This window comes from Rosa chinensis, chromosome 6, assembly GCF_002994745.2.
Source record: "Rosa chinensis cultivar Old Blush chromosome 6, RchiOBHm-V2, whole genome shotgun sequence".
NCBI classification, from domain to species: Eukaryota; Viridiplantae; Streptophyta; class Magnoliopsida; order Rosales; family Rosaceae; genus Rosa; species Rosa chinensis.
Window position 1 is genome coordinate 22,101,599 of NC_037093.1, and position 72,089 is coordinate 22,173,687.

Sequence of the window (72,089 nt, forward strand, 5' to 3'; positions counted from 1 at the left end):
GAATGAATTGTCAGATGTTTGATTCATCTCACAGTGGAGGTATATAAAGAAAATTACAAGAATACAACAGGTAAGTATTAACTACGAAATAATTACAATATATTTTATTCATAACGTTAAGCCATGACTTACGCTAACACTCCTCCTCAAGTTGGCGCATACACATCAACCATGCCCAACTTGCTTAGTGAGTCATAAAACGCCTTCCTGGAAACTCTTTTGGTAAGCATATCTGCAAGTCGCTCTTCGGTTAGAACAAAAGGAAAGCTAATAATTTTGGCATCTAACTTCTCCTTTATAAAGTGGCGATCAACCTCCACATGCTTAGTACGATCATGTTGTACTAGATTCTATGATATGTCAATGGCTGCCTTGTTGTCACAATACAACTGCATAGTACCTTTGAGTTTGAAACCCATATCACATAACAGATTTCTCAGCCACAGCAATTCACACACTCCGTGGCCGTACCTCTGTACTCAGCCTCTGCACTAGATCGTGCCACAACTTTCTGTTTCTTACTCTTCCACGTAACCAAATTACCTCCCACAAAGGTAAAGTAACCTGATGTTGACCTCCTGTCTGTAATATTTCCAACCCAATCTGCATCTGTAAAGCCACAAACCTCAAGGATGTTGTTGTGTTTAGAAAACAATATTCCCCTTCGTGGAGCTGACTTCAGGTACTTCAAAATTCGCATAACAGCATCCATGTGACTCTCACTCTGGTTATGCATGAACTAACTCACCACACTCACTGCATATGCAACATCTGGTCTAGTATGAGCCAAATAAATCAAGCGCCCAACTAACCGCTGATAGCAAGCTCGATCAGTAGGTACCTGATCTGGACACTCAGCTAAATAATGATTTTGCTCAATATGAGTATCAATAGGTCTACAATCCAACAAACCTGTCTATGTTAGCAAGTCAAGAACGTACTTCCTTTGGCACAAATAGAGATCCCTTCTCTCCTCCTGGCTACCTCAATTCCTAAGAAGTACTTAAATTCACCTAAGTCCTCTATCTCAAACTCAGAGGCTAGCTGTCTCTGCAGTCTATCCATCTCAACGGTATCATTGCTGGTGATTACCATATCATCCACATAAATAATTAGAGCTGTTACCTTCCCTTGTTGATGCTTGAGGAATAAGGTATGATCTGAGTTGCTCTGTTTGTAACCAACCTTTCACGTGAACTGTGAAAATCTCTCAAACCAAGCACGAGGTGACTGTTTGAGACCATACAGAGACTTTCTAATTTGCATACAAAATCACTAGGAGAAGCAACTACATACCCAGGTGGAAGGCTCATGTACTACAAGAGAAAATGTCATCGGCGACAGCCCAAAGTTGTCTTAAAAAGTCAAAATTTCTCGCTGAATTGAAAATGCGACGACTTTGAGTTGTCGCTTTATGTGTTTTATTGATTGTCAAAAGCGACGAAATTACACGGTTGTCGCTTTTCCAATATGCGACGTAATTGGTTCCTCGCATATCACAAATTGTGACACTCACAAATGTGTTATCAAAAACTATATGCGAGACTTTATATTTGTCACTATTTTTAATATACGAGGCTTTGTTTACGTCGCATATTCCATATGCGAGGTTTGGATGTTTGTTGCATTTTCAATCAGCGACGCAATTTGTTCCTCGAATATGACATCTTGCAAGACAAGAGAGTGCATTACAGAATGCTATAAGCGAGACTTTATATTTGTTACAATTTCCAATATAGGAGACCTTGTTTACGTTGCATATTCCATCTGCGAGGTTTATATGTTTGATCAAAAATTTATATGCGAGACTTTTTTTGTTGCAAAAAATAACTGCGAGGTTTCATTTTTGTTGCATATAATAATATGTGACACATATGCATTTGTTGTAGAGTACAAATGCCACTCCTCCGACTCACAACCCAATCTCTCTCTCTCTCTCACCAACACAAACCCCCCCCCCCCCCCCCCCCGCACAATACATCACAAATCCAAGATTGAGATTTAATTCATCATTTGGTTGAGAGATGGAGATTAAGCGAAACAACGAGATTGAGAGGTTGAGAGATGGAGATTAAGAGAGAGTCAAAGAGAGACGATGAAAAATTTAGAGGAATTGCTAGCTTATATATAGAGAGATTTTGGAGAAGATAAATTGTCTTCTCCATAAATTGGTAACCGGTATATTGCTCGATTTGCTCCATAATTAATGAGACTTAGGAGTTGTGAATTGAGAGGAAGAAGAGAAGAATTAGAAGATGAAGAATCTGCCCATGAGAAAGAGACCAAGAAAGATGCGAACTTTAGAAATTTAGTTTTTTTTTCCCTCCATCTATTGCTTCAAAATTTAGGCCCTGAGCCATCACCCTGCTTGTCAGTAACACCATTAACCCTTGTGTCATTATTGATTTTTTAAAGGGTAATTTAGTCTTTTCACTCACTTACTCTCCCACAACCCCTTTCCCTCCCCCTCTGACGACCCACAACCCAGTTTCTATATCTCCTTCCTTCCTTTGACGAGCCACATCCCAGTTTCTCTCTCTCCTTCCTTCCTCTGACGAGCCACAACCCCTCTCCCTCTCCTTCGCGATCCACATGCCAATTTCTCTCTCCCTCCCTCCTCCTCCTCCGACTCACAACCCAATCTCTCTCTCTCTCCCCCCGCACAATACATCACAAATCCAAGATTGAGATTTAATTCATCATTTGGTTGAGAGATGGAGATTAAGCGAAACAACGAGATTGAGAGGTTGAGAGACGGAGATTAAGAGAGAGTCAAAGAGAGACGATGAAAAATTTAGAGGAATTGCTAGCTTATATATAGAGAGATTTTGGAGAAGATAAATTGTCTTCTCCATAAATTGGTAACCGGTATATTGCTCGATTTGCTCCATAATTAATGAGACTTAGGAGTTGTGAATTGAGAGGAAGAAGAGAAGAATTAGAAGATGAAGAATCTGCCCATGAGAAAGAGACCAAGAAAGATGCGAACTTTAGAAATTTAGTTTTTTTTTCCCTCCATCTATTGCTTCAAAATTTAGGCCCTGAGCCATCACCCTGCTTGTCAGTAACACCATTAACCCTTGTGTCATTATTGATTTTTTAAAGGGTAATTTAGTCTTTTCACTCACTTACTCTCCCACAACCCCTTTCTCTCCCCCTCTGACGACCCACAACCCAGTTTCTATATCTCCTTCCTTCCTTTGACGAGCCACATCCCAGTTTCTCTCTCTCCTTCCTTCCTCTGACGAGCCACAACCCCTCTCCCTCTCCTTCGCGATCCACATGCCAATTTCTCTCTCCCTCCCTCCTCCTCCTCCGACTCACAACCCAATCTCTCTCTCTCTCCCCCCCGCACAATACATCACAAATCCAAGATTGAGATTTAATTCATCATTTGGTTGAGAGATGGAGATTAAGCGAAACAACGAGATTGAGAGGTTGAGAGACGGAGATTAAGAGAGAGTCAAAGAGAGACGATGAAAAATTTAGAGGAATTGCTAGCTTATATATAGAGAGATTTTGGAGAAGATAAATTGTCTTCTCCATAAATTGGTAACCGATATATTGCTTGATTTGCTCCATAATTAATGAGACTTAGGAGTTGTGAATTGAGAGGAAGAAGAGAAGAATTAGAAGATGAAGAATCTGCCCAAGAGAAAGAGACTAAGAAAGATGCGCAACTTTAGAGATTTAGTTTTTTTTTTTTCCTCCATCTATTGCCTCAAAATTTAGGCCCTGAGCCATCACCCTGCCTTTCAGTAACACCATTAACCCTTGTGTCATTATTGATTTTTTAAAGGGTAATTTAGACTTTTCACTCACTTACTCTCCCACAACCCCTTTCCCTCACTCTGACGACCCACAAGCCAATTTCTCTCTCCGTCCCTCCTCCTCCGACTCACAACCCAATCCCTCCCCCCAGACAATACATCACAAATCCAAGATTAAGATTTAATTCATCATTTGGCACCGAACTCTCTCTCCCTCCCTCGTCCCAGAAGCTCTCTCTCACCTATTTATCATCAGGTAACACTGCCACCCTTCCTCATCCTCATTGTTTCATAATGATCTTCTTCTTCTACTGAAACCCAACATCGCAAACTTCAATTTAACTAAATTACACAACTTCAATTTGATTAATTCAAATACAGAGTTAGAGATAGAGATAGAGAGAGAAAGAGACCTTGAATTACAGGATCAAATATAATGCATAGGATTGATTCTGATGCATAAACGATGACAATTCGATGACGGGACTCTAGCGCCAGAGCTAGTAGATGTCGAGGCGGAGGAGCTCAATGGAGAGCGGACGGTCTTCAACGAATTCCTGTACTCTCTGTAACGCAAAGTCTGATTCCTCATAACCATGGATGAAAAGCTTTGATTCAAATTCAGACTCAAAAAAGTTGTGGATCGACCAGAAAAGCTAAGTTCGATCACAAACAGACGACACTTCGAATGGTGTGATTTTTTAGCATAGGAGGAAGATCAGGGACCTAGAGAGGGAGAAAATTGAAGCTCGAGGCATTGGTTAATAGTGAATACTAAGGGATGGAAGAGTCTGGTTTCGAAGCTGGAGGGAGATGCAACGAAATTGAGCAGTGAAAAGGATCTGGGTTTGATCTTGAAGCTGATCGCGGTCGCAGCGCCTCGGCGCCGCCATAGAAGTATTAAGATTAAATTGACCAGTGGCTTTTTTATATTTTTTTATGAAGAGACGAATTCGCCGTCAAAAGATTGATGGAAATCACATCAAGTAACGGCCTAACTAACGGTGTGTATATATGTTGGGTTTGGTTTTGAACCTCATGTACCATTGGGTTTGGTTTTGAACCTCATGTACCATTGTAATGTTTTGTAAAGTCTCAGTGAATTATATCTCATGCACTGTTCTTAAAAATTTGCCTAATCATAATTATGAAATCAAAACCGTAATTAATTTCCATATACAAACAAAATAAACAAGAGAACCAAGTACATTCTCAAAAAAATAATAATAATAAAATAAAATATAAAAAAATACGGCACAAAAAAAAAAAAAAAAAGCACATTGAAGCCAAGTGCATCAGCTTCAAGTCAAACAAGTGGTCTTAAAAATCATAATTTTTTTATTTTGTTATGAATTGTTGAAGCTTTATGAACTGTTAATGGACTTCGAACTTTGAAGCATTCTATTTGGCTAATCGTAATTTATATATATTGGTCATTGTAAATCATTATATATATGTTGGTCATTGTGAATCATTATTGTAAGAATTATCAAAAGCAGGAACTCAGAATTGAAAGATTAATGTAGTACAAAATTCTCTAGTTAAAATTAAAACAAAACAAAAAATCAAACTTTGAACATAACCAAACTGAACCAAAGCAGTTTGGTTTTCAATGTCGAAAATAAAAAGCCTAATTGAACCAAAAAAATTTTCAATTCGTTTAGTTCTCAACCTTGGCCTAAAACTGAACCAATTTGGACCAAAGCCACTCCTACATCAAATGGCTATTATGTCAAAGAGAGAAAAAGTGGAAATAGTTGGATGGTGGGAATTGACATGCCTCCACTACCAATTTGGACTTACATTTCACGTCACATTGACTCTTTTCAGTGGCGGAACTATATAGGGGGCCCGGGCCCCCCAAATTTTTAAAGATGTTGGTGTGATTATCTGTAATTGGCTATGAGTTTAATAAGATTGAGACCACAATCATGTATTGGCCCCCCCCCCCAGTACTCAGCCATGCATGAAAGCAATAATAAATAATATTATATTCACACTGTAATTATTTAAACTATTAATAAATGTTTATGACGAAATAAAAAGAACACATATAAACGAAAATTGTAAAAGAAAGCATTAATACTTATCTTAAAATATCAAAGCTTGATTTAATACTGATAAATATATCATATGTTAAATTATTTTTTATAGTATATTTTTTTTTGTTAAAAATACTTGGTGATTGCCTCCTCAAATATAATTTTTTAGTTCCGCCACTGCCTCTTTTAATTGCATTTTGTTTCTTATTATACAAGATGATTTTTTTTTTTTTTTTAAGGAGAAAGGAATTAGGCGATATTAGTTCCTCGGAGACAGACAATGCAGGGCACTTGTCCCACCCTCAAACCCGAAGATGAAGGGTCTGCCCCACTCTGGGAACCCACCGCCCGTCCCCCAACTCAATTTATTATACAAGATGATGTCTCCTTCTGTTCTTACACTCTTATCTCTCCATTGCAGATCATCATCACAACCTTTTACACTTCGTAGGGTATTTGACATACAAAGAAATGATCAGGTCGTATAGAGGTATTTTTGTCGTTTTGAGGAAAACCCCCTTATTAATATCATTCATATGAAATGATACATTAGCCTGGTTACTTACATTTAAAGTCATAAATAAGTCGTGTCAAGAACTACGAATCAGAAAATTGAAACTCAAAATTAACATGTTTATTAAATAACCAGTCTAGGATATATAGTTATGCCGGGTTGAATTTAAATTTATACATTTTCAGTCATAAAAATATGTTAAGAACACTGATTTAACCAATTTTTATCTCTACGGAGTACTCGTTCGACTTGTAAAAATAAGAAAAATTATGAGCTGTTGGTGGATCGAAACATGGTTGACCAAAAACAAGAAACAAAGACGTCACTGAAGAACATAGCATCGATTGATTGACATCAGTTTGAAAAAGAAAAAGAAAAAAGCAAAAACAGCATGGATAAACAACCCTATTGAAAAAGTACGTAGCCCTACCTGAAACAACCACACGGACCTATCAGAGCACAACACGTAGAGAATTCAACCAATAGAAGCAACGAAATCCTTGACTTGCGAAAAGAGCTGGTTGGATTCCGGCAACTCCGGAAAGACATAGAAGGCGTGAACCATACTGGGATACTCGATCAGCTTCGCCTCCTTCCCCGATTTCCTCAACCACTCACAGTACCTCCTCTGCCAGTCCTGCAGCGGATCCAAGCCCCCAACGAACACAACCGTAGCCGGGTACTCCAGACCCGTAATGTCCACCGCGTTCGGCCCGCCCACGTTCGCCGCCTCGTGGTCCCGGGTCGACCCGGCTGGCAAGAAAGCCTTCCACAGCCAATCGGTTCGGGTCACCGACACCAGCGGCGCGCCCTCGAGTCGGATCTCGGACTCGGTCCGTTCCTCGCCGCCGAAGAACGGTTGGATCGATATCAACCCGACTGGTTTCACGACCCGAAACGGCTCGCGGCAGGCTCGCACCGCCACGTGGTGGGCAATGTTCGCGCCGGCGCTGTCTCCGGCGAGGAAGCAGCGGGAGCAGTCGGCGAGGTCGGGGAGGGAGTCGGGGTTTTGGTCGAGGAATTTGAGGACGTCGAGGCCGTCGTCGTACTGGCAGGGGTAGCCGTGCTCCGGGGAGAGGCGGTAGTTGACGGAGACTACGACGGCGGGGATTCGGCGGGCGAATTTGCGGCAGACGGCGTCGTAGGCGTAGGAGTCCGGGCTGAGGAAGCTGAAGCCGCCGCCGTGGAAGAAAACGACGACGGGTAAAGAGGCGGGGGAAGACGACGTCGTAGAGGGGACGAAGAGGCGGAACCAGAGGTTGCGGGTTTGGTCGACGGTGACGTCGGAGGTGGTGACGCCTTTGTAGGGAGCGGAGGGAGTGGCGGAGGAGCGGAAGTCGAGGAAGCTCATAAGACGGCGGTTGATGGTGCCGTCTGGTCGGCGAGAGGCGTCCGTTAACTTTGACAGAAGCGATAATGAGATCCGGGTCCTCCAAGGGAGCAAAGCCCAGGAGGAGGAAGTGGATTGTTGGGACTGAGACGACGTCGTCATGGAGAGAAAGGAGGTTTTGTGGGTTTTGTGGCTGGGATTTCCTTTTGTGAAATAAGAGTGTGTGTGAGGACCTAACAACCCCCAGCGGCGTCGTTTTGATGGGGATATAAACTAAATCGTAACAACCCCCAGCGGCATCGTTTTGATGGGGATAGAATGATGATTCATTGAATGCCAGCCATTCAATGTAGTAGGTGCTTTTTGGTTGGAAGATGATGAAACTTAAATGAAATACGTACATGCAAGTTTAAGAGAGTGTGAGACAAATAACTAAGAAGATGGCTAGAGTCTAACATGTATTGTATAGAAAACGGACAAATTCCGAACTCCATCAAAGTATCAAGTAAATACAAACTTATTACTATTTTGACCTCGCTATAACAGCAAGTTTATAGTACAAAGAACAACTCCGTGTCTTTTAGGGCAAAATCATTTTCTAGCCTTCTATTAGTCAATCACGCAATTGTGGTAACAACAGAAATGCCACTTCCGCATTTTCATACGAAGGGATTGTACTCTGTCAAGAGTGGGTACCATGTTTATTGTAATTCCCTGAAGATGGGGGAAGTGGCTTCTATGTCGTCATCTGAAGTTGTTGGGGGTCCATTGCCTGACTATTGGAGTCGACTCTGGAAAACTACTTTGCCTCTAAAAGTCTATGTTTTTGTGTGGCGTCTCTTGCATGGAGTCCTTCCAACAAGGTCAGCTTTATCTTTACGTAAAGCTCCTATGGTTGATATTAATTGCATCTTTTGTCATAAGGAAGTAGAAACTAGAGTGCATGTAGGCCTCATTATATACCCCTTCGACCCTAAGCCCGCCCGGCCCTTAGGGCCGAAGCCAGACCAGGCCCTTGCATTAGGACGGGCCGGCCCTACCCTTTCTCAAATAGGGTAGGATAAGGGTCATGCAAATGAAGCCCGGCCCTACCTTACGGCCCGACCCTTTTGAGCCAAATAGGGCTCGGCCCTTTAAGCCCGCTCAATTAAGCCCTAATAATTTTCTATTTTTTCTATTTTTTTAATATGCTTCTCTTTAGTTTATAACATACAACTTATCTCTTTTTTGTAATTGATTTCCTAAGCTTTGTTTTCTTTCATTTTTGTTTCCTTTGTTAAACAACAATTAATTTTGGGAGATTTAGAGAGATAGTTAATTGAATATAACCATCTTAACTAATATTTATAAATGTTTTTTTTTTAATCGAAGGAGGTCAGCCATTTATTGAAATTGAAAGATTACAATGATATGATACCAAAAGACATCAAGAAGTGAATAAAACAGTACAAAAAGAAAAATACATATGAAATATAAAAACTTAATAACGCAAGAGCAGCAACGTCGAGACGCAGCGCTGATTTTACACTACGGATTGCAATTGTGTAGTGAATTGAGTAGTCGGTGGTTTGACTACCCATCGAACTCCAACTCACAAATTGACAAAAATCAACTTGGCGTCGAAATGAAGGCACTCTCCCACCTAAAGATCAAAGCCAGCCAAGGCTGTCAGAACATGGCCATGTTGGCAGACGATCTTTCACGAACAGATACCAAAGACTTGGGTCCTGAATCCAATACCATTAACGCATAGGAGCCCCAAACCAAGTTGGCAAATGAGCAACGGTCCAACAAAAATAGTGGGACGCAGCCCAAGCCCAACTCCCTCCTAGATCCCAGATCCAGATCCCTTTGCAAATTCCATCTAGATCCCATATCCGGGTCCTTCTGACGCCGAGAGCAGACAAACTGAGGCCGCCGACCACAAAGCCATGGAAACGGACCACCAGGCCGGAACCAAACACCCCACAAAATTGCGAACCCCTACAACCACCACCTTGAGGATCCAAAACAAAATTGATGCCCGGATCCCTCAGTCCCCAACACTCTCCCCAATGCGCCGCCATCCAATCGAGTCCAAAAAGCGGAGCAACATACCCGCTCCATTGTCCCGCCTTCGAAATCCACAAGATGTCTGTCGGAAACCAAAAAAAAGAACCACTGAAGGAAGCTGCCGGAGCCCAGTCCCTAGATGAGATCTCCATCGACAAACTTCCTTGAATTAGCAGACGGCCACTACCGCCAAGCACACCATCACCGCCACTTTGGGATGCGACGAGAAGGAGGAGAGAGGACCAATTTCCATCAATGACTTAAGTGATTTCCAACCATCATGGAAATAGATATAGGAAATTTCCTCTAATTGATCAATTAGGATCCATCAATTAGTCTATCAAATCATATATCAAATCATATATGGAATATACACGATAAGCACCAATTATTTCATATGATCCACAATTAATTAAAGGAGTAAATTCTTACACTGGCATAGCGGCGGCAACATTCCTTCCCCCTCTGGGCTTCTCTCGAACAGAATGTACCTCCCCACTCCAGAATTTCAATATATTCGTCTCAAACAACTCAACTCCAATGGCCCTCCCTATCTGAGCTATCTCGGTGCCCACGACATCAAGATCCTACAATCCTGTAATGGCTTGCTTCTCTGCAATACTTCTCTTGGTACTTCTCCAATTGGTGTATCAGGTTATAATACCAATGTATATATGTTCTTTAGTCCAACCTTCAGTTGAGTTATACAGGGAACATTTACATGGAAAATATTGTTATAGATTCTATGTAAGCAATCCCACCACCAAGCAGTTCAAGGCCATTACTTTTCCATTCCAATTCCAGTTTGCTGAAAGTAACCACATTTATGGCGCAAACTTGGCTTTTGATCCCTCTCATTCACTCCACTTCAAAGTAGTGTGTGTACTTGGGACATACAATATGGACTCCTATGTCCTTCATGTTTATGATTCCAAAACCAACACCTGGAACCCTCTCCAATACCTTTGATCCTCCCAAAACCACATTTTTTGTGCTCCCGTTTTTTGCAGGCGTGCAATTCACTGGTATAGTGAGGAAGAGACTTCACTCTACTTCAATATGGATGAGGACAGCTTTAACACTGTGTAAATGCCAGACCATGAGGATGATTTTAAGCCAGTCAGATATTTTGGGGAGTCTCGAGGCCATCTGCATGTGATAATGTTAGAAAAGAACGCTGTTCAGTTTGATGTGTTGGAGATGGAGGAAGATTACACCGTGTGGAACGTGAGGTACCATGTGAATCTTGAGTCAATTAGAGCTGCTTTCAGGGATGTGGCAGCTAATATCAACTATAGGTTTCAGGCTTCGGTCTTGAGTTTGGTTCGAGAAGAGAAGGAAGAGGACTCAAAAGTCCTCAACGTCTTCGGTATGGTTGTGGCCTACAACTTCAGTGATGGGACATACAACCTCATTCGGTATCTGGTTCCATGTCAAGAAGTTGCTGCTTATGGCTTGAAGTACACATGGAGAAATGCATTTCCATTCATTGAGACACTCAGTCCCCTCTTAGAAGGCAACTGACTTTTCTATGCAATCTGGGCATTTCTTTATTCAGCTTAAGTTTATGCTTCATTAGTTCACTATCACAAGTTGATAAGTTTCTTAATTTTCTCTGATAATCAGAATTGTTATGAACATCTCAGATATTGTTATATTATGAATGTATTTCTAGCTAGTGTCTTTCCTTAAGTAGGTGCACTGTTTCCAACATTGGTGACATGGTACAGCGAATTTGAAGATAATTTCTGGGCACTTTCTTTTTTGGTCATGTTTACCAATCTGCATATGTAAGAACGAGAACACATTATTACATTTCTGAAATCTGTACTTGTGAAATGAGTCACATTCATGACAAAATGTCATAGATCGACTCTCATGCCTAAAATTAGTGAAGATCTAATGCATCAACCTTTAAATTGATTTTCTGGATCAACTTTCACAATCTCAAAACATTCAATCAGGTTCTGCAGCGAACAAAAGTCATTAATCAACTCACTATTATCCAACTTTCTTTCACAATTTAACAGTTGATTGGCAGATACTTGAGCTGCCTTCATATTTAGCCTAGTGCTAGCATTCAATCAGTTCCCCAAAAACATTGCTAAAAGTCCGTTTATAACTTTAGACCGCTCCTCATCCAGATTTTTGAACCGAGTACCGTCTCAAGTAAGTAACATACCCCTTCAAAACTCATGCATACGCCTATAGCAAGCATTAAAAAGCATAATTTATATTTAGAAATTTCTGCAATATAGAAGCTGGATGCTTTAGTACTAAATAACTAAACTACGGATCTCATCCCCACTTTGACCACAATGCTTTTACTCGTAGACTTTTATTTGTTTGCATTTTAACTTACCACGTGTCCCTTTTTTCTCAGAGTGCAAACTTGTGAAGGTGCATTCCAGAATTTACCCTCAATCACCTTATTCAACTATTGGAGTTCAAGAAACTGTCATAGGTTCTACATACCACTGTGGGTACTAGCACAATTTCTTGCTTACCCCAAATTGATAGCATGAAGATATGTAATGGTCATTCTGATCAATATATTGGATTCTGCCTTGATTAAAAAATTAAAAAATAAAACTTCGCCTTATTTAATTGATCAACAATTTTTCTTCCCTTAAAAGGCGAGAAGACTGATTGGTAATTTAAATAGTAATCTTAAAATTCTTTATCAATAATTATTAGTTACAAGCATGATCATATTACATAAATTTCAATTTCTAGTAAATTTGCCCTCTTCTCCATATATACAAGCATGATTTTCATAGACCAAATGTTTTTTTCCTTCATTTGTCTTCTTGAACAGACAAAATAGGGGTGGTGTCTTAAGATAAGTAAAGAGTAAAAGGGTAAAGATTCCCCAAAAAGAAAAGAAACAAAGGCAATGAACAAGAGAGAATGTAGATAAGGATGTGGTCGAGGTAGGCATCAACATCGTAAACCAAACAAGGTGGGGAGCATTTTTGAGAGGCTCCAAACAGCTCCACTTTTATCGATCGAACCCCTCAAACGCAACCCCAATCCTTACGACGACGTGTGAGCCCTTATCCCCACTCCCAGCTTCCTTTCTCATATATATAAAGCACTTATTGCAACGTCAGTTAAGCTAATTCACCATAATCAAAACACCCTCCTCTAGTTCCCTCTTTCTTCTTCACCCTCATCGAATTTCTCAAACTTCAATCATGGAGATCATGGAAGGAGACAACAACACGAGAACATTCGACATGGGTGCACTTAGGTCAAGTCTTCCCCGGAAGTAAGAACACAAATCTCTTGTTCTTTAGCTTTGTCACTGTTTTCCACCCTCCCATATGTCTCTTATTGTTAATGAAGTTTCATTAATATCCAAAAGTATATGTGTGTGTGTGTGTCTTATTGTTTAAATTTTCATTTCTTCTACCTCGGGCGACTAACAAATGTAATTTATGGTGTGTGTTTTTTTTCTCAGCCAGAGAGGTTTGTCAAGGTACTACTCTGGAAAAGCACGATCATTTACGTGCATGGCCGATGTCCGATGCCTAGAAGATCTCAAGAAACCAGAACGTCCCGATGCGAAAAAGAGGAAGAAACATACTGAGAAGAAGAACTTTGCTGTTCCAGCTCCCTATCCTCCCATTCCATGTCGACGAGTTTCTAGTACCACCCAATTTGCTACACCCTGTGTTGGTGTGTGATAATATGACCACGAAAAATAAAAATGAACAAACAAAAAACATAGAAAGGGCATTCGATTATTATTCAGCGAGCGTTGCTATTACTCCATTTTAGTTTCCTAAACACCACCCGCGTGAGCGTTGGAAAATTATGAAATATTCATTTTGGAGTCCAAGAAGCTGAACAAGGATGCTAGAGTACATAAACCTTCTTTTTTGGCAATATGTTGCTGCTTTTACTCCAAATTATTTGTTTACATAAGTAAATTACTTGTATTAGATTTAATCTTCTTTTCGTTTTCCTTTTGGTTTTTCCCATAAAGAAAAGCACGGTTACGTTGTATCTAGAGCTTTGGTTTGATGTAATCTATGTGATGAAACAAACGACTTACATACATGTCAATCTTTTGAAGTCTGTCTTCTATAATTCAAGAGAGGGGTACAGTACAAATCGAGAATTCGAACCCTCTCTTTACGTTTGCATTAAGATCAGATGTTCTTTATCCTTGTAAAGAACTAAAGATTGACAAGAAGATGAGAGAACATATTTGAAGGCAGAGACATAAATAAAGTTCCACCTCGACACCAGCTTTTAAAACCCTAAATTTGTGCGCAATCCAATGCCTCGACGGAGTTGTGGAGAAAACCGGTGAAGAAAGAGAAGACTGCTAGTCTCTGGCAATATCTTAACTTATATTTGAAAATAAAAAACATTCAACAAAGTGACCAATAAATATTGCAAATTGGAAAGCCTTGTGATCTTCCTGCTCCTGTCTGGTAGCAAAGTAGGAGATGTGACACAACTCTGCAGTTCTGCTCCCAAATTCTGCTGCTTTACACCGCATTATCCAATCAGGATGCAATTAAATAAAGATGTCTACAGCACGAAAGCTATTTCAAAATAGACAGAAAAAGAGTTTGCAATTTAATGGTCATTTGTTCAGTCACTGCTGTCATTTCCGAAGTTTTTAGTTCTCTTCATGTTACACTTCTATTACTCGGCCAACTAAGTTAGGAAGAATACACATTACACTTTCTAACCACCAAAAAGGGAAGAGGGGGAAAGGAATGACCATTTAACTTGTACTGGCTCGACCTAACAAACAGCAAATTATGAGCCCCAAAAGAATCAATGCTTCTCACTAATGGTACAAAATTAGTACTGACCCCTCCACATTTAAATCCAAAAGCTATTGCGACCTTAACTTCTTGTTGGCGGCTGAACCCCAATCATTAAGCATAACAACATCATCATCGTCATCGTCAAGAACTTCAAATTTACCATGACTTTTTGTATCACCGGCAACACTTGACGTATCTGCCTCAGAAACATCGGACAGTTTTCTTTTCTTTCCAGGAGCAGTTTCAATCTCATTATTCTTATCAGTCTCCAGTTCTGAGGCACTTGATGTGCTTCCGACATTAGCATTGGACTTCTTGTCCTCCTTAACCACAGAAGTAGCTTGAGTCCATCCAGATAGAACCATTCCATCAGGTTCCTTCTCCTCATCAAATTCCTCTCTGTGAGAAATCAAATTTGCATCAAATTAGAAATGTATATTCACAATCTTCGAGCAATATGAAATACATCAGGAAATGCTTCATAATCAGCTTGACAGCGAAGTAATTTGGCGGCTGGGGAGGAGTTGAACAGGAGGGGGAAAATTGCAGGATGAAGAGGCATTAATTTCAACTAAAAGAATTCCCAATGGCTTATTAAGATTCAACTTGTACAGCTATAGGGTGAATCACGATGGCGCTTCATATCTTGAAGACATCCATAACCTTGTATAATTTATAGATGTTATGAAGCAACTTTAAATTTTATGTAGCAAGCTGTAAAGCTTGATACTTGATAAAATCAAAAACTAAAAAAATGTAAAAAAACAAAAAACCTGTGTTTGATATTGATATTGCATTTCAGTTCTTGCTGAAGATCCTCAATTGTCAGCATGGTTCCACTAGTAACTGGAGAAGGAAACTCAGATAGCACCTATAATTTCATATACATTATAGAAAATTCTTCAATAAACAACTGATACAAGTGAGCAAATTTTGACAAGTCACATTAAGTAAAAGAATCATACCTTATCAAGATTCGCTGCATAATTTTTTATCATGGCTTCATCCAGGTCATCACCAACTTCATAAAGAAGGGCTGCTCCGTGCATAATGAGTGGAGAGTTCATTCCAAGCTTGTTTTTAACTATCTTTTCAACTATGTCCCGCAATTTTGCACGGTTGGTGTTGATCTCTAATAATAGTGGTGTCTGCTTAAAATCAATTACATTGCATTTAGTGCACATCACAGTCACACTTATATATGAAAGAAAAAGACCACAAAGACAGAATTCAGAAAAAAGCAATTTGCATACCTCCGAACAGACATAGCAGGACTTGTTAGGTTCAAATGGTTCCACTGGCATGAGTAGCATCTTTCTTGTTGGATGTTCCAGACAATAGGTCATCCTACGTGACCGAATCAGGGTAGAACAAACGAGTTGCAGAAAGAGTAAAATTAACAAAATTCATAGCAGAAACTTTGCTGAATTCATGTCAGAAACACACATTCCTCTATACACATAAAATTCAAAAAACACATCTGAAATATTTTTCTCCATTAATCCCAGACAAGAAAACTCTAAATGACTTGAAAGTGGATTCTTCCTATTAGTCCTAGACACATATCAAACAGTGCAACTAAAGCCAATGCCAGCAAGCCAATACCAGATCACATGGCTTTATTCTTCCCGGTCAATATCGAGGTGTTAAAGAGTGTATTTGCAAAAGTGCGAGTGTGTGCAAGGGTGTGCAGATACTACATATCGGCAAAATGAAAAAATCAATATTATAAACCACAAAAAACACGCATTGCTTCAATGTCTTGAGAGAACTACAAAGAGTAAGAATAGCAAGAGAACTCAAGGAACATACTTCTCAGCATTACAAAATACATAATTCAACTAGCAGAGAAGGCGGGCTATTGTACACACCTGTAATTTTTTGCGTCATTTTGCAGCACCTTGACTGTCTCAATGACAATCAACCCAGCAATAATTGCATTTGTTGTTGCAACAGCATGGACAATATTACCAGCAATACCTTTAGCTTCAAATAGACTATGCAATGGGATGCCAAAAGCAGTGGCCCTTATGTTTGCGGCAGCAGTAACAAATTCTACAGCTAGCTGATCATCTTTATCAAAAATCATGTTTCCAATCTCCTGCATATGAAGACCGCAACAACAAAAGCAAAAACAAAGATGAAAATAACACTTCAGTATTCACCTATGGAAAATAAATGATAGAGATATGATGTCTTTGTTTAACTACAGAGAGATCAGACTAACCTTTCCCCTTTTCATGAAAAATAGTTTCAAAGCCTCAAGAAAGACTCTAGAATTTTCCATAAGGCTCCATACATCTTGTGGATTCTTCAGTCCTAGAGATACCATGGCAGATACTAAAGATGGATCATTGGTTGCACCATTTTTTTCCACATTTCCATTCTGTTGACTGACATCATTAGGCATGGCATCCCTACTATATATGGGCTTTGGTCTATTACGGTTCTTCCATGTCTCCTCATTAGACAAAGCTACCTCAATGTTATAACCAAATACATGATCATATATTCTTCTTCCATACTGCTCAATGTCTTCATCTTTACTATGCTCAAAAACATCTTCTGCCTGTTCTGATGAGCTAGCACCATCACTGGAACGCACATTCAAATCATTGGCCTGACTCTTGTCCCCAAACAACTTTGCAAAGAGCAGTTCCTTTGCCCATACAATGCAGTGAACAAACTGCAAATTCAAATATTAGAATCAAAGCCTAGTCCCATGGGGTAGGGTTATCTTGAAATAATGGATCTCATGGCAAACAACCATCCCTCCCAAATCATTTATGTTCCATTGCATAAGCCATATAACTTAATTTTCTGAGGTAAAACAGGCAACATTTTTTTTTTTTTTTTGGGGGAGGGGGTGGAAACATCATTAAAAAGGTCTTAGCATTTACCAATTACATACTAATTGAAGTGTGGGGGAAACAGTAATCCAAAACCTTTGTGTATGCTGGGTACTAAAACCAGCTTAAATAATATGAAGGACATGATTATTTCGGTTTCTTGGGGACCATTCCCCATAGAATTTTTGTCTCCATATACTTGAATATCTTTCATAGAGTTGGAATTGGAAGTTGTAGTTCAGAGGACGTACACAAACTCTCTATTAAGCAAAATTTTGATTTATAATACAATCCATGCCAATAGAAGCTCATAGACAAGCAAGAAAAAGAACAGGAGCAAAATTAGAAACTTAGCATCAAGAAAAAAGACCACGTGTCAATACCTTTGATGGAGTGCTTGTTATGGTGCAGACAGGGTACGTTTTGGGAGCAGGTTTAGGCTGGCATTCATAGCACTCAGTTATTCCCTTCACATGCACAGTCACCTGCTTCCAGAGTCAAAAAATAAGTTAGAAGGGAAGGAATATATCATGGTGCCCCATAAAAATGGCAGCACCCTTTTACAAAACAAATGCAAGGGCAATAGAGCAATTAAAGTTGTCGAACTTCAGATACACTGGTCAAACAGAATGAGTTATTCCCACATCTGACCCTCACAAAATAACAATAACAATCATTAATAGCTTCATCTAGCACACTTAAAAAAAAAACACTTGAAAGTATTTAGCATTGTGCGGCAATTACATCACTGATCATTGAAGTACTGACATAACTAATGTAAACAATGGGGGATAAAAAATAAAAATAAAATAGAACATGTGGTTCATCTCGTATGGCTGGAGCAAGGGCAAAGACGAAGATGATGACCGAGTGAGGGTTAATGTGAATCTATTATGGAATGAACTATCATTACAGACATATCATATAGAATGTTATAGGACCCGTTCATTAGAGACAATACAATTGTGATACTTAGCTCATGTATTTATCCAATGAAACATATGAATACTAAATTTAGATAGAGAACTAGTTCACTGCATGAACTCAGATGAAAAGAGGCCGTTATGAAATTCATTCTGCAACTGCAAAGAATCCTCCAGAACAAGACTCCACATACCAACAACACATGAAGCAAAGAAATTTTAAAACTTTTTTTGAAAAACAAGCAGACAAACAACATACACACATTATGGATCAACCAGTAACAACTAATTTCAATGAGAAAAAAAAAAAAAAAAAAAAAAAGCCGTTTCATGCAGAAAAAAACTCTATAAGTCACCTGTCCAAGAAACCCAGTAGTCCCACTTTCGATTAAAGGAACATCAGCTGCCAAGCATAGGCGATTCACATGTCGCCTGGCATCCAAGTTGTCAAGTCCATTCAAAACAACATTAAACTGTTTAAAGAAATCCACGTTGAAGTCAGGGTCCTTAACATTTGCATGGTATGGAGTAATGCTTATGTGAGGCCTAAATTTTAAGACAGCATCCCGAGCAACCTGTTGAAAATATTCACAGAAATATTAATACAGAGACAGATTCATATAAATAGAAACAAACAATATCACAGGTATACTTACTTTGGCCTTGGATTGCCCAACATGCGATTGTCGAAAGAGGAATTGCCTGTTGAGGTTACTGACTTCTATAGTGTCCATGTCAATCTACAATTTAACATAAACAACTAAATAAATGAATAACTACCAAAAGCAACAATCCAGCTAACTCTAGCCAAAACACACAATTTAGAAAAGTAATGTGGACTATTTCAATTCGAAGGCCATTGAATAGAAAAATTAACAGAGAATTCAATGTAGTAACCATAGTAAAAATCAAACCCATAAATCCAAATTCCAACATACTATCTTATAAAATTTTGGCCTACAGTTCATGTTTTTCTAAATTGGAAATACCACTCAGTATTGTTAAAATATTCTACTTTATTTTAACACTGACAAAATGTTAACAGACCCAGCACAGAAAATAGAATGCAAAGACAAATTGAGAGCAATGAAACTAGAAATGCAAGAAACACTGAAACAATAAATACTTTTGCCAACTGGGTTGGAGCAGTCTGAGGAAGCAGCCTGACAAATACTCTCCAATTTCACGCATAACTATTGTATGACTGTAACAGTAGCTCAGAGTCTTCATTCTTTACATTTTACTGAAAGTAGCTAAATCCTAAGACCCCTAGGCTTATATCCGATAAGATCCCCAACTGTGGTTCCAGAAAATCTTCCTACGGTTTTTATCAAATCCTTTTCGATTATCCCAATCCTAGATACTCTTAATAATGTCCTGACTTCTTATATTATGCCAGCCGGCATCAACTACAACGACGATGATTCAGAAACGAAATCAACAATCAAACGGTATCAATTCGTTAACTTTTCACTCAATTGACACTACACAGGATCACATACACAGAGAGGCCATTTGTATAAAAGCAAACAGTTGCAGGACTTATAATTCGCTACCATGAGATTCATAACCACCAAAACCAACACAAGCTTCACTCAGCAAACATATGAAATGAGAATAGAGCATGAAACCCTAGAAACCAAAAAGCCCTCGAAACATGAAACCCTATCAAAATTCAAAAATGGGAAAGAGAGAGGGAACACACAATATGAATGTCCTGGAAGCCAGAGAGAGCGAGAGTCTTGAGGAGCTCGCAGCCGATACCTCCTGCGCCAACCATGAGAACTTTGGCGCCCTACAAAAACCCCCAAAAAAAAAAAATTCAAAAACATATACAAAACCCCACTCGAATTCGAGCTTGAATTCGAAAAGGGAGGGAGGGGGTTAGGGTTTTGTGAGAAACTGGGGTTGTGGGTAGTTCAAAGATAGTACCTTTATAGCAGGGGAGTGTTTCTGGGTAGCCATGGGAGTCGGAGAAGGGAGGAGAGAGACTAGAGAGAAGAGTCAATTGAAGTGAATAGCAGCAGCAATTCGTCAAATACCATAAAGCCGGAGAGAGAGAGAGAGAGAGAGAGGTGGTTGAGATGGGGGATGTGGGGAATCGAACTGGGTACGTGGGGGGAATCTGGAATGGTGGGTGAGGTCCAAGTGGGTTTCTTCCAGGAAGGAGAGGGGGCGCCAAAAACAGCAAAAAGGTGAAAACTTGTTCACACCCACTTGCTCTCTGTTTCTCTCTCTTCTGCAAAAATGGAAGAGGAGGAGGAGGAGGAGGAGGGAGGGGTAATATAAGGGGAGGTGGGTCTGAGAGATGGAGGTAGTGGTGGTTTGTTTGGGGTTGAGGGGGTTTTGACTCTTTTTGCCAACTTGCTCACTTGCTGTGCCCGGTTATAAAACTGTGGGTGCTTTGTATTTGGTCCTGCCAAAGAATTTTATTAATATCACATGCATTTTGATTCATCTACATGTAAAAAGTAGACATTTCAAAATTTACCCCCTCTGTATCTCATTCACTAGCTTTACATTTGTTACACGTTCACTAACCTCTCAAACACAATAGGGGATGTAAATAGGCCTAGTGCGGTCACGGCCGGGTTACGGGCGGACTTAATGGGTTGGCGGTCTTCACGGGCTCAACCCGTTATCTTAATTATAACGGGTTGAGCCCGATGGGTTCTCGGGTTACCCGTTGGAACCCGTTAAGACCGCTAAGGTTTTTTTTTTTTTTTAATTTTAAAATTCTTTTCTAATAAATTACCCACTAAAACCCGCTAATACCTATTAACAATAAATTGGTCATTGAAACCAGTTAAGATCCGCTAACATAAAAATGAATTTATTATTATTTTTTTTGCATTTTTTTAAACTCTTTTTCAAACCCATTATCTATTAAAACCCTTCTAAATATACATATATATATATATATATGTTTTTATTTTTTATTTTTTAAAACCCTCTTCCAACCCATTACCCATTAAAACTCTTTTTCATTGTTGATTTTCATTAAATCGAACTATCAAAAGTTAATACATATTGGGCTCAGAATTCTAAAAAAAAAAAAAAAAAAACTTTTTTCTCCTCTTCTAACCTGGCTCGATGGGTTCCGTCGGGCAGCTTGTTTCCGCCCGTTAACTAACGGGTTGTTAACGGGTTGGCAGCCCATTAACACGTTAAGTTATCAGGCGGAAATAAATAGGTTTTTAGCAGGCAGTTAACAGGTCATGGGCTGAATTGTCAGGCCTAGATGTAAATCGACTAGAGATCATTCGAATTCAACACATGTTGGGCTCGTTTTTAGCCAGTTCAGTTCGTGTTTATGAATAAACAATTCAAATTTAAGCTCAGTAGGAAAATCGAGCTGAACTTAAAATTTAATATATTCGACTCATAAAGCAGCAGCTCGTATATCTTTAAGAATGCATTTAACTAAGTTCGTGCCAACCGGGAGACATGGAGTAGCCTAGTGTAGGCTCATGCACCCACTCAAATAATATACAGGCTCTTTTATAGGTAAAAGCTTTGGTTTATTAAAAAGGTTTTGACCCCACAAGGAGTAGTAATTTGAGGTTGTTATACATATTTTGGAAGAAGAAAAAATTATAGTTTCTCATGAAGATTATTGTTCATTAGCTATTATGGTCTAAATTCACCCCCACAAAAAGTAAATTTTTAGGTCCGCATTGGTGTTCTGAAGCCGAAAATAGTTTAGTACACTTCAAATATTAAATATTCAACTAAATAAAATATATTTTTCTTTTAAAGTACTGTCAAATATGTCTGCATCATCAGATCTACTTCTTCATTATCTGTCTCCAAATCCAGCTATCTCCTCCAAGTTCTTGCCATTATCATTATGTGACCAAAATTCTCGCCGAAATCTCAGTATATTGATTTGTCGGTAACTGATGGCAATAGTTCGGTTTCGGTTTCAAATTTTAGAAAACCAACAAAAATTTGTCAGAAACCAGTTGATGAAATTTTAGGTTGGTTTTCTACCAAATTCACTAGGTATGTATTATTAACTACTAGTCTTTTACCCATGCATTTACATGGACTCACAAAGGCACGTAAACAAAAACACTATTTTTTTAGCATGATCTTTAATATCTTTTTATCCTCGATCAACCTATTTTCCTCCTTCTTTTATATGAAAAAGACTATATTAGACGTGGAAACCTCTTGAGCACCCAGAGTTTACAACATCAAATAAAATGGCTCTTGAAGTCTCATTAAGGATGGAGTTGGTCCAAACACGACCATTTCCAAACTTATGATCCAAACTTGCTAAGGCATCTGCAGTGCAGCTTGCCTCCCTATAAATATGATTAAAGGAGATTGAATCTAACAAACTTCCTAGTTGTTGGATGTCCCGGACAATGTTGGGAATTTTTTGAGGTGGGGATGTTCTTCCTTTGACACAAAAAATAGTGAGTTTAGAGTCACCTTTCACTTGTAATTTTTGAAAACCTCTTTGGTAAGCACTAGACAAGCTATTTCGAGTTACTCCTAATCCTTTAGCAGCTGCAATCAAGTTGCTCCTATTTTCCTCCCTTAAAAACAGCATAGGTGGTTAATTATGGATTATCATTTTATCCACTTACTTTTAGACGTGGGAATTCGGAATGAATGCAGTTATATATCTTATACTTCTCCCCAGTAGCGGATCTAGGAATGGAAACTTGTGTGGGCTAGAACTTCTTAACCAAAAAAAAACAAAAAAAAACAATATATATATATATATATATATATTGTGGAGCATCTTGACGGTACAAGAAAATTTTATTAATTGAAAAAAAATAAATACACATACACCTAAACAGGGAGGATGCAGTGAGCCTTACCCTCAAATTCATACATATGTAGTACTAAAGAACCAAAAAGTACAATAAAATAAAAGTGCAATGCAATACAACAAAAGAAAGTAGGAAGTTTCATGTTTTAGAACCATTATCCGTTTGGAAAGCCAAAATTTTCTTCTTGGCTGGCATAAAATTTTGATCACTAGTATGGTCTTCCTTCCACTGTTAATTGCATTTGTAGTGTTCTATCAAACCATAGCACAACCAAATGCCAAACAAAAGTATATTTGGATCAATTGGACCCATTTCTTCTCAATCCATGAATGACATAGACAAGCCACCAACAACAACAAATGGAGTAACTTTACTGCAAGATCCACATGGTGGCATGACTCATCCACTTCTAAATCCTCCAAACCAAACTGAATGAACAAAAAGAAAATTCATAAATCCAACATTTCAAGTCAAAGTTCTCAGCTTTCCAGAGGTAAATTCTCAATTCATGGTTCGGATAGATAAGCTTTTTGTGGATACAAAGATGTAATCCTTAAGCAATTGATCTAGTTAATTGATTCCAAAAATGGCCTACTACAGCTCCAGCTACTATGAAACTCGTGTACCTAACCTCTTATGCTCATAATCCTGATGACTCTGCTCCAATTTCTTATTCTAGCTATGAAGATCCCAGCTTTCAAAACTTGCCTGAATATAAATATCCAAACCCAACTTCATATTATCATGACAATTACCACTCTACCTCTACTTCAATATGACCCCCCAAAATTCTATGAACAGAGTTATGACACTAGTGTGACTCCATTTCTGATATCTTACTCTGATCTAAAGATACTACCTTTCATATAAACAGAGCTAGAGGAATTGATCAGTAAGTAATTAGAGAGAAAGAGAGACTTTTAACTTGAACTGAACTCTGATTGACCTAGGAATCTAGCAACAAAGCTTGAAGCTTGGTTTTTGATATCAGCAAAGAGCAAATTTCACACCATAAACTTTTAGACATTGAAGAAACACAGAAAAACAAACTGGCTGCAAAGATCGAGTCTGCTGCATACCTGCACTCACAAACAAAGGAGAGTGGAGTCGTGGAGATCGATCAATTATGGGTGGGCTTCAACAACGAAAAGACGTCATTTCGTATATACTATATATGGGTAAAAAAAATTTCCCAAAATTCTCAGGTGGGCTTGAGCCCACCCATGCCCCTGCTTCTCCCATAACCTACATCTCTCTTTCATAATTATCTCTTTAATTATTTGCTTGTGTTTGTTTCTTTTGTTTCTTACTATAATAACACTTGTATTAACCTAGGCCAATATTGTGTGGAAATCTAAAAAAAAACCTAGGGGCCGCTCTGACACCCAAAACCCTAAAACTCTGTCCTGCTTCTCGTACACTCTCTCCATGGCAACGATTGATGATGTTGCAGCAAGCTTTGCATCGTCGTTGGCTTTTCTAAGCGACGATGTGGTGGACCTTTCCAAGATGTCGGGAGCGGATACCAGGCGTGGCTCTCAGGCCTATCTCCTTGCACAGCCTCTCACACCAAAGCCATTTACGGCACCAGACCTGCAGCGTCATTTCAAGCGTGTATGGGTTCTCAATGCTGCTTTCACAGTCCAGGAAAGAGCACAGAAACGCTTTGTGATAACGTTTGATTTGCGCAAAGATAGACACAAGGTACTGAGGGGAGGCCCTTGGTATTTCCAACGTGCTCCAGTCATTATCCATGATTATGATGGCTTGAAATCCCCTAGTGTTATCCAGATGAATGAGTTGTTCTTTTGGGTGAAGATTCGTAACATACCACCAACCTTGGAGGTCAAGAATACAATCATGAATGTTGCTTCGGTTGCAGGAAGGTTTATGGAATGGGACGACAAGTTGTTCAAGGCATCTGGGGATGTTAGGGTTCATGTGGCGCATCAGATAGCTAAACCTTTCTTCCTGACAAAAACCCCGGCCTAAAGCTAGCGTCGGGAGTGATTGAGGAAATATCCTTCTTCTTTGAAAACCTTCTTGGTCGTCGTCGAGATTGTGGTCTTATTTTTCATGAGAATGAGAAGTGCCAATTTGTAGGAAAGAACGTTCACCAGAACTCTGATCCAAAGCTAGGCGAGAATAGGGTGGAACTGCCTAGTTCCTTTGCAAGTTTTGAGCAATACAATTTCAGTGGAGGTGCATTCCGCTTTCAAGGTATTCAGACACCTATTCTGCCTCCTGTGGCACGCAATTTGTTTGGCTCGAGTCCTTTCACCAAGCTACGTAAACCTATGGTGCTTCGACATACTAACATACAGAAAATCGAGGAAGCAGACAAGCAGCTTGCTTTAATACCTCATACAGAACAATCTCCTTTGAAGAGAGGCAGGACTAGCTCTCTTTTTGCCTCTCCAAAGAAGCTCAAGCTCATGCTGGAGGAGCTTGCTGTTGGCAGTAATGGCTCACCGGCACCAGCAAAGAAGGTTAAAGGACCGGCAACCGCAATCAAGCTTTCTGCTAAGTCGCTGGGACTTGTGGAAACTCCAGGAGGCATACTAGTCCCTGCAGAGGGGGTGATGCCTCGGGAAAATGTCTCAAATGGCTCCACCACAAAGAAGAAAAGAGGAAGGCCTTTAGGGTCCAGAAATAAGAACCCTCCGAAGCCAAGGAAATCAGTCCCTGTTGAAGATGTGCTTTCCTAGCTTCACTCGGGAAACACTACTAGCCCTAGCCTGAAGGGTAAGGAAAAGATGTAGCCGTTAAGGGTATGTTGCCTATTACTATGCTTGTTGGTAACTAATGGCAACAGTTCGGTTTCGGTTTCAAATTTTAGAAAACCAACAAAAATTTGTCAAAAGCCAGTTGATGAAATTTTAGGTTGGTTTTCAACCAAATTCAGACCTAGTTTTGGGTATTATTATTAATTACTAGTCTTTTACCCATGCATTTGCACGAACTCACAAAGGCTAAACAAAAACACTATTTTTTTAGCCTGATCTTTAATATCTTTTTATCCTCGATCAACCTATTTTCCTCCTTTTTTTTATACCAAAAACACTATATTAGACGTGGAAACCTCTTGAGCACTCAGAGTTTATAACATCAAATAAAATAGCTCTAGAAGTCTCATTAAGGATGGAGTTGGTCCAGACACGACCATTTCCAAACTTATGATCCAAACTTGCTAAGGCATCCGCACTGAAGCTTGCCTCCCTATAAATATGATTAAAGGAGATTGAATCAAACAAACTTCCTAGTTGTTGGATGTCCTGGACAATGTTGGGAATTTTTTGAGGTGGGGATGTTCTTCCTTTGACACAAAAAATAGTGAGCTTGGAGTCACCTTCCACTTGTAATTTTTGAAAACCTCTTTGGTAAGCACTAGACAAGCTATTTCGAGTTGCTCCTAATCCTTTAGCAGATGCAATCAAGTTGCTCCTATTTTCCTCCCTTAAAAACAGCATAGGTGGTTAATTATGGATTATCATTTTATCCACTTACTTTTAGACATAGGAATTTGGAATGAATGCAGTTATATAACTTATACTTCTCCCCAGTGGTGGATCCAGGAATGGAAACTTAGGTGGGCTAGAACTTCTTAACCAAAAAAAAAAAATCCAAACCCAAACTCCATATTATCATGCCAATTACCACTCTGCCTCTACTTCAATATGACCCCCCAAAATTCTATGAACAGAGTTATGACACTAGTGTGATTCCATTTCTGATATCTTACTCTGATCTAAAACTACTACCTTTCATATAAACAGAGCTAGAGGAATTGATCAGTAAGTAATTAGAGAGAAAGAGAGAGACTTTTAACTTGAACTGAACTCTGATTGATCAAGACATATAGCAACAAAGCTTCAAGCTTGGTTTTTGATATCAGCAAAGAGCAAATTTCACACCATAAACTTTTAGACATTAAAGAAAACACAGTAAAACGAACTGGCTGCAGAGATCAAATCTGTTGCACGCCTGCACCCACAAACAAAGAAGAGTGGAGTCATGGAGATCGATCAATTTTGTGTAGGCTTCAACGACGAAAAGACGTCGTTTCGTATATACTATATATGAGTAAAAAAAAATTCCCAAAATTCTCGAGTGGGCTTGAGCCCACCCCATGCTTGCTGTAGATCCGCACCTGCTTCTCCCATAACCTATGTCTCTCTTTCATAATTATCTCTTTATTTATTTGCTTGTGTTTATTTCTTTTGCTTCTTACTATATTGACTTTTTCAATTTTTTTTTTAAAAAACCTTATATTTATTTGTTTGAATTAACTCAATAGGGGTAACTAGGGGTAGTTCAAAATTTTGTAAAGCTTTTAAGGGCTTCAATTTAAAGTAGTAGAAATTAACTAATAATTACTTTTCTCGTTTATAAAAATTAGATGTAAGTTCAAAACTCACACCTCGTATTGGATGTAGTGTGGATGAATAGTTTTGTTAATCACGGTCCTATGACTAAGCTGCCATATTAGATTTATTTCATTTTCTATCTTGCTGACTCAACACCTAAATTTTTTATTCCTAACATATCTTTATTTAATATATTTTGCAATAAACAGTAGAAATCAATATATTAATTGTAATCTTAAATTATTGCAATCTTATTAATGTAAAATTAGCAAATTTAATATGTTGACTTTAATTTATATTATTAGTTTCTTGAGTCAAAAGAGGAATTTATATATATTATGACATTATTTTTTTTTCTTTTTTTTTAGAGTAATCGTCAACCATTTTATTAAAAATAACAATAAGAAAAATTACAACTTGTAGATGTAGAAACTACATCAAAATATAAAGAAACAAGAAAAATACTAGATGCAACAAAACATCAGAAATAAAACCTAGCAAGGATACGAAGGGATGCAATTAAGCATTTGATGAAGCAATGGACAGAATCCGGGCTATGTAAAACGGTACCAATAGTATGGTTGACCATACTTCCACGCAAATTAATACGTTGAATAGAGAGCAATCTTCTATCTATGTAACAAACACACCAATTCCAAGAAGCAAAAATATTTAGGGCCCATAAAAAGTCTCCTGGATCCCAAATGCGAACCCTAACAACATCGGGTTCATACACAAATTGCAAAATCTGAAGAGGATAGGCCCAACCCCTACTTGAGAAATCCAAAAAGGTAAAGGCCCAAGCCCACAGGAAACTCATTTGGACACCCAAATGTCTGGGCACCCAAACCCTCCCTAACCTTGGCCCCGACCACTACTCCACCACCCTTTGTCAGAGACTGACCAACGCGACCCTATCCGATTGACATCAAACGCCGCCTCCCAATCTGGTCTACCTCATCACCGTCAACAGCCTGATCGTTGCACCGCCATCACCTTCTAATAGTCGCACATCCATCACTCGCCGGAAACGATCCGATCCCATTCTGGCCAGATCTGGGACGCGCCGAGCACCAACAACTCTCCCCCATTCACACCGCCGTGCCACAACCCCACCAAACCAGAACCAGAACCAGAACTGTTAAAATCCAGTTTCAGTCTTGCTGTTCTTAGATGGGGTTGGCCAACTCTCGGCATCAATCTGATCCAGCCAAGCCGCACAGCCTCTTCTTTACCCTGACAAGAGCCACCATGAGAAGATAGAATTTAAGAACACGAAGACGTCGCCGGCAGGAATGCGAGCCACGAACGTTTAGGAGACACAGTGTGAACCATATGCAAAGGCAACGACGCCGAGATCGGTGCCGGAAAGGTACTCCATCGATGATGGAGAAAGGCACAGAGAGGCCAAGATCGGCGCTCTCCCATTGTGATGCCCCGGAAATTCGTATTTATTTTTTGAGTATTTTTCGAAATCTAATTTGTGGTTATTGAACGGTTTCGTGGCTCGAGGATGAAGCGGAAGTGTTTCGGACGAATCTTTATTCGGAAAATATGACTTTAGGGGTGGCACAAAGGTTGACTTTTGATACGTTAAGATTCTCTTAAAACTTCCTTTACTAAAGTTGTAGAGCATGTGTCTATACGAGTTCGTGGACATGCAGAACGTGTCAATCGGAGTCCGTATGAGGAAGTAATGGCCATTGGAAGAAGTTTCCATTTTAGTATAAATAGAGGTTTTCCAGAAATATTTTCATAATTCCAAGTTTCCATTTCCGGAAACTCTTTTCCTCTCTCTTCTCTCTCGGTCGACACCTTCAGAAACAAAAATATTCGACTGACCCGACCCGAACCCTGCCGACCCGACCCAGATTTTTCGGCGAGCTCCGGCGATCTCTGGCAGTGAAACTTGGTCAACTAGTTCGTCTCCCCCGTCTGGTTGTCTCTATGGTGTCCTCTAGCAACGATCATCCTCCACGGCGGCGCTGCAAGTCGACAAAGTTAGGAGATTTCAGACCAGACCGGAAATCCTAGCGCCGGCGACGGCACAATTTCAAGTTTCCTTCTTTGGGTTCGTGGAAGCTTTCTGGATCGATCTATGGTGTTTGTTTGGATCGATTTACGTGGAAATCAATTCAACTCAGATTAAGCAAAAATTCAAAGCTTGTGAGGTAGTTTTCGATCCTTTATGCTTGTTTTCTGACTTCGAGCTAGTTACGACAATTCACAAGCATGCTTAGATGAACATTTTTGATGTTGGAAGTTTTGAGAAATAATGAATTTTGGCCGACGGCGGTGCGCCACTGCCTGTGGCGGCATTTCGGCCATATTAGGAACTATTTTTGGTATTATATATCTTCTACCCGTCGATACGAGCGTTTTGATATATAATATGCAAATTTTGGAGTACGTATGGATTTGTTATGATTTCTACCGTTTCATATCAGTGAATTTATTTGATTCGTGAGGATCCGAGCGTTCGATCGATTTGTGGTTTTGACATATCGATCGTAGAAGTATTCCGGAGACATTGGGTGGTCTCGGATGTGGTTTCGCCTCAATTGGCGTCACTTTGGGAATTTTGGTTCGATTTGGGGTTTCGAATGTTATTCCTTGTGTTTCATTGACTGAATCAAGGCTGTACTTTCCTTAGGTACTTGACGAAGTATTCTTGGACGGTTAGTTGGTGGTTAGGCTGTTTTGTTTTGTATTGAAGTCACAGCGGAAGTTTCGAGGTGAGTAATCTCACAAGGTTCATTAATGAACGGAATACCTTTATTTTTTAGATTTATTTAGTAACTGCAAACTATAGTTGGTATTAGTAGGCATTCCTGAGCGGATGACTACATATATATATATATTTATTTATTTACGTGAAGTATCTATGTTTTGGTGGTTTGTGGATTTATGAAAACAATATGCATGAATGATGCTTTTTATTGTTTTGGGTTGTGGCTTTTGGAAAACAAATTATTTTGGAATTGTTGATTCGATTTGTTTTGAAAAGCGTTGAGATTTGGGTATGAAAACAATATACATGGAATGATTCTTTTTATTATTTTGTGTTATGGCTTTTCAGAAAACAATGATTATGAAAATGTTGATTTCGATTGTTTTCAAAAGCGTTGCGATTTGTGTAACATTTTGGGTCCAGTGTGACTCCTTTAATGTTTTGCTCCAAGGGACTGTGCGGCTCGAGGAACGAAGGTCTATGACCTTGGACAGAATATTAGGTAATCACATATTTGGCCGGACTAGTGGTTACGTTTCAATTAGAGCTCTAATCTGTCTGCCATATAGGTAATTTCATGGGGTAACAGGAACTGGTTATTGATAACTCATGACATTACGTGTTTTTAGGGAAAAATGTGTGAGTTGCTTCCTTATTAATGATTTTTAAGGGGACAAGGTGCAAGTTGTTTTCCTTATTAACGATTTGATAGAAATCAAGGTGTGAGTTGCTTTCTATGGTATGATTATGGTACAATTGATAGAATTCAAGGTGTGAGTTATTTTCTATGTTATATTTGATAGAAATCGAGGTGTGAGTTGCTTTCTATGGTGCGATTATGGTACAATTAATAGAAATCAAGGAGTGAGTTGCTTTCTATGTTATATTGATAGAATTCAAGTGTGCGTTGTTTTCTATGGTACGATTATGGTACAATTGATAGAAATCAAGGAGTGAGTTGCTTTCTATGTTATATTGATGGAATTCAAGTGTGCGTTGTTTTCTATGGTACGATTTTGGTACAATTGATAGAATTCAAGGAGTGAGTTGCTTTCTATGTTATATTGATAGAAATCAAGGTGTGAGTTGTTTTCTATGATACGATTTTGGTACAATTGATAGAAACCAAGGAGTGAGTTGTTTTCTATGTTTCGTTTTAAAAGGAAACAAGGTGTGAGTTACTTTCTTTTATTTCGATTTGAAAGGAAATTAAAGTATGAGTTATTCTCCTTTATTTCGTGTTTTAAGGAATCAAAGCGTGAGTTGTTTTCCTTATTTCTGGTGTAAGTTGTGTTAACTGTTTTGAGTTACTCATACGGGCTTGCAAAAGCTTACCGGGTTTGTTGTGTGACAACCTGGTACACTCTTCAAACGGTGTAGGAGTTAATCCTGCAGGTTAAGATAATCGGAGCTGAAGCTGAGGTAGCGCCTTTACAGCTTTATGGTAGAAAGCCATTTTTGTAACTTTACCGTTGATAAGGACTTCCGTTGTAGTAAACTCTGAAGAGCATTTATGTTTTATTTTGTTGTTGACAATTTAATTCGTAAGCTTATGTAATATATGACTCTGTGGGTGGGTCAATATTGACATAGTGGGTTCAAGGCATCAATATGTACTTGGGTTAAAAGGGAAAAAGTTTCTAGGTATTTTGTATTGATGGCTAAATGTTCACGCATATATAATTATGAGATTGTATATGGATTTTTATTTGTGTTAAAAATCATGGGCGTGACAGTTTGGTATCAGAGCGTAAGGTGCATATTTGGTGACAATCAATACTCCTCGAGTGATGGCCCGTCTGTAGCGGATCCCCATCTGATGCTCTTCGGTATTGATATAGTCATTGGGTATGCAATGAGCGTTGGAATGTGAGTCTTCAGGGTAGTGTTGGCTCAGTGAACAAAGTGTAGGAGCTTAAGGTAGCTTCTAGGAGTTATAGTCTTTTGAGGAATGAGGACCTTTAGATTTAACTTTTGTTTACGTAGGGGATAGAATTGTATCTTCTAACGTAGTGTGTGGTTGATTTAGTCATAACGATGACTTATACTTGTGTTTGAAGATTTTACAAGTATTAACCAAGGTTGCTATACTCCTTAGGTTATGGATTCACATGGAGGTAGAGCTAGGGGTCGAGGTATACCTAGAGGTAGTGGTAGAGCCCGAGGTAGGGGCAAGATTCCTCCTCCTGTTGAGGAGATGTTTATGAATGATATCGAGGCATCGAATGTTGAGCTGCATGTTCCACGTGTTGTGGAGGTTGCGAATGTTGTAGATCTCACTCATTTGTCGAAGTTGGCAAATGAGATTTTGAGGTTGGGAGGAGTTCCATTCCAGGGAGGTACAGATCACATGTTGGCGGATCAATAGATCAAGAACATGAAGACCTACTTCGAGATGGTCGTCTGCGATGACATTGAGAAGAGAAAGATTGCGGCGTTTATGCTCCAAGGCGATGCACGAGTTTGGTGGAGCGGCACACAGAGAGTTATGAATGTGTCCACCATGACCTGGGATGAGTTTGTGGAACTGTTCAGGAAGAAGTACTTTCCGCCTTCAGCGAGGGAGTAGTTGGAAAGAGAACCAACAGAGGCAACTGCCTCAAGGACAGGCAAGGGTGTTTGCTATTGGTTAGCAGAATACCGGGGAAGAAGGTACCTTATCTATTTCGGCTTGGATTGCTAGAACAATGTGTGATAGTTGCGTACTTCTTTCCGTGTGTTGTGTTGTGATAAGTTTTACATGTTGGCTATAGTTTGACCTATGAATGTAGCATGTTGTGTGATGCATCCTTCATTGTTGTGGTAGTAGGGGATCTATACCACTTTGATTTTGATTGCAATGACATGTGATGATTTATGTGTAAGGCAGGTGGGGCTAAACCTTAGATTGATTTTTTGTCCCAGGATGGGTAGACACTTATTGAGCTTTGATGCATAGGCTTTGGTTGATTTGGAATGAATGACGGTTTCATTTTCAATTCTTGTAACGCAAGGGTTACATTATCGATGAGTGATGCAGATACTGTGAGGACAGGACTCTGGACTCTTAGGTAGTTGTGCATAGTGCTGTAGTTTTGCAGAATTATTGTTGCATTGGTATGTGATTGAAACAAGTGAGATGTTTAGATTACCTCCAAGTGGGATGGTAGGGTGCATTTGAATTGCGATATTAGGTAAGGTACCTATATCGATTGTTCAGCTAGGCGCATGTTGTACCTTGAGGTGTGGAGATTCGATGTTTAGGTCAGCCTTATCTCCAAGATGTTATGTGGAGCGGCATATTTTATTGTTTCTATGCCGATGATGAAGTTTACAATGGATCCAGTGTGGTTGATCATAGTGTTGTTGAAATAGAAGATGTGGCGATCAGTGTTAGTGTTTGAATTTCTTTCTATATGGATTGCAGAGAAACTTTGATCGGAGATAATTGACTAGTTCAATACCCTGTGGAGGCTTCGGAATGAATGCTTTTCTTGCAAGGGAATAAGAATTGGATTTTTGGGGATGAGTTTATTCGTACTTGTTGGTTTTGTACGTTTAAATTTCGGGACGAAATTTCTTTAAGAGGGGTGGAATGTGATGCCCCAGAAATTCGTATTTATTTTCCGAAGATTTTTCGGAATCTAATTTGTGGTTATTAGACGGTTTCGTGCCTCGTAGATGGAGCGGAAGTGTTTTGGACGAATTTTTATTCGGAAAATATGACTTTAGGGGTGGCGCAAAGGTTGACTTTTGATACGTTGAGATTCTCTAAAAACTTCATTCACGAAAGTTGTAGAGCATGTCGATACGAGTTTGTGAACATGTGGAACGCGTCAATCGGAGTCCGTATGAGGAAGTTATGACCATTGAAAGAAGTTTCCATTTTAGTATAAATAGATGCTTTCTGGAAATATTTTCATAATTCCAAGTTTCTATTTCCAGAAACTCTTTTCCTCTCTCTTCTCTCTCGGTCGACACCTTTAGAAACGAAAATATTCGACTGACTCGACTCGTATTTTCAGGCGAGCTCCGGCGATCTCTGGCTGTGAAACTTGGTCAGCTGGTTCGTCTCCTCCGTCTGGTTGTCTCTGTGGTGTCCTCTAGCAGCGATCATCCTCCACGGTGGCGCTGCAAGTCGACAAAGTTAGGTGATTTCGAACCCGACCGGAAATCCTAGCTCCGGCGACGGCACGGCTTCAAGTTTCCTTCTTTGGGTTCGTGGAAGCTTTCTGGATCTATCTATGATGTTTATTTGGATCGATTTACGTGGAAATCAGTTCAACTCAGATTAAGCAAAAATTCAAAGCTTGTGAGGTAGTTTTCGATCCTTTATGCTTGTTTTCTGACTTCAAGCTAGTTATGAAAATTCACAAGCATGCTTAGATGAACATTTTTGATGTAAGGAGTTTTGGGAAATAATGGATTTTGGCCGGAGGCGGTGCACCACCTCCTGTGGTGGCATTCTGGCGGCGTTCCGGCCATATTAGGAACTGTTTATGTTATTATATATCTTCTACTCGTCGATACGAGCGTTTCAATATATAATATGCAAATTTTGGAGTTCGTATGGATTTGTTATGATTTCTACCATTTCATATCGGTGAATTAATTTGATCCGTGAGGATCCGAGCTTTCGATCGACTTGTGATTTGGACATATCGATCGTAGAAGTATTCCAGAGACATTGGGTGGTCTCGGATGTGGTTTCGCCTCAATTGGCGTCACTTTGGGAATTTTGGTTCGATTTAGGGTTTCGAACGTTATTCCTTGTGTTTCATTAACTGAATCAAGGCTGTACTTTCTTTAGGTACTTGACGAAGTATTCTTGGACAGTTAGTTGGTGGTTAGGCTGTTTCGTTATGTATTGAAGATGCAGCGGGAGTTTTGAGCTGAGTAATCTCACAAGGTTCATTAAGGAACGAAATACCTTCATTTTTTAAAGTTATTTAGTAACTACAAACTATAGTTGGTATTAGTAGACATTCCTGAGCGGATGACTACATATATATATATATATTTACGTGAAATATATATGTTTTGGTGGTTTGTGGATTTATGAAAACAATATGCATGAATGATGCTTTTTATATTTTTGGGTTGTGGCTTTTGGAAAACAAATGATTTTGGAATTGTTGATTCGATTTGTTTTGAAAAGCGTTGAGATTTGGGTATGAAAACAATATACATGGAATGATGCTTTTTATTGTTTTGTGTTATGGCTTTTCGGAAAACAATGATTATGGAAATGTTTATTTCGATTGTTGTCAAAAGCGTTGCGATTTGTGTAACATTTTGGGTTCAGTGTGACTCCTTTAATGTTTTGCTCCAAGGGACTGTGCGGCCTGAGGAACGAAGGTCTATGACTTTGGACATAATATATATCAGGTAATCACGTCTTTGGCCGGACGAGTAGTTACATTTCCATTAGAGCTCTAATCTGTCTACCGTATAGGTAATTCATGGAGTAACGGGAACTGGTTATTGATAACTCATGACATTACATGTTTTTAGGGAATAAGGTGTGAGTTGCTTCCTTATTAACGGTTTTTAAGGGGACAAGATGCAATTTGTTTTCCTTATTAACGATTTGATAGAAATCGAGGTGTGAGTTGCTTTCTATGGTACGATTATGGTACAATTGATAGAATTCAAGGTGTGAGTTGTTTTCTATGTTATATTTGATAGAAATCAAGGTGTGAGTTGTTTTCTATGTTATATTTGATAGAAATCAAGTGTGCATTGTTTTCTATGGTACGATTATGGTACAATTGATAGAAATCAAGGAGTGAGTTGCTTGATAGAAATCAAGGAGTGAGTTGCTTTCTATGTTATATTGATAATTGATAGAAATTAAGGAGTGAGTTGCTTTCTATGTTATATTGATAATTGATAGAAATCAAGGAGTGGGTTGCTTTCTATGTTATATTGATAGAATTCAAGTGTGTGTTGTTTTCTATGGTATGATTTTGGTACAATTGATAGAAATCAAGGAGTGAGTTGCTTTCTATGTTATATTGATAGAAATTAAGGCGTGAGTTGTTTTCTATGGTACGATTTTGGTACAATTGATAGAAACCAAGGAGTGAGTTGTTTTCTATGTTATATTGATAGAAATGGAAACATGGTGTGAGTTGCTTTCTTTTATTTCGATTTGAAAGGAAATTAAAGTGTGAGTTATTCTCCTTTATTTCGTGTTTTAAGGAATCAAAGCATGAGTTGTTGTCCTTAAATCTGGTGTGAGTTGTGTTAACTGTTTTGAGTTACTCATACGGGTTTGCAAAAGCTTACCGGGTTTGTTGTGTGACAACCCGGTACACTATTCAAATGGTGTAGGGGTTAATCCTGCAGGTTAGGATAATCGGGGCTGAAGCTGAGGTAGCGCCTTTGCAGCTTTACGGTAGGAAGCCATTTTTGTAACTTTACCGTAGATAAGGACTTCCGTTGTAGTAAACTCTGAGGATCATTTATGTTTTATTTTGTTGTTGATAATTTAATTCGTAAGCTTATATAATATATGACTCTGTGGGCGGGTCAATATTGACATAGTGGGTTTAAGGCATCAATATGTACTTTGATTAAAAGGGAAAAAGTTTATAGGTATTTTGTATTGATGGTTGAACGTTCATACATATATAATTATGAGATTATATATCGATTTTTATTTGTGTTAAAAATCAGGGGCGTGACAATTTTCATAAACACAATGCAATTCTTTCTTGATCTTGCCTATTATGTATTGCCTCATTCTCTTACTCCTCTTGCTTCTTCTTCTTCATCTTCTTCTTTTTTTCTAACAAATCATCTCTTTTTTCCTCTCCTTATTCCATGCATATCTTCTTTCCAACACATACTTCTCATTTCTTTGTTTATTTATTTTTCTCTCATATCTGTCTTTTTTGTGTGGCTTCTTCGTTCTTAGTTCGTTTTTAGGTCTTACTAACGTGGCTTATTTAATTCGCAACTACCTTTATTCACTACTAGGATAAAGTTCATAGACATCAGTTCACAACTGATGTTAAAAAAAAAAAAATCCGATGTCTTAGTGGGTGATGTTAAAGATCGCCAAAACTAAGACATCGGTTCACAACTGATGTCTAATTTGCGACCAGACATCGGTTTAAGGTTCAGAACCGATGTAAAAACGTTAATGTGATCAACATTTTGGTGTGTTTAGCTATTGTCAAACCTTTATATTTTGGCATTAGATGCTTAATGAAATATAGGTCTAACAACACAATTATCCATTTTAACATCGTTTCTGATTTAGAAACGATGTCTGATAATATTTTACACATCGGTTCCCATTATTTTTTGCTTGTGGTTCATAAGCTTTTTGTGTGTTTGGTACATAATATTTCACTAGATATTCAATCTACATTCTGTAGTATAGTTTGAACTGATGTCCATATTTATTCTAGACATCGGTTTTGTGTATATATCGATGTTCATAGTAATACTAGACATCAGTTTTGTTTATATATCGATGTCCATAGTAATGCTAGACATCGGTTTTTGTTTATATCTCGATGTCCATGTGTATATTAGACATCGTTTTTGTTTATATATCGATGTCCATAGTAATGCTAGACATTGATTTTTGTTTATATATCGATGTCCATAGTAATCTAGATATCGGTTTTGTTTATATATCGATGTTTATAGTAATCCTAGACATCGGTTTTTGTTTATATCTCGATGTCCATATCTATACTACACATCGTTTTTGTTTATATATCGATGTCCATAGTAATGCTAGACATCGGTTTTTGTTTATATCTCGATGTCCATGTTTATATTATACATCGTTTTTGTTTATTTATCGATGTTCATAATAATGCTAAACATCGATTTTTGTTTCCAAACTGATGTATTTTCTGTTTCTGACATCAGTTCTTCATCAGTAACTAATTTTTTTTTCATTTCTTGACTGCTGTTATATATCCCTTTTGCTGCTGTATTTGGTACTAGAAAGCTAATCCACAAATAACATGAAATTCAAATGTACTTTAAATATTAGGGAATTGTATTAATTTCTATACAAATTAGTAGTTTCAAAAGTTTTGCACAATAAACCCTAACATACTTTAAGGCTAGTGTAGAAGATACCACTACTACAATAACTATATGCAGCATAATTTGTTCACAATTCATCCTGATATCACTACATATATCTACTACAAAATGGTCAGCCAAATCTAGCCTTACTCAAAATCATATTGCTTGTCAAGATCTAGCTATAGCAAACTCTGCAAGTAGTCAGCCACTTCAATGCACACCTCATCAAGTTGCTCTTGGATATATGAGTTCCGACTCTTTGCCGCCCACTAGAAATGTATAGCACAACATAAGTCATAATCATTGAAGCTATTTAAATTAAACTGCTTGTCAAACTATAATATATGCATTTACCTTGGTTGAAAATGAAAGAGTATCATCATTTATAATAGCTTTCATATATCGCATCACATAATAACCACACTCAACTCCACCCGGTTGTTTAGGTACGCCCTATATATTAGGATTGTTGAATTAGAAATGCATTATTGAAGTTGATAATCAACCACATATATCATTACTTACCAGAAGTAATTTCACTTTAGGCACTCTGTTAACCCTACCTGTTTCAGCATTGAAAGCTTTAACCGCACTGCACACCACCAAACTATGTCATTATCCAACATTTTGTTACTTGGTTAGAAAAAAATACAAATAAAAAATCAGAATAGTGCTTACTTTATCACCAAGTTCTCCCATGATTGGTAATGGACTGATTTAGGCAATATCCAATGTTCCCTACATGATTAATGTAGGCTACATGATGCAATCAACCATGAAAAATATATATATGCAACTGATCACCAAAAGGCATCATGATCCAATATAAATACTTACCCCGGATTATAGGGCATAAAAAATACACAAAAAACACTAACCTTGAACTTCCATGTCCACTACACCCCCAAATAGCAAAGCTCGCTTCTTATAAACACACATATATAGAAAACCCAGTACGAGGTCCAAGAGGCATCCCACTTTTTCTTACCTGTGCAAAGGAATCAATAGTAAGAACAACCGTACACGTGACAGCTACTAAAAAGATGGTCAATCAAGAAGCTGATCTATGCCAGTTGTGTACCCACAATAAAATGAAAAATTCAATGTAAAAAATATAAATACTGCTATCTATACTAAACAAATCTGCACATTTAGGAGCATAAATATCGTACTAAAAGTAACATTTAAAATTATTCCATGATAAAGTTGCTTCCAATTCTCCTAATGATCAACCAACTAAAATGACATGGCTTCTACAAATGCAATAAAACCTGTATGACTGTTATTCTATTCATAAGTAGTATAATAGGGGGTTTAATTAGTTTTCTTTACTTTTATTTCCAGGTAATTAACAAAATGATAATGGTTTTCATTTCTTCCAAATTGCAATTCATAGGAGGAACCATTGAGAAACCCAGACCTAACCACATGGCAATTACAATAGGAAGCATCAAACCCAAACACTAACACCCAGTTCCGTACATACCAACACCATATTTCACCTAAACCCCAGTATAATATGCGTTTTCTGTATAAGCATCATAAAGAACATCTGAAGATAGATAGATAAGTAAAACTTGAAATCAGATAATCATGTACTCTTCCATTTCTTGATTGATACATCGTAATAAAAGAAATACAAGAAAACAGTGATGCGAAAGAAGAACCTTGTTCCATTCCCATGTCTAGGATCAAGGGACCATAAATCTGAATGAACAATTCCTTTCTCAGAGCCAGTTTTATCAGATGAAACTTCTTTGGAATAGCCACCATACAGAAAGATCTGTAATGTCAAAAGAGAACACATGGTTAAACGTTAAAGCTATTGAGAAAGTCAGTACATGCATCACATTACTAAGTTAATAAGTCCCTCACCTCATCTTGGTAAACAAAAATTGAAAGCCACTTCGTGCACTTGGCCGCATGGCCCCAGGCCTAAGGGTTATTTCTTGCCACTTAAACGTAAAATTGCACAAGTATTGTTAGAAATAATTATAAATAACAACAGATAAAAACTTCTTAAGACTTGATTAATATGACAGAGACTAGATATCTTTACCTTGAACTGGTCCAGGTCAAATACATAAAGATCATTATGATACCTGCATATCGTAATAAAATAACCAACTAATTAGTAAATTAAAAGATAAATATTTGCAAGCTCATACAGTCTCCTTTGCTAGAAAAATCAACAAAAATTCATGGGTTACATAATTATAAAATGTTCAAAAATGTTTCATAAAAACCATCAACAACCTCACTTCTCTTAGAGTGTCATAGAAGCCGCCAAAAACAATTAATAATCTTGTGCTTGTACAATACCTGTAACATAACTGATAATGCATCACTGTAAAAAAACAATGAACAGAGATGAAGACTGGACTAATGTTGTAAAGTGTGTGTCTCAACACACACGAACACATACTCAAAGCTATATGGAAATTAGACCAACACAAGTATCAAAAGCAACCTGAATTTACCATTCGATGACCTGAGTGTGGACTTAGACTCCCTTTAAGTTTAGTTGTACCCATTGATTTGTTTTGAGATCCAACATCGATCCAAAAGTCCTGTAAGGGAAAAGAAAAAAGCTAACATTATAATCACACAATTGAGGGCGAAATATAGGATAAAGGGTCAAATCCCAGTCTATTAAGAATTATGTTTCCAGATGGGTTCACCTTATGGTGATGGAACCTATCTTGGTTTGGGGAAGTAAACTCACCACCTAATAACAGACAATGCAATGATGTTCAAGACGCAAAAGAATTAAAATTGCAAATAGTGAACATGTGTTTGTATATATGAATGTAGTTATGTCGATCAATATACCGAAGATGTAAACATAGTTCTTCCAGGTGACAGCCTGGTGATATAGGATTAATTTATGCACCAATTTGAAACAAATTAATCCTACAATATTAGGTCTAATCTTTCTTAGTTATCACACAAACTATTTAGGTTTTGTAGAGCCTGAGTTCCATACTCTCAATTTGAATGAGAATAACTTATTCAACAAATTTTGGTCCACTGTGATCTGCAATCAAATTCTTATCTTTTGTAATTTTGATTACAAAGCCTTGCAACTTAGTAAATGCTATAACATTTTTCGGATCTCATTCTGTTCAATAGGGTGCCTAGGGGACCTGGGGTAAATCATTAAGTGTTATAGTCACCAATATATTTGCTGAACCTGTTACTTGTATTTTAGCATGAACACCATTACAGCATTACGTAAGCATTTCAAAATAATCATAGAAAAAATAGTTTTAGTACACACAACTCTTCACTAAATTCACAATCCATCATTCTATTATCAAAAGGAACGAAGCAGGCTACAGTAGAAAGACAAACCTGCAAATTTTCAAGGCCGCCATTCGATGGATTGGAAGATGTTGCCTAATCTTTAACGCTGCCCTTGATAACCTTTTCAACTAGAGAGAGAGAGAGAGAACTAATTAAGAATCAGAGCCCTCCTCATATTGTTTTCCAGAATCAAAATCGCTTCACAACAACGTCTAATACAATTCAGTCAAAATGCATTAACAATGTATACGGAAAAATGCTTAGCATAACCATCATAAAATCTAATACTGTACTACAACTATCCAATGTGCCAAGGGATGATCCTAGAGGCTTTTTATATCAAACATATAGGTTATCAAAGAATTGAAAGCAAATAAGCAGCGGAGTTACTGTAGCTGACCGGAAAAGTCGCCGGAAAATGGCCGGAAAAGTGTTGACCGGTCGTTGACTGGGGTGCTGACGTGGCAGTTGTAGCTGACGTGATAGGTCCGGTTGATGACGTGGCGGATGACAAGGCGCCTGCGTGTATGCTGACGTGGCGGAGTTTTCTGCGGTTTGGCGGCTTCACTTGGGTTTCGCTGCACGTGGGCTGGGCTTGGGCTTCAGCTGTCTGGGCTTGGGCTTGGGCTGCGGCTTGGGCTGCTTCTCCTCCTCCTTTTTATTTTTTTTATTTTTTTTATTTTCTTTCTTCCGGTTCGGTATCAACCTTTTCTGGTGGCCGGTTCGGATGATTTTATGCCGGTTCCGGTGGAGGATTTTCCGGTTCCTGGTTTCTGGGGTGGAGGTGCTGCAGGAAGACAAGTATGGCTGCAGGAGGTGGTGAGGAAGGCTTTGAACCGGGCAGGGAAACTTTTGCTTCTTCCGGTGGCCGGTTCGGTGGTTTTCAGGCCGATTCTGGGGATGGGGCCGCTTGTTTCAGACTCCTGGGGTTGAGATCTTCGAGTTGGGCGGCTGAGGTTTCTGGGATTTGAAGGCTACGAATTTAGGGTTTCAGGGTTAGGGCTCGTGCTGATAACGTGTTTTAGGGAATCAGAAATTGAGAGATAATCGTTGTGTATTCTCATTGATAATAGGGGCCTCTTTATATAGAGGATTACAATGCATAGAATCTCAATCATATAAGGAAAGTAATTCTACATTGATTAGGATTCTAGATCCTTCTAATTAAATCATATTACCACTAGGTCAAGTAACATAGAGTTTGGGCTAAACACAAATTAGGTTTTCCTTGAACATTTTCTACTTTATATGTCTAGGTAGGTCAAATCTGTGCTATACAACTTTAAATACCGACTATATAGATACAATTGAAGCAATAATGTTTGAATTTTTGTTCTAATGTTTTTCATCCTGTAATGTTGGTATATAACGATTCGATATTTCTAAATCTAGATCTACATAGTAGGTGTTTTTGTCCTAATGTTTTTTTCTTCTAATTAAGTATAGGTTATATGTGTACATATTTGTACCTTTTGATTAGATTGGTAATATATATTTATTCTATGTGTTTTGTTTTCTGCTTTATATGTTTAGGTAAGTCAAATCTCTACTGTACAACTTTAAATACTTACTATATAGATACAATTGAAGCAATAATGTTTAAATTTTTGTTCTAATGTTTTTCGTCCTATAATGTAGGTATATAACTATTTGATATTTCTAAACCTACATCTTAGGTATATATATTGATTCATAAGAATACATTTAATCTTATATGTCTGAAAGCATAATTCTGGGCCACGCCGGGTGTTAGCCAAATAGTCACCCTCAAGTATAAGGGGTATAAGTAATAGTATAGGGATTTAAGAAAGGTTGTCGAACTCATGAGAATTGGATTCATTTTACTAGCTAGGGTGTTAATTAACCTAAAGAGAGCTAGAATATGTAAATGTACAATCACAAACCTAAATTCATAAGGAAATCTAGGCTCATGGTGAGTATGTGCATTGTGGTGGTAGTGAAATTGTTTGTTGGATAGAGTGGTGAACCAAATTAAAATAAATGCTCAAATGAAAACTAAACTAGTAATATAATGGATGAAGTTGGGGGTTGGATTGTCTACCACTGACTTCCCTTGCGAGTATTGAAGTAAAAATACCAGTGATGCTATTCTAATTTTCTAATTACCTTCTTTGCATTCGGATAAGACTACAAATGCTTAAGCTCCTTTAATGTTATCAATTCCAACCAGATAAGTCTAGAATTAACTACTTAAGAACAAATCCTATTACCGGTTAAGTCTCAATTCATTGTTTCTAGATGCATAAAGTTTTGAGTTTAGATAATCATGCAAACAAACCAATCCTAGATCTAGGTGATTTTAACTCACAACCTTCACATGCACATAGAGGATGCTATCATGCTATAAATGCTTAAAGTTAACTACTCCCTAAATATTTTTTCATGAAATGACAAACACAACACATTCAAAGTAGTTAAGTTTGAATGAATGCATTCACTTTTTGAATTAGCATATGAAGATGAAAATCACAACTAACATCAAACGTAAATTAAAACAACAATTCGTACAAGTTTCAACCCTAGCCCCAACAAAGTAACTACTCACTCATAATCATATAAATTAACATCAAATCTATAAAGTACATCAAGATAAATTAAAGAGTTAAAGAAATAATGAACTAGTTGAAGCTTGACAAATCAATGGCTAGCTCCTCCTTTGTTTTCCTCCTTCAATGCTTCTTGAATCATCCTTGATGATGGAGTAAATGGATGATGAACTTCTTGTTGATGATTAATGAAATGGTGATGAAGATATGATGCTTCTTTGGCTAACTTTAAGTGGTAGTGATGGAGTAGTGGTGGTGGTGATGGAGTGGTAAGAGGAGTATGAGTTTTATGGATTTGAATTTTGGGAGGTGGATATGGAGGTTTTATGGAGGAGATGAAGAGAGAAAGAATATGTAATGGGGTGGTAATGGGTGATGGTTGAAAAATGTAATGAATGGATGCTTATATAGGGAAGATAGAGAGGTGTAAAATAATGAAGAAAGGCAAAGGGAGCACCTCGCTTCATGAATGGAGCAAAAAGGAGGAGTGTTGGAGTGGTAATAGATCCCACAAATAAGGGAAAAGAGTATAAGAGTGATGGTGTAGGTTAGAGTAGGAAATGATGAGTGAGAGATGGTGATTAAGCTTAAAACATGATAGATATTGAAGTGATGATGATTGTGAACTTTTGGGTAATAGGGAGTGTTTGGTTGAATCGGAACAAAAAAGTTTGAGATTTGGTTAAGATAGAATGATGGTGAATGGATGTAATGGAATAGATGATATGGTACTCATCCTCCTTGTTCCTCCATGAATATGGCCGAAAAATACATGGCTCCACTGTAGGTGGAGATGCTCCGCCACTTGTGCCGCCAAAAGTGGTGGTGCACCGAAAATTTGTCGGAATTTCACTTTTTTCTCCTCTTGTCAAGATTTTCTACAAAACATGAAATTGAATTAGTCAACATTAAATTGGACTTTAGAACAAGTAATTTTCATATTTTAGGCACAAATATGTATATAAATTCTAATCCAACACTGGGGGTAGCGTACGCCGAAGACGACAGTTAACGGAAATGTAAAATAGTCATTCAATATTTCATAAACGACAAGCCAAATGCAATTGGTAAAAAAAATCATTTACTGTGGCCCCATCCCTCTCAACGAGAGGCGAAGTGGTCATTCAATATTCCTCTCGGCGCTATCCCTTTCACCTGCCAATCAATCGTGTTGTTAAATTATCGAAGGCACTGAGATACAGATCTGAAACTCCTAATCCACACCAAAATTGAAGGTAAGTTGCACCAGGCGGTGATATTTGGATCCCCTATAGAGAACGTACAAGAAAAATAATATACTAGAAGAAAATAGAGGATGAGGAATAGATGCTTGCGATGAGATAGAAGATGAAAGTTTGGAAGTCGAAGACGATGATGGTGGCTGAAGGTTGAGATTCGAAGAGCACTGAAACTCTGAAAGCTCAAGAGTTTATGTCTTTCCCTGAAATTTGAGGCGGTGGTTGATTTGGTTCTCTATTGTGAAGGCATGAGTTGATCATTGCCAAACCAAGGTATTTAACAAATATTGAGAAGGAATGAGTTGATCCCTGAAAACTGATTAAGTCCGAGAACAAAAACTCCTAGCCGCCGCCACCACCGAGCTGTATCCTAAACTAATAGGAGCACAATCCATCCATAACAACAAACAACAAGCCACCGTTGCTTCTGAAGATAAATATGGGGGAAACATATAAATGTCAAACTTAAGACAACATTAGTATGTTAGCAATGGTGGTGCGTTGGCCAAGGCTGAAGCTAGTAAGGTGGTAACCCAGGTTCGAGCCATCTTATTCCCTTTTATTGTTTTATTTTTGTTGAATATTTTTTTCTTTTTCTAATTCAAAATAAACTGAATTTGTTAGTTTAAATTTGTTGGTTATTGTTCTTGATTGAATGACATTAGTGACTTAAAAATGAATTGAATGACAAATAACAAATTGAGTGTGTGAATATTTCTAGTGTAAGATAGATAAGAGTTGACAATAGACACACTCTAGGCAACCACATCAACTCCTAGACCCATCGGGTATGTGGATAGTCCTAGTATAGAAATGCTAGAAATTGAGTTCGTTCATTATTTTTGGTTATTTGGTGATACCTCCTGCCAAGTGTTTCATAACATAACCATGATTAACTTCTTAGAATTAAGACTAATAATATTGATGGTTAATGAAGATTAAGAAATAAAAATGAAAATACGCACTTCCTTTCCTTCCAATTCACCATTTGTCTTATCTGATTCATTTTCAAGATATACAGAAGAACAAATGGAGTCTCTCACTGAGGCCTATTGATGTCTTGGCTCCCTTCTACTAATGGGGTTTGACCAATTTTTTCAGCAACATCCTCCTTATCTCAACAATCACTCTAGCACTAGACCTTGGGGATTCTATTTGAACCTATTCAGCATTCGCAACGGATGGTTGCTTGTTATCTTCCTAATTACTAGTTTTTGCAATAATGTGAGAATTTCTTCTAAATCGTTTTATATTTTCTAAAGCTTTATGTCTTAAAATAGTTGCCAAAATCATCATCTTTCAAACTACTTATATCTCCAAAGATCCCATTTTCATTAACTTGATAAGTTATCTTGGTTCCATCATGGCTAGAATTAATTCCTTCAATCTGATTTTCCCCTACCATCCTTGTTAAAATGTTGCTACTTTTTGAAAAATCCGTGATTCAGGTATACAAGCAACCTAGTTCTTCTCCTCCAGACCTTTTTATTTTTCTCCCAACACCACCATGAGGCAACTGACCAAACAACCCTGCAAACTCAATTGCAGACCACCATTCCATCTTCTTCTACCTTTTTCTTTTGGACCATTGGGTAATAGATTATAGTATTGGGACTTTTGAAATAATTAATTAATTTGCAAAACTCGAATCAAATCCCAAATTTGGGTTTTCCTGTATGTTACATGTGAATTGGTTTGATGGGAAGAGAGAGTATTTTTATTCCTTAATCTTCATTAACCATCATTATTATTAGTCTTAATTCTAATGAGTTAACCGTGTCTATATTATGAAACATGTGGCAAATTTTTTATGGGGTGTGGTAATTGGTATCACCATCCGATCAAAAGTGGTGAACAAATTTAACTCCAAAATGCTAGCGGGAGGAGATCAGCTGTCCCTAAACTCTATGTCCTAACCCTGTCCCACGAAACATAATTTGACACCTAACCACTAACCTAACCCCCTACTAACTCTGTTAACTCGATCCCATTAGAAAAAATAATAATATAAATAAGACAAATTATTTTTCTCTTTCTTAATTCAGTTTGATCGAGCTGAGAATAAATTTTCAGATCCAAATCATCTAAATTCAATGGCATTCGTTCTTTATATTTGCAAGATCTAGACAAAGATGAAAGAATACGCCATACTTGTAGATGAGATGTAATGTAGGTTCTTACATATTTGTTCTTTCTTTTTCTTCAAGATGATCAAAAGTCAAAAACCAAACACAAGGTTTAAGGATTGAATACTGAATATTGTGAATTTAGAAGTTTCAAGATAATCCAAAAGGTGGACAAAGTGTGAAGAATAAGAGAGGACAAGCCTTTACAAAATCAATTTGAAATGGTATCAATTTCAATAATTGAATGGAATGTAAAACCCGCCAAATCAATTTGAAGTGTGACGAGATGAGTGTCACATTATGTATAAATCAATCATCTACTTCACTTTTATGTATTCTCTCTCAAACTGAAAGTGAGATTACCCATCACCCAGAGCCCACTTCTCACTCTAATTGCAATCTTAAACAAATTCAATTGCTTACTTTCATTGTAATATGGGATTAAAGTTTCATAGTTTACCCACATATTGAATTGTCTTGAAGTTTTTATTTTTAATTTTTTTTATCAGATCAACAATTTATATGCAACAACTAGTCTTATGTGAGTCGAACTCACTACCTCCCACTTACGAATGAGAGATTTATGCCACTAGACCAAATGGTACTTAGCGATTGTCTTGAAGCTTTTGAATTCATAATATTCACTTTTTAGTCTCTTAGTAGGAAGAAATGGTAAGCCTAGTTTTACAAAGGATTAAATTATGTTTAATCCCTATACTATGACCTTTTTTTTCGTTTCAGTCCCTGACATTCTCAATTAATCTGAAAAGTCTCTAACGTCAAAATTTTCGTCTGATTGGTCCCTCCCGCGTCAAATTAGGAGTTGGTCTGAGTGAAATGTCCAATATACCCCTCTGTTATTTCTTTTTCCTTTTTAATTTCTTTTTCTTCTTTTTTTTCTTTTTCCTTTTTAATTTCTTTTTTTCCTTTTTTGCTTTTTCTTCTTTTTTTCTTGTTCCTTTTTTTTTCTTTTCATTTTGCCTACTTTCTCCTTCCTCAACCCACCAATCTCATTCCGATCAAACTCCACAACCCATCTGTTTCTCTCCCCAAATTGAAACCAAACCCAGCAAAGACCTAGTTTGGCGGTGCAAAGATAGACATCGAGCAAAAGCAAGAGGCTAGGAGCTGATCGATCACTTCTTCAGCTTCTCTGAAGCCATCTCCCTTTGTTGGGATCCGCCCTCGCCTCCATCGTCGCCGACGCTATCTCCCAAACACAAGCAGATCCCAATCAGCTCGGAAATTCACCGCTAAACCACTCCCCCTCTTGTTTTCACAGCCTAATTCTCTCTCTCCCACTCAAATCTCACTTTCTCTCTCCACATCAAGCCTCAATTTGGAAACTTTTCACTGAAAACTACCATTTTTTCAGACCCTGAGGTTTTTGGGTCCTTCTCAAAATGGTGATTTGGATTTTGGGTCTGGTTGAAATGATGGTTTTTGATGGCCAAGTTGACCAAAACCAGAAGTGAAGAAGAAGAATAGTGATGGAAAAGAAAAATGGCCGCCGGCATGGAGAACAATAATTGGGGTTTCAGGTTGATCTGGATTGGTTCGCTGACGTGGCGCTACCAATGCAGCAGGATACGATGGTCATTAAAAAGGAAAAAGAAAAAAGAAAAGAAAAAGGAAAAAAGAAATTAAAAAGGAAAAAAGAAACTAAAAAGGAAAAGGAAAAAAGAAATTAAAAAGGAAAAAAGAAACTAAAAAGGAAAAAGAAAAAACAAAAAAGAGGGTCGTCGGCGTGGAGAACAAGAATTGGGGTTTTGGGTCAATGTGGATTGGTTCGCCGACGTGGCGCTACCGATGCAGCCGGATACGATGGTCATTAAAAAGAAAAAAGAAAAAAGGAAAAAAAAAAGAAATTAAAAAGGAACAAGAAAAAAAGAAGAAAAAGCAAAAAAAAAAAATTAAAAAGGAAAAAAAGAAGAAAAAGGAACAAGAAAAAAGAAGAAAAAGCAAAAAAGAAATTAAAAAGGAAAAAGGAAAAAGGAAAACGAAAAAAAAAGGAGAAAAAGAAATTAAAAAGGAAAAAGAAATAACAGAGGGGTATATTGGACATTTCACCTAAGGCCAACTCCTAATTTGATGCAGAAGGGACCAATCAGACGGAAATTTTGACGTTAGGGACTCTTCAGATTAATTGAGAATGTCAGGGACTGAAACAAAAAAATGGTCATAGTACATGGACTAAACATAATTTAATCCTTTTACAAAAGACTATAAGACGACACAAGTCTTTTGTTTCGATCGATTAGATGATGATATATACAGCCAGTGAAAGAAAAGACTAGTTTGAAGCAAATGATATGGCTGAGTTGATTTTTATTATTTATTTATTTTATTTTGGAGAAATTACTGGTCACTCCCTGTACTTTTAGGGCGTCAACAGTTCAGTCTCTACTATCCTAATTTTAACAAATTACTTCTTAGACATTCAAATATTACACAATGTGGTCCAAAATGACTATTTTACCCCTCACTCTCTTGTTTGAACTAACCCCAGAAAGACCAAACCCAAACCCTTGAGAAGAACTCGGAGCCAGCATGCATGTGCTGCGCACGCACTCCACTGTCACCCACGACTCCACCCCATCCATCTAATCCATCACTGCCAATGGATCTACCACAATGTCAACAACCTGCTTCTTCCCCACCGCCGCGGTTGGATTTCCGGCTACAATCAGGCTCAACCAATGAATGTAATCATCAATGACCCTAGCGTCAACCTCATCGCTTGATCCACCACCGTGCTTGGAGAGGTCGCTACTATTGCTACCACTATACTCTATGATCTAAGGTAGCAGCTCCGCTCCCATTTCCAACTCACCTCCACCGAGCTCCGCTCTCAGACCGCCTACCTCAGATTAAACCCCAAATTAAACCCGAAGCTCTAACATTTAAACTAGCAATTGAACTCAGAATTGTCAGTGATTCAGGGAAGCGAAAACAAAAGCCAAAGCTCTAAAAAACCCCAAATTAAACTAGCGCCCTCGTCATCCTTCTTCCTCAACCCAACGACGTCGTTCTCGGCTTCATTCTAGTTCGGAAGGCTAGACCAGGCCAGCTCGGGTCCTCAATCCCATTCAGCAAGTGATTCGACAACATCATCGTCGTTGAATTCGGATTTCGGATCAATCCCTAAGTGAGGGACTGTGAAAGTTTGACTCCAGAGAGAGAGAGAGAGAGAGAGAGAGAGAGAGAGAGAGAGAGAGAGAGATAAGGAAGTGAGGGGTAAAATCGTCATTTTGGACCACATTGTGTTAAATTTGAATGTCTGAGGAGTAATTTGTTTAAATTAGGATATTAGAGACTGAACTGTTGGCGCCCTAAAAGTATAGGGAGTGACCAGTAATTTCTCCATATTTTTTTTTAATGAGAGTTAGCAAAGTTAGTAGGGTGTTAGATTAGTAGGTAGGTGTCAACATTATGATTCGTGGGATAGAGTTGAGATATAGAATTTGGATACAGGTAATCGAGAGATTCTTGCGTAGGACAAACGTATCATGTGGCTGGTAGGGCTGCCCAATCAGTGAATATGCAAAGAAGTGTTTTGGGTATTTTCTTGTAATAATTAAGGATAGTTTCAGTATACACTTAAAATTTTCTGAGTTTTGATTGGGTTGCCCCAACGCCACGTGGTACGTTTGCCTTATGTAAGAATTTCTCCGGATAATCTCCTCCCAATATCATTTCAATAGGGGTGTAAATGAGCCGAGCCGGAGCGAATACCAGGGTGATCATGTTCGGCCCATTTATTTTTTATTGAGCTCGAGCCGGGCTAAAGCTTGAAAAAAAATTTCCATGCTCAAGCTCGGCTCGGCTTGAATATTTTTCTTATGCTCGAGCTTGGCTCGGCTTGATTTTTTGGACAAGATCGAGCTTAAATTCGCTCGACTGGGTTCATTTGACTTTAAATTTAAAAATAAAAAAAAGAAGAAAGAAAATTTAAAATAATAATCCAAAATTTGATGTCTAACCATCACACAAATCCCTTTTGACTTTATTGTAATATATTTTACTTAAAATCTCTGATTCTCTTCCGATTGAAAAGGAATGTAATAAAAAGAATTAAAGATTTGAGATCAGAAAAATTATATTTTTATTATACTATAAATTTTCATGAGTTGAGTTTTAACAAACTCGAGCTACTCATGAGCTAGACGAGCCGAATATATCCTTGTTCAAGCTCGGCTTGTTTTTTTGTCGAGCCTAATATTGAGCTCATACTCGGCTCATTTATCTTATGAGCACGAGCCGAACGAGCTAAAATCGAGCCGAATACGAGTCGAGCACGAGCTGTATCGAGCCTATTTACAGCCCTAATCATTTCAAGTTTCAACCTTTCTCTTTCTACATATTCTATTTATTGCTCGCCACGTTGTATCTAACTATCCATAAGAATTAAATAATAATTAATACACTCAAAAGACGACTTTCTAATTTCTCTTCATACTCTTATTTAATTTTATCTGCCTTTGAAACTCTTTAATCATTTCACGTTCTTGAACTTCTTCTTCTTTTTTTTCAATAAAAAGATTTTTTTTTTTTTTTTTTAAATTAGTTTGATTAGTTTTTGTTGGGGGACGCCATTGAGCCAATAAATTTCACCGTCCCTTCTTTCCCTCGGTGCGACACCAACAAATAATTGTTTTTTTTCCTGAAAAAAATAAAAAACAAAAATAAAATTTTATTTGTTTATTTTCAGTGTCGGCAACGACGCCGTACCAACTGGAAAACAGCTTCAACCAATCAGACTACGCCATCTCATCCGCTCGCACGCTCACACCTGCCGAGTGCGACGCACTAGACTCCTCCCCTTTCGATTCCTTTTAGCATGGAATAGACACAGTCCACCTCATTCTCATTTCATTTCCGAAAGAAAGAGAGAGAAGAAGCTTTACCGTCTCTCTCTCTCTCTCTCTCTGGCTCTGCTCTCTCTCTCACTCTCACGCTCTCTGTTAGGGTTTTCACAGAGCCAGAAAGAGTGCCTTCTCCGCCTCATAAGCCCAAATGTGAGTCTTTCTCCCTTCAATAATCCCCAATTTCACGGTACTTTTTTTTTTTTCCGGCGAGAAAATTGTTTTAATAGCTTCAGTTTCACAGCTCTTAGTCCGCCATTCGTACAAAAATGGCGATTTTTATTTTATTTTGTTTTTCGCTTCATGAAATTCAGCAGTTTTTGTTTGTTTTGTTTCTGAATTCTTTCATCAGACGGACAGATTCCCCCAATTTTTTTTTTTTTTTTCATTTTTTTTCTTGCTGTGATTGACGATTTGAAGGGTAAAGTTGATGTTTTAGTGCCCTTAGATACCAAAACGGTGAATTTTGTTTTGTTCTTTTCAGTAATGATAAATGCGTTTTAATTTTGTTTTGGTTTTTGGCTTTTGCTCAGTGTTTTCTGCAAATTTGGTGAGGTATGGAGCCGGCAGTGGATATGCGGCCGGGTAAAGACGCCACTTACGACGGTATACGTCTCTCTATTAAACGGCATTTTTGTTTGCATGCACAAATTTTTGCACCGGCATTGCTGTGGCTTTTGAGAAGAACTTGTATTTGGTTGATAACATAGTCTTTGCGCCCTTTATAGTTACGGTTTTAGTAAACCTTGTGAATTTTGTTCATCACAAGTAAATGCAGCGAAAAAGTATTATCCTGGGATATGTTCTGTTGCAGAGATAATGGGGACTAGGTGATGATTAGGGAATATTCGATATGAAGAAAGATAAGACTAACACAATCTTTCTCAAACGTTTTGGTTGATTTTCTGATACGTCAAACTATTCTTTTTAGTACACAAATAGTGAACCTTAGGAGGTGTATCAAGCAAGTATACTCTGCCTTTTTATTTTTTATTTTTTTCTCGACAGCTTCATTGCAGCTGGAACTGAATATGAGCGTGTAGATTAATTGGAGTTAAAATGTCCTGCTTTCAGAACTTAAAAAAGTAATACTGATTGCTATTAAAATGTCCTGCTTTAGATGCAATTGCATGTGCCCAATTGAGGGATCACGACATATGTTTCCAGTTATGGTATTCAGTCATTCACAAAGCTGAAATGGAAGTTTTGTCAAAACTTTCTTCTGTTTTCTGTTCTGGTGCCCATTGTAATATCTTAGATACATGGTTTTATGTTGGTTCAGTGATTTTCTCATTTCCCACAAGTTTATTATATCTTGTTAAAATCTATGTTACCATCTGAAATCAGGTTTGTATTCCAAGGGGCTTAAGAGGTTGAAATTGTCTTCTGATAGAAATGTATGTGATGGAATGGTCTTGTCTGCAAGTATGCATAGTGAAATTGTACAGAAGCCATGTTCTACTTCTGCAGTTGTCGATTACACTGATCCATTAGCTATACAAAACTTGCTGGAGGGATTAGATGACAGTGGTAAATATGGAAGTGTTGCAAAGGACATGAAGACATTTACTGCTCAGATACATCAAGTACTGAACCCTTTGCTTGCAAAATACCCCACACTATCAAATGCATACTTTAAAGAGGAAAGAAGGCATAGTCAATTGGCTCCTAAATTAGCAATTCAACGAGCTCCGTCACTAGCACGAAATAATGTCATTGATTTGGATGATGACTGTGTCGACAGTAATGCTCCGGCAGCATCGTTGCCTATTGTAATCATTGATTCAGATGAGGAACAGAATGAAGATCAGAGGCCTTCTTACTCTTTCCAGGAGGTTTTCATGACACAACCATCTTATTCTTTCAAGGATGTAATTCTGCCACAGCCATCTGAACAAGTTTTCAGGAAGCACTTGGGGGTATGTGTGACCCATATCTTATGAGATAATGAGTAGTGCAATAATGTTTGATAGATGATGATTTGGCTCGTAATTTCTGCATTTCATTGTCATCCTTTTTTGTGGTATCTTTCAAATGATTGGTTGGAGTACCCTGTTCAGGTGAGGGATCGAGTAGAAGAAGCAAGTCTGTCTACTGGAACTGAAACAAATAAAGATCCAGGTGTTTATGTGGGTGTAGAAGATGAAGAAAGTACTGAAGATGATGATGGTTTAGGAGATGCATGGATGGAAATGTCAATGGCGTTAGAATCTTCAAAGGTATTGTCTATATTCTTTCTTTACAATAGGTGTCTTGATGTCAAGTGATTGGTATAAACTTTAGGGTTGTTTTGGGCTAAAATGTCTGATTATTTTTCAGAGCTGCAATCAGAGTATACAATCATTATTCTATATTGATTTTCATCTCCTTCTGATAGGATGTCACTGTAGACCCTTTATCTGAAGAAAGAACGAGTGAAGGCGACTGTGAGCATTCTTTTGTCTTAAAAGATGATCTTGGATATGTTTGCCGCATCTGTGGGGTTATTGACAGAGGAATTGATACAATTTTTGAGTTTCAGTATAACAAGGTATAGCTTCTCCCTTGTGTACCTAGAATACTATCATGTTAGTATTATCAGCTTGCTAAGTTGCTTCTGGAAAGAGCTATAAATATATGTGCAGTTTAGTTCTTTTGGGATATTCATTTGCCTGTAGGTAGTGGTGATGTAGAATATTGGTACTAGGACTAAGCCCCAAGGAAACAGAGAATTTTAACAGCCCTTGAATGAATGGGAGGTCTTTCATATGAGTTTAATTAGATTGGCCCTAGGGTTTCTAAGTTTTGTACTAGCTCAAGTTAAAGCGCACTGCTTTTAATACAGAAATCATGCTAAGAATTGGTGATGCAAAGGATGCTTGTGGGCAACCTGGGCTACACCCCATGTAGAATTTCTTAAGAAAATATTAATTTTTGCTAATAAGTGAAGGTTATACTCCATGCAGAATGAATCCAAGTTATATATTTTATAATTTTATTATAGCTCAAGCATTATTTCAAAAGGGTTTGTAGTTTAGTTTATGGTTCTCAAGATCTTTTACATCAAAGAAAATAAATTTTATAAATAAAGTCTAGCCCACCCTTTTTTAAATCCTGTCTCTGTCCCTGGGTGATGCTGAAATTAATGTTGGGCCATGTGAAGATTCAGTCCATCCTGACACTCTTTGTTTATGAGTCATTCCTCTGGTCGAATGTCCATGTAATCAAAATACGTGACTTGGTCTGGATTTAGGTTCTCTACATTAAACTAACCTTTAGGATTGTTGTATGGAGTGCATAAAATGTCACTCCTTAGCAAAAACCTATTAATCTACTCAACACTTGAAAATCCCCATTTACCAACTAGTGAACTATAGTATCCTCAGACAGCTGCTCTACTGTTTTCTCTCCGACAGTTTTCCACCTGAATTTTGTTCTAGTAGACAACTCACCAAAGTAATTTTGTTTTTGGACAAGGAAACAAGGGGTGGCTTCTTACTACTCCTGAGATCCAATACAGTATGGTTAATAGAAACACCTAACTTGTATCTCTGAAACTCCTGAGATCCAATACAGTATGGTTAATAGAAACACCTAACTTGTATCTCTGAAGGTTCCATGCTCAAATGACCTGACGATGTTTCACATTGCTGAATGAAAATAAGTTAATCATGGTATTGAGAGTAAGAGATTGCAATAAATTCGGTTCAGGCTTATAATCATACTTTACTTTATTGCAGATCGAAAATGAATTCATTGAGTTGGACTTTTTATTTATGCCTTGGATTCTAGTCTCTAGACTTGCCTCGATGTTATGTAATTAAAGTCAATAGATGGATCTGCTTAAACTAATTGGCAAGATATCTGATTCCAATGGCTACATATCCTCTTTTGGAAATTAAGTTTCATTTTGTCACATCTTCATGTACTATTTCAGGTCAAAAGGAGTACAAGAACGTACATGCCTGATTCTCGTAATGGGAAAGACAGAGATTCAACTGAGACGGGTGGAGTTAAACTTTCTGAAGATGGTTTGATAATAACTGAAATATCTGCTCACCCAAGACATATGAAGCAAATGAAACCTCATCAAGTGGAGGGTTTCAATTTTCTTGTTAGCAACTTAGTTGGTGATAATCCTGGTGGTTGCATCTTGGCCCATGCTCCAGGGTCTGGTAAAACATTTATGATAATCAGTTTCATGCAAAGTTTCCTAGCCAAGTATCCAAATGCTAGACCGCTGGTTGTTCTTCCTAAGGGAATATTGGATACATGGAAAAAGGAGTTTAAATATTGGCAAGTAGAAGATATTCCTTTATTTGACTTCTATGAGGCCAAAGCAGACAATCGGTCACAGCAGCTGGAGGTTTTGAAGAAGTGGGTAGATCAGAAGAGTATCCTGTTCTTAGGGTACAAACAGTTCTCCTCTATTGTTTGTGATCGAGAAACTAACCACATATCAACTTCGTGCCAGGAGATATTGCTAAAGGCACCTTCAATTCTTATTATGGATGAAGGGCACACCCCTCGGAATGACAACACTGATGTATTCCAATCCATTGCAAAATTGCAGACACCTAGGAAAGTTGTACTTTCTGGAACTATTTATCAAAATCACGTGAAAGAAGTATTCAACATTCTGAATCTTGTTCGTCCTAAGTTTTTAAGATCAGAAACTTCCCGACCCATCATCAAGCGCATAATGAGTAGGGTAGATATAAAAGGTGCAAGGAAGCAGTTCAAAGCTGGTGCTGATAATGTTTTCTATGAACTAGTGGAGGAGACTCTGCAGAGGGATACGGATTTCAGAAGGAAAGTGACTGTCATACATGACTTGCGTGAGATGACCAGCAAGGTCCTTCATTACTACAAAGGAGATTCCCTGGATGAGCTTCCTGGACTTGTTGATTTCACTGTGGTACTCAATCTAAGCGCCTGGCAGAAGCAGAAATTCCAGAAGGAATTCAAGAAGTTTGCAAGGAAGTTCAAGCAAAGTTCAGTTGGCAGTGCTGTTTATCTGCACCCAAAATTGTACTCCGTCTCTAAGGACTGGAAACCCTCTGATTCAAATGAAAAGATGGATGAGTTGGTCGAGACGATAGACTTGAATGAAGGAATTAAGGCAAAATTCTTTTTGAATATGCTTAGGTTATGTGAGTCGTCTGGTGAGAAACTTTTGGTTTTCAGTCAGTACCTCCCACCTTTGAAATTTTTAGAGAGATTAACAGTCAAAACGAAGGGTTGGAGTCCTGGGAGAGAATTGTTTGTGATCACAGGGGAATCAAAGTCTGAGAATAGGGAGTGGTCCATGGAGAGATTTAACAATTCCCCTGATGCTAAGGTTTTCTTTGGCTCCATCAAAGCATGTGGAGAGGGTATATCTTTAGTAGGGGCATCACGAGTCATAATTTTGGATGTCCATCTTAATCCCTCTGTGACCCGGCAAGCAATTGGCCGTGCATTTAGACCTGGTCAAAAGAAGAAAGTATTTGTATATAGATTGGTAGCTGCTGATTCCCCTGAAGAGGAAGATCATAGGACTTGCTTCCAAAAAGAATTAATTGCCAAAATGTGGTTTGAATGGAACGAATATTGTGGTTATCGGGATTTTGAAGTGGATACTGTTGATGTCAAAGATTGTGGTGATCTTTTTCTTGAAAGTCCAGTGTTGGGGGAAGATGTGAAGGTTCTGTACAGAAGGTTCGTGTGCTTGTGCATCCAATTTTGTCTTAATTGAGTTCCAACATCTATTTCTTTCTGACTATGTCCCAACTATTTTCTTTTTTTGTTTCAGGTAGGCCCTTCCATCATAGTAAGGCTGAGGTACAGTGTAGGGAAAGTAGTCACAGAAGGTTTTAGCATTAACTTTACTCAGCATGGGTGGTGAAACATATCTTGGTATATGCAGGTTTTGTTTAGTCTTTTCAGAATTAGAGTCGTCTCAGAAGTATCTGATGAACAAGAACAATGGATTCTGACATGTAAAAAGTTCTAAGATGGAAATTTTGAGAAGGCTATTTGGAGGGTGCTTCTTTGTATGATGATGTTGTTTACCCTTCAGGAATTATATGCTCTTTTATGATGTTTTGACATCTAAAAAGTTTTAAGAATGGAAAATTTGAAAAGGCTATTTGGAGGGTGCGTTTTTCGTATGATGATGTTGTTTACGCTTCAGGAACTCTTTTATGATTTTTTTTTTTTTTTTTTTTTTGAGCTGGTTTATGCATCCCATTAAATTTCGGGTTAGATTCTACTGTGTAGTTTGAATGATTCGTATGTAAATGAAGCAGATTATAGTGGGCAGAGGATGATGTTTGTTTTCCAGATACTAGAAATTCATCTAAACCAGATGTAGTGGGCAGGAGAAAATGTGTGAAATATCCATTATTAAGAGGATGGTTGTATCAAGAAGAATGCTGATACTTTCATTCTTTTGCAATTATAGAAAAACCATGACGAGAGCTCTACGAAATCTCCAAATTTGGGTTTTTTGTTTTTTTGATGACAAAATTTGGGTTTAAAGTCCGCCGTATGTTCACTGTTTCATCGTTGTATGAACGAGCCTTAAACTGGTTCTAGTGTTTGGCACTTTGCTATCCCAAACAATGGTTCTAGACCTTTCATTTCTTCCACTTGTGTGATTTTTGGGTAAAAACCGTAAAATGATCAGAGCTTTTCTATCAGGATCCCTAAATCTTAGACCTTACGGTACGATTTTCACTATCGTTTTTTCTTTTCTTTAGATACCAAGATCACTCGACCTTTTTTAAAATAACCATACTCATTAGTTCACATTCAAAAACACGGAATTATACTAGTTAGATATCCAAAATTACTCAATAAGCTAAAGTTAAGTAATTTGTTATTTGTTTTTAGTATATATATATATTTTTGCCAGTAATAAATGATATATATATTGGGAGTGTTTTGTGTATACCTCAGAATGGGTCAAAAGAAGTGCTCATCCCATGCAATAGCGGAACCAGAAATTAATTTAAGGTGAGGCGTTTAGAAATAAAAAAAACAAATAAATTTAAAACTCAAAATATAGCTAAACTTTAATAAAATTAATTTAGAATAAGATTAATATAAGATAAAAAACGTGTGACTCATAACATTTAGAGACTGAAAACTATTTATACTTTCTGCTTACATAAACTTTATTTACAAAAATTAAAAAAAAAAACTCAAGTGGGTCGCAGGACCTACATGGTCCCCACGTGGCTCCGTCACTAGTCTCATGATATGAGAAGAGGAAGGTTAAGCTCAAAGCATCTTTGATGATGAGTGTTTGATTGCACCAAAGTTAGTACATAATTTAAAACTCTATCAATGTAATAAGAGCAAGTAGGGATCGTTCTCAACCGGGGATTTGAATGATTTATTCATGCAAAAGAAAAACGCTAGATAAAGAAAACAAAAATATAAACAAAATATTATTTGCGATTTTTTACAAAGAAGGGGATTTTAGGTTTTGTAATTTAATCTAACAACTAAATAATATACAACTCACCAAAACACAAAATCAAATAGATAATTATGAATGGAACAAAATATAGATGAAGTCAACCACTACTAACACGTTGGCAAGGTTTCAAACGAATCAAAACATGTTATAGCTAGAAATCAATCAAGAACAAAGATGAACACATACAAAGTCCTTTTTACTTCTCTTAATTAAATTAACTAGATGAACACACTATAGTTAACCTTATTAAGCATGCAATTACTAGTGGTAGCTAATCATTAACAAAAACACAATTAACGCATTAAACACATATGGAAGTTTGATCAATTCAAGCAAAGATAACAAGTTAGAACGCTAATCTTATCATACAAAGCTTATTGTTGATTTACCTAAGCAACTATAGGTTTTCCACTTCGATTATTAAGCTCTAGAGCGCTAGCTGATCTTAATATGGATTCAATTACATGCTCATCAATCAAAGTTTGCATATAAAGATCAATTAACAAGTAAACGATGAGATTGAAGCACAAAATCAATAAACATGCATAACACTTTACAAATCGCAATTTATCTTAGAAAACCAAAAACCTAAAACATGCTTCATAGTATTCAAAAGCTAAACATCCATATTCATACTTTCAATCTAACATGAAATCGCAAATTCCAAATAAAAACAAAAACTAAAATCAATGTTTTACAAAGTATCAAAATCAAAAACAAACTAGAGGTGTTCATGATTACACTTTTGAATTCTTTAAGGATGCAAGAAGCTTCAAAGGTGGTGGATTTGATGATAGATAAGGCAAGGATGCTTGAATGGTGGACAGGATGCTCACTGCCTTGAACTTTGGAACTTGGAAGAATGATGAAAACTTGAGAGAGTGTTTTCATTTATGATTCTGAATTTTGTGGCGGTGAAAAATGTCTCACAATGCCTCCTATTTATAGTGCACGGCATGCTAGGGTATCAAGGTTGATTTCTACTTCAATGACATCATTCAACCAATCAAAATATTCCATGAGAAGTAGAGAACAATCTTGAATCTTCATGAATATCTTCTTTGCCGAAATTATCATGTACTTTCCCTCAATTTGGTCTTCATTCAACTCGTATGTAATCAGGAAATGTAAATTGATATTTATTCTCTTTTATTTTCTTTTCCATAATTCACACGAAGTAGATATCTTTCCAAATTCCTTCAAAGTTGCCGTCAAGAATATCTCCTTGTATATTGCATGGCGTAAAAGAATTAATTTGGGAAAATAACTCTTCCATGACATCTTGATCATTCTTGAAACTCACATGCAAGTCACATGTTTCAATCTTTGGGCCAGACTTATTCACTTGGACGTTTCAAAGCTCATTATTTAATTGTGACGCCACTTATAATCTTCTAGAACATTCTTGCACATTCTTGATTCATCTTGAAGTCACAACATCTCCTAGCGTTCCTAGGTATCTTAGTATCTTCAGGGTTCCTAATGCCAATAGGTTTCCTAGTCCATTTATGACTCTTTATTTCCGAGATGGTCAGGAACCTTTAGAAGCTCTCCTTGTGTAACAGGGACTCCTAGTCATGTTAGTTTTCCTTTTCCTGGCAGCAATGAGTTTCATTGTCTAACTGGAATTCTGTCATCTCTCATTTCTATCATGATTTCCACGAGCTCACTCCTAGTTGACTCAGGATTCCTACTTCAACGGGGATTCCTTCTCCTAGTAGGGTTGAGAAAACTTCATTTCTCCATTTCTTTCCATTTCTGTGCCATTTACTCCTTGCCTGCCTTTTTAGACTCAAAAATATCTAAAAATAAAAATTAAGTTAGAAATGATTCTGTTAAGGAAATAACTAAGTCAAATGTAGAGAGTTTAACGTTAATAACATAGCAAATATTGCTATCATTAGTGTTTCTTAGAGAAACTTCGTAATGGTCATGTCAAGTTATGCACAGCTACAATATGAGAGAGGAATAGGGCTTCCAGATTTGCAATTAATGTTAGTAAAAATATACAACATGGAGCGCAAATGTGAGGACATAGTATGGGAGTGAGAATCACAATAAGTGATGAAGGAGCATTGCCCGAACTTTGTAGGTGTTCTAGTTTGGATTTGAAGATGTTTAAGGTAATAAATATACCTTTATGAAGTGGTGGTAGAAATCTACGTATATGAAGTAGTACTTCATAAGACAAATCTAGTAGTGTTTGGGCTTGAAGTGAAGGGATTTAAAGGTGACTTTGGTCATTTTGGGGTTAAGTCCAAGATATATAAGATGGTATGGAGGATTTAACTTAAATTCATGTGTTTGGGCTTAAGATAAATTAGCAAAATTTATCAATTGGAACAAAGTTGGTGCCTCAACAATTATAATTTCTACATTTTGATTCCCCCACCGAAAGAAATCTTTCTATCCCCAAAAGCATGTTTACCTTTCCTCACCCTCTCTTGGCAGATCTTGATCAATTTTTTATCGGGATCTTTGGCTTAAGATTGGGGGAGGCATCCCCTCCAGATTGTCCTTTTTCTTCTGTTTGTTATGGTTTTCTTTTTTGTTTTCTCTCTTTCGTTTTCTCCATGCCCACAGTCTTGGGTGGTTTTGCTCGGAGTTCGTCTTTGACCTGGCTTTGTTTGATCTTTCTTGTTTTTGATTTTATTGAATTCTTCGGTATTCATCCTCTTCATCCCACTATTCTTGTCATCTGTTGTGGTCGATTTAAGTGGGGTTTGCCAACTAGTGCTCTTGGTGAAGCAACAAGAGTTTATGTATATTTGGGTGTCAATCTCTTCGATCTCACCTGTTATTTTCATCCAGTTATTCAGTTGGTGTTCCTCTGATTTCTTGGCGGAAGAAGTTCGATGTGGTGATGATGATGTTTTCAGTGAATTCTGGGAATATGGAGGTTGGAAACTTTGAATTCAACTTGGATCTTAATTACGTGATCTATTGCTCTAGAAGGATTCAACTGCTGCCTTCCTTGCCATGGAGTGGTGGTCCAAGCGTGGGCCAATCTATGTCATTGTTTATTTTGTGTTGGACTTTTGGGCCTGTGTATCCATCTTGGGAGGCCTGTTGGGCTTCTTTGTACTAGTATTGTTTATTAAATAAAATTTATGTTGACAAAAAAAGAAGAAGATAAATTAGCAAAATTTTGCTTCCTTTCTCCAATTTTTGGGGGTCCTATTTTCTCTTAAATAAAACTGGCTAGATTTATAGGCCAAAAGCTGGTTGTGTATGGCGATTGATAAAGTGATTTTAAGATGCTTTGGAGTCTGGCGGCCACTTTGTTCATTTGAATCTATAAAAGGTGTTACCAACTTTCAAACTAAAGCTTTTGGTTTTGAAATTTACCTATCATATAAACCAAAACTTTTTGCATTTGATCATTTCTATCAAATTTGGTGTTTCGGTTTACAGTATTACCAACTTCACAACAAATTTATTTTCAGAATACAAATTAGAATGAATAACACTAATTTTTTAAATTCTAAACTCTCAAATTAAAAGTCAATATTATTTCAAAAAAAAAAAAATTCAATATAACTATCTTTAGAAGGGGGTGTATTCAATTCAGATTTTAAAAGACTTTATTTGAGTTTTTATAATTCATGGATTTACCTAATCCACGGATTGTTTAAATTCTATATGGACTCCGATTGATTTTAATGGATTGATCTACTAGTATTTGTTTAGATTTTACAAATCCTTATGATGTTTTTGGTAAGTTAATTTTTTTTTTCTTCTTCTTTAATTAAGCAATGGATGTATGGATTCAACTATAATGCTATATCAATGACAAGAAAGTATGGCATCTACCATTCTTTATGTTGTGTATAATAATATATGAACAATAAGAGAAAACTAACGAACCAAAATGTTACACAAAAAATAAAGTAGTAAACTAATGACATAATTTATTTCATATCTAATTTACAAAAGAATCATGTGTGTATGTATCATCTTAATAATATCATTGCAAGTGAGCTTCATTAGCTAGAAGGATTAAGGCTTCTAAAGCTATAATGATAAAAATAAAATAAAAAATTATTAGATGAGAGCAGAGGCAGAGGAAAATAGTGGGAAAATAGGTCTAAGACAAAATAGATGAGTGTCACCTATTGAGATCTACTTTTTATTTTTTATTTTTTTGGGTGAAGAGTTTCTTCATTTTTTGAGTGAGAAAGAATCCATCAAAATCTTTTGGGAAGTGGTTGGATTGTTGATATGTATAAAAAGCACTATAAAATCTTCCAAAATCCAGCATTTAATGAAATCCTTAAAAATCGGTATACTTTTGAATATCAGCAGATTTGAATGGATAATTTTAAATCTTAATTGAATACATCAAGATTTTAAAAGACTGTTTAAAATCTCAATTGAATACCCATAAACTTCTAAAATACAAAAAAATCTTGTAGACTCTTAATTGAATACACCCCCCTAACACTCTTAAATTTCTACAGTCTCGCAACTTAGTATTCTTATGTTGTCTAAAGTCCCATAATATGCTGGAGTTTGTATCCAACTTAGTAGTCTTATGTTATCTTTATTTTTTAATTACTAAGACACAAGAGTGAAAGTTGATATCATTATTATTTTTATTTAGAGAACACATGCTCTATGTCTGTGTCTATCTATCTACCTTTACATATTTTTCTTTTTTTGAAAGAAGGGCCAGTACTGCTGCCCTCAAGCCTTGATTAATGAAACCATAGAATACAAGGGGGGAACATAGACCCTGAACCCCATATTACAAAAAGTAATGTATTCTAATATGCACCAGTTAGCAAAGAGTGTTCGATTGGCTACTCTATTTGCTTTGACAAAGCGGTGACATTACGGAATCTCTACTACTGAGAAACATTATTACAAATAACACAGCTTTCCTACTATGTTACCTTCACATATTTAATCTGTCATGATTTAATTTTATAGTGTTTCGTTTTGGCTTCCAAGGCTGTATCATAATAGACAAACTTGAGATAGATTTGACATCCCCATATAATTTTTTCTTGGTGTGCAAGGTTATTCCATATAGGGGTTTTATAGTGTCAACTTTTATGGCACGTTTACTTATTTGGAATGGAAAATAATCATGAATCAGAGACAAGTGGAATGTGAGAAGAAAGGAATCGATATTGATTCCAGAGGAATGATTCCTAAACTCATCTCCCCCATTCATAATCGAATTCCTGAGTATTCAGGAATCGATTCCTGATAAGGAAGTGGGACCTACATCCATTCCGATTCCTTTATGTGTTAGTAAACGCAGGAATTCTTTTACCCGGAATCATTCCGATTCCTTTATGTGTTAGTAAACGCAGGAATGTTTTTACCCCATAATCATTCTCTTTCCTTCCAAGTAAGTAAACGTGCCCTTACACGAAAGATGAAGTGGCTTTTGGGCTTAAGAAGATTATGATTCGTGAGTGAGAGATGATCACTTCGTTGTTTTACATTCCATAGGAGATGTTTACTTGCAGGTAATGGGAATGAATCAATGTGGAGTCATTCCCATTCTCCTGTATGGGGATGTTTACTAACCATATGGAGGAATCAAACTTCTGCGGAACCCGCAACAAAATCAAGAGTGATTTCTCCATTCTCCATTCTGGGGGAGGATTGATTCCGATTTCTTGGTGAATCAACTTTCATTCCAAAAATGACCTCATAATTTTTATGATAATCCAAAACTAACCTCATAATTTATGGGCTTCCAAAATGCTCTTTCTTTTCTAATTAAAATTTCATTGCTAAGTTATATGTAAGGGGAATTTTTGTAATCAATTTTAATTGAAATTAATTCCTATACTTTTCATGTGTTTACTATGAGAATCAACTCTTGATTCCATATGATAGGTAAACAGAGGAATGTGAATAACTCTTTATCTCTCCCATTCTCTTTCCGATTCCTTCTCAATCCCATTCAAGTTTAGTAAATGCCTTTTAGGTCATACTGCATAAACTCCTAGGAGTGAGATCAGAGAAGGTTGGTCACAACATAGGAAATACCTAGGCAAGTTCTTGTCGGTGGACAAATCCAATGTTCTATCAATGCGCGAGTTCTTCCATATTCAGGTGGACCATGATTTCTCTCCTAAGGTTTAGCGAAAACGTTCGTTTAGTTTTTTGGCTTCTTTGGAGGCTGAGGTAGTTCTTGTACATGAAGGTGATGAGGACTTGCTCACTGTGAGATTTGTTGGAGTAAGTTTAAGGTTGTGTGGAGTCGTATGTTGACTGTCCAGTAATTTAGTCGTCACCATCGTCTGCTGCTGGTCTTGTAGCCCTATCGAGGAAATGTACTATCCAACGCTTAGGTGTGATTCGAAGGTCCTTTTGAATTTCGAATGCATTAGATTGAGTAGCAGCACAATAGGGTTCTCTCGGTGGTGAAATTTGGTTTTCGAGCTTTTATACCAATAGTGATGGTTCTGAACAATTTTAGAAATTCGGTGGGAGGCTCTCCAACTTTTTGCCTAACAAGTTTAAGTGGTGGTACCGTATCTGGCTAGCTCTTGACATTTTGTTTCTATAAGGGATGGAGACACCTATATCTAAACAAATTTATGATTAAATTATGGAGGACATGCGTTTTGGTCTTTAGATAAGGATTTGGCTCTACTTCCTCCAGATAGTGGTACTTCAATCATCGCCGTTCTTAAAGAGTTTGGAACTAAACATATTGGGCATGGTCATAATTTAGGGACTTTAGATGTTATGGATCCTATTTCAAGAAGCTCACCTTGGAAGCAAGAATAAACTGAAAGTTGGTTCCTAACTTGAGGAGCTAGCTAAGTTATAAGTGTCAAAAATGAAGGTAATTTTACAATCTCTGCAATAGGTGTTACAGACTATTTGAGATTTTTTTGCTACAATTCTTATTGGCTTTAGGTTCTAGGTCTCCATTACACTAAATACATGAGATTGCTTAGGTTTTTTTTTTTTTTTGTTCTCCTTAATCTTTCTATGTACCCCTCAGGGACACTTCAATTGGGTATACTAAACACCTTCCGTTTAAAAAAGCATTTTTCCATTTCCATATTCCATATTCCATTTTTCATTTCATTTTATGGTAACATGTATAAATTTCTCAATTGCCATTATGGGCACTGTGCTTCACGATTCCTCTGGTCTCGCAATTGATGGAAATAACCTACAGATTAGAGAAAGAAATTCCCGGATGATTAGGGCACTAGTGTGGTGTCAGTCAAGGACCCTCTAACGATCATGTCAATAATAATACTCAATAAGCAATGGGCTTAGAATAGTTTTTTTCAAGATACCTTCTTATAGCATGGAGAGGTTTATATAGTTTTTGAAATGTTAGGATTTTTAAGTCGTATTGACTGGAGACCCTTAGAGGTCAAGTACGCTTATTCTCAGAGACTTGATCTCTTTCCTAAGTTCCTCGATAATTTTTGATTGCTCGTAACCATGTTGACATGATTAGGAGATGTTAAACTGAGCCGGTATCGCCACGTTCAAACCCTTAAACTTTCAATTCAAGAAATTTAATTTAAGCTTTGATCAAAAATATTCAATTACATGCTACTGTTAGTTAGAAATGGTAAAATCCTCATATATATGATGCATGCATTATCATGAAATTCACTTTTTGCTACCTACAAATTTTTAGCAAGTTTAGTGATACCTATACTATCCCTTTGTTAGCCTCCTTAGTACTTCCGTCCATTATTTCATTAAAGTAGGGATAAAATTATAAAACACCTTGTATTTTTTATTTTATACAAATTTTTATTACACTAAACTAAATTATGTTGTAAAAAGAAAGAGATGGAAGTAACTTTTTTCAAAAACATTTCCCAAACACTTTCGGAACGGGCTCCACGCAAAAAGCCATATTGTAAACCCTTATTATGTTCCCTCATGTTCTCGTCCAGCTGCGCTGTGGTGTTGATGCAAGCCTCTGGCCTCCAAGACATGCATAGAGTGCAGCCAGACGGGAGGTTGTCTTAGGGTTGTTTTTGGTGGTTGGAGAGTGGGACTAAGAGGGTTCAGTCAGACTTGCCTCCTGGTAAAGATGGTGTCTGCACAAGTTGGGGGTTCGTAGCGGTTGGTGGTGGCTGGGTGTCATATCCGGTTTGAATTTTGGATTTGTGATTGGATTCAATTGGTTTTTGTTGCATATCTATTTGAGTTTAGCTGTGGTATGGAGCCAGTCCATGCAACAAGTTGTTCGACGGCGGTGCTAGCTTTGATCTTTCTTCTAGGAGAAAATATTTCAAACAGTACCCAAACTAAGGCTGACTCCTAACTTTAGTACCCGACTATGCAAAACTATCACTTTGGTACCCCAAGTTTGAAGCTCGACCCAAGAATGGTACATGCCGTCCATCACAGCGTTACGTTTTGCTACGTGGCAAACCATGAGGGCCCTCAAAACATGCCACGTGGTTAGCTAGTTAACGCAGTGATGGACGGCGTGTACCATTCTTGGGTCGGACTTCAAACTTGGGGTACCAAAGTGATAATTTTGCATAGTCGGGTACTGAAGTTAAGAATGAGCCTTAGTTCGGGTACTGTTTGTAACATTTTCTCTTCTTCTAGAGGGTGACGGAGGGTGTGGGGAGGACGACGGAGGAAGTCTCAGTGCCGACTTTGATTTTTATGGAATTGGGCTCTTGAGTTATGAGATTGTGGGGGGAGGATTTTTGCAGGTTCCCTGTCGGCGAGCGTGTCGGGGTTTGAGAACGGCAGCAGTGCATCAGTGATGAGGGTGGCAGTGTTGCTCGTGCAGAATCAGTCTTAGGCTGGGAGCAAGGGTTGGATCCTTTTTGCCCTTGCTCTGTTGTATCTTATTCTGGGCCTGGTGGGTCTTGGTTCTAGGGTCTCACTCTAGGTCTAAGATGGGCTGTTTTTTCTTTTAAAGTTTTTAGTTACTTTTATGTTTACTTGACTTGTTAGTTGTTGGAATAATAAGTTTCTACCATTTGCCTGGACGAGGAGAGCGTGGATTGGGTTTATGCACCTTGTGTATCTTGTTTGCTCTTGTTAGGCGTGAGTTCCTTGCATTGGCAAATGATCGCAACATTCTAGTAGCAGTAATGTGTCTGCTCTGAGTAGGTGGCGAGTTCATTGCTTGATCAAATGGTCGCAGCCTCTAAGTAACAAGGTGAAACTAAGTGTCACTAGATTTATTTTCTGGTGGCAACACTATGGAAAAACTAATCTTATTAGATTATTGTAGTTTTGAGTAAACATTTACTTTCTAGCATGTCATTACTATTGTAAAGCAAATATAGTAGCTAGTAGCGCATGACTCTCTTCGCTAGTTGGTGCTTGTTAAAATACATTATTTTAGTTGAGACTCTTGTTATTATCTTGGGAAGTTCTTTTGTTGCGTATTGTAAACTGGGGTTTAAGCACCATGTCCCCATGTATTCTGCAGTTTCATTAACCAAGACTTGAGGGCAACTGCACCGGCCCTTATTTAAAAAAAAAAAAACAAAAAAAAGATGGACTAGAAGTTTGGTGATTGTCTAGATTTACCTACCGCCTTAATTGATTAATCGCATTAATTGCTCCAAAAAAATTATCATACCATTAAATTTTTTTTTAATCAAACCCAAATCAAGCGGAAATATATTCATCACAAGCCAGAATGACCATTACATAACCTTCACTACCATTTATATACAGATAAGAAGATAATGGTAGTACCCACCGTGATACGTAGAAATAGGTCCACTCATTTAGTCATTTGCCATCAAATACGTAGAAAATAGCATGAATCCAGCTTTGGTATAACTCTAGAGGCACTAGAGACACCTAGATTGGACAAAACGTGCTTAGCTCCCTAAAAACAAGTAGGAAAACTATTGAAAATAGAAATAACTAAGACTTAAATAAACAGCAGCCAAGGCCCTAAAGATAATTAAAACCTTAGGCCCAAACAGTTGACCAGCCTAGTTTCCCCTTCATCGCCGCAGGCAGGACAAAAACAAACCCCAAGCGACTCACAACCCGCCTGTCAAGCCCCAAATTTCGAATAAAGAAATTCGAATCCGAAATGCAATAACCTAACAAGCCCAAAAGAAGACTCAAATTTTTTTTCATTTAAACTAAGCAACAAAATAAACCGAGCTCACAATGTCAATATCGACTTGTTCTTTAGAGTCATATATTACATTACAAAAGAGTTTACAAATTAAACTAAATAACAATTCAATGGGTAAACACACCCACCACACTCACTAAAGCGGAAGACTAAAATCGAAAGTACTTCTACATCCAAGCTACGACAGCAACAAAGTTTCAATTTCAACGACGGTTACTCGTTACTCTGACCTGCACAATAACCCTTAGCTACACCATGGAATAGTGCACCAAATTGAAACAGCAAACCCGGTAAGCTTTTGCAAGCTCCTGTGAATAAACCTAAATAACCACAAAACACCTTTCTGACTCAAGGACAACAAATCAACACAATGATTAATTCCAACATCAAAATCCTTTTCTTTTTAAGGAAAACATATGTCACATCGTGACAAATCAAATCATTTGTAATCTCAACAACAAACCAATAAATCACTTTTCTTTCCTCTTGACATGAAGCATTTATCACCACAATGACATGATAAATATTTCTCAACTCACTACGAGTCTCAACCACAACTGCACTCACAAATTAAACTAAATAAAAACCAGTAATCCCTGCATGAAAAATTAGTTCAGGAGATTACCAAAAAGCACACAATCCAAACTAGTAATCATAGTAATCCCTGCATAGAAAATTTAGTTCAGGAGATTACATTAAAATCAATAGGTAGAAATCATAGTAATCTCTGCATATAGTTTAATCCAGGAGATTACATTAAAAGCAAACAATTCAAATAAAACAAGAATCAATAAGAAAATCAAACAACTCACACTAAAGCCAGGAAATCACCATTTCACTCAAGGAAAACAACTCACACCTTGATTTCTTTCAAAACTCAAAATCTTTTTCTCACAAAGACAACTCATGTCACCACAATGACAAAGTCATGCTATTTGTTCACTCAACAAAATAAATATGAAACCATGTCCCTCCTTGGACTATTAAAAGATAGAATACACACGAAACTTTCTCTTAAAAACATGTACTCATGAGTGCAATAACACAAAGTTATTCCCCATGCAATAGATTGCAGACATACTAGAGTTCTAATTGAATTGTAACCAATCACCCGGTCAAAGGCTTGGTATCCCGATATTCCTACAGACAGCCTATTTGTTATAATGCTTATGGAGTGTTCAATGACAAGGACATGTATGAAAGAATTTTCAGGGACAAGGAGAAGCTCAAGAAGTTCTTGAGGTGGAGAGTTCAGGTCCTTGAAAAGGGTATCAACATCTTACATTTTAATCCAGGAGGGATCAAGTCCATCATCCAAGTCACTAATCTCAAGGACATGCCCAAAAGAGAGCTCAAGGTTGCTTCAAATCAGATCATTTTACTGTTTCAAGACAACTACCCAGAAATATTGGCCAGAAGGGTAGTGAACTCTTGGTTAATTCTCATATGGGTAGTTAATTATGTTGTGGGATTGTGATTTTTGAGATATGGGTTTCTAGGTTCTGAGAAATTAGCAATGCTTTGCTTTGAGAATAAGGGAAAAGTTGATCATGTGGTAGCCATTCCCATTTGCTACCTCTCTCTCTCTCTCTCTCTCTGATGTGGGTTTCTGGTTCTGAGAAATTAGCAATGCTTTGCTTTGAGAATAAGGGAAAAGTTGATCATGTGGTAGCCATTCCCATTTGCTACCTCTCTCTCTCTCTCTCTCTCTCTCTCTCTCTCTCTCTGTAATGGAAGTGTCATTGGTGTTAATTAAGTAAAAAAAAAAAACAGAGTTGGACTGAATTACTTATAGTTTAAAGCGTCATGGACGGCGTATATCGTTCTTGGGTTGGACTTCAAACTTGGGGTACAAAAGTGATAGTTTTGCACAGTCTGGTACTGAAGTTAAGAGTGAGCCTTAGTTCGGGTACTGTTTGTATGTTTTTCTCAAAATAAAAATGGCAGTCCGTGTAACTATAGTTAACGCCATCAAGAACGGTAAGTATGAAAGTTGATTAGTAAAACAAAATTTAGGTACCGAACTGATAGTTTATAAACTTGAGATACTAAAGTGTTGAATGGACTAAAATTGGGGTATTGTGACTTTTTCTCTTAACGATATAATGGACGGAAGTACTAAATGGGCTAACGGAGAGATAGTACGGGTACCAGTAGACTCTTTAAAAATTTCTAGGTACCAAAAACTACATTTGGCAATAATTCAAGTACCGTTTTAGGGAATCAGAAACTAATTCTCTTAGCTGTGTATTCTCATTGATAATAGGGGC

At 37.5% G+C, this 72,089-nt stretch overlaps 4 protein-coding genes and 1 long non-coding RNA gene across 5 annotated transcripts; 2 read left to right on the plus strand and 3 right to left on the minus strand.

Annotated features, from left to right (window-relative positions):
* Positions 1 to 6,654: 6,654 nt before the first annotated feature.
* Positions 6,655 to 7,943, minus strand: LOC112172745 (probable carboxylesterase 18). The gene has a single exon (XM_024310215.2). It carries the CDS (start codon positions 7,816 to 7,818, stop codon positions 6,802 to 6,804), a length of 1,017 nt encoding a protein of 338 aa, XP_024165983.1. The 5' UTR covers positions 7,819 to 7,943; the 3' UTR covers positions 6,655 to 6,801.
* Positions 7,944 to 12,781: 4,838 nt separating this feature from the next.
* On the plus strand, positions 12,782 to 13,788 carry LOC112169991. Its single transcript, XM_024307125.2, has 2 exons — positions 12,782 to 12,979; positions 13,172 to 13,788. The coding sequence occupies exons 1-2, from the start codon at positions 12,906 to 12,908 to the stop codon at positions 13,395 to 13,397; spliced, it is 300 nt and encodes a 99-aa protein (XP_024162893.1). The 5' UTR covers positions 12,782 to 12,905; the 3' UTR covers positions 13,398 to 13,788.
* Positions 13,789 to 14,254: 466 nt separating this feature from the next.
* LOC112169990 (SUMO-activating enzyme subunit 2) lies at positions 14,255 to 20,627 on the minus strand. Its single transcript, XM_024307123.2, has 11 exons — positions 20,203 to 20,627; positions 19,976 to 20,065; positions 18,927 to 19,010; positions 18,627 to 18,845; positions 17,731 to 17,832; positions 16,726 to 17,184; positions 16,370 to 16,599; positions 15,752 to 15,845; positions 15,464 to 15,646; positions 15,272 to 15,369; positions 14,255 to 14,897 (listed from the first exon to the last, which is right to left on the minus strand). Exons 1-11 carry the CDS (start codon positions 20,233 to 20,235, stop codon positions 14,567 to 14,569), a joined length of 1,923 nt encoding a protein of 640 aa, XP_024162891.1. The 5' UTR covers positions 20,236 to 20,627; the 3' UTR covers positions 14,255 to 14,566.
* Positions 20,628 to 38,722: 18,095 nt separating this feature from the next.
* On the minus strand, positions 38,723 to 39,185 carry LOC121049877. The gene is made up of 3 exons (XR_005801506.1): positions 39,074 to 39,185; positions 38,874 to 38,933; positions 38,723 to 38,787 (listed from the first exon to the last, which is right to left on the minus strand). It is a non-coding gene; the product is annotated as an uncharacterized LOC121049877 (long non-coding RNA).
* A 13,107-nt stretch (positions 39,186 to 52,292) lies between these two features.
* Positions 52,293 to 58,417, plus strand: LOC112172140 (protein CHROMATIN REMODELING 35). Its single transcript, XM_024309347.2, has 7 exons — positions 52,293 to 52,450; positions 52,831 to 52,903; positions 53,645 to 54,216; positions 54,358 to 54,516; positions 54,675 to 54,827; positions 56,214 to 57,976; positions 58,071 to 58,417. Exons 2-7 carry the CDS (start codon positions 52,855 to 52,857, stop codon positions 58,072 to 58,074), a joined length of 2,700 nt encoding a protein of 899 aa, XP_024165115.1. The 5' UTR covers positions 52,293 to 52,450; positions 52,831 to 52,854; the 3' UTR covers positions 58,075 to 58,417.
* Positions 58,418 to 72,089: the final 13,672 nt, after the last annotated feature.

Excerpts from the sequence above, each read along its gene's own strand:
- LOC112172745 (XM_024310215.2), bottom strand. The coding sequence starts at position 7,818 with ATGACGACGTCGTCTCAGTCCCAACAATCCACTTCCTCCTCCTGGGCT.
- LOC112169991 (XM_024307125.2), top strand. The coding sequence starts at position 12,906 with ATGGAGATCATGGAAGGAGACAACAACACGAGAACATTCGACATGGGT. Across the intron at positions 12,980-13,171 it reads AGGTCAAGTCTTCCCCGGAA|CCAGAGAGGTTTGTCAAGGT; the intron begins GTAAGAACACAA and ends TTTTTTTCTCAG.
- LOC112169990 (XM_024307123.2), bottom strand. The coding sequence starts at position 20,235 with ATGGCTACCCAGAAACACTCCCCTGCTATAAAG. Across the intron at positions 15,647-15,751 it reads CCTGCTATGTCTGTTCGGAG|ACACCACTATTATTAGAGAT; the intron begins GTATGCAAATTG and ends GATTTTAAGCAG. Across the intron at positions 14,898-15,271 it reads AATATCAATATCAAACACAG|AGAGGAATTTGATGAGGAGA; the intron begins GTTTTTTGTTTT and ends GATTTCTCACAG.
- LOC112172140 (XM_024309347.2), top strand. The coding sequence starts at position 52,855 with ATGGAGCCGGCAGTGGATATGCGGCCGGGTAAAGACGCCACTTACGAC. Across the intron at positions 54,517-54,674 it reads TGGCGTTAGAATCTTCAAAG|GATGTCACTGTAGACCCTTT; the intron begins GTATTGTCTATA and ends TCCTTCTGATAG. Across the intron at positions 54,828-56,213 it reads TTGAGTTTCAGTATAACAAG|GTCAAAAGGAGTACAAGAAC; the intron begins GTATAGCTTCTC and ends GTACTATTTCAG.